This window comes from Mus caroli, unplaced genomic scaffold (genome assembly GCF_978045245.1).
Source record: "Mus caroli unplaced genomic scaffold, Mus_caroli_1 scaffold_18, whole genome shotgun sequence".
NCBI classification, from domain to species: Eukaryota; Metazoa; Chordata; class Mammalia; order Rodentia; family Muridae; genus Mus; species Mus caroli.
Window position 1 is genome coordinate 70,089,020 of NW_028227273.1, and position 70,810 is coordinate 70,159,829.

Sequence of the window (70,810 nt, forward strand, 5' to 3'; positions counted from 1 at the left end):
TGACCAGACTCCCCAAGTCAAGAGAAGGGGTGCGCTGGGGACCCAGTCCCGTCATGCTTTTGCTTTATCGCTCGCTGTTTAGTCTTTGCTTTGCTTTACTTAATAATCTCACTCACGTAAAACTACAAGCATGGCTGCCATAACTTATTCTCCAAGCTGTAAAAAACACTATGGTAGATTTAAAAATAGCCCTTCCTGGGGCTGGAGAGCTGGCTCAGTGGTTCAGAGACTGGCTGCTTTTCTAGAGGGCCAGGTTCAATCCCCAGTACCCAGCTATATCCACAGTGGCTTACAGCCTGTGGCTGTGCTTTCAGAGGGTCTGGCTCCCTCTTCTGGTCTTCATGGGCACTGCATGTATGTAGTGCATGTACATACATGCTGGCAAAACACCATATTCATAAAATAAAAATAAATAAAAATCTTGGAAAATCAAGAGAAATAAATAAAGGAAGAAAGAAAGGAAGGAAGGAAGGAAGGAAGGAAGGAAGGAAGGAAGGAAGGAAGGAAGGAAGGAAGGAAGGAAGGAAGAAAGGAAGAAAGGAAGAAAGGAAGAAAGGAAGAAAGGAAGAAAGAAAGAAAGAAAGAAAGAAAGAAAGAAAGAAAGAAAGAAAGAAAGAAAGAAAGAAAGAAAGAAAGTCTTTCACCCCAGCCTGGGTAGTTTGCATGCATTTCTCCTGTGCTTTCACAGTAAGAATGGCTGCCTTCCTTCTTCTGTGTGGTTATTAGCAAAACTCTCATTCTTTCTTGAAAGTGTCTCAAAAGTATGATATTCATCCTGACTCAGTCAAACCATGAGCCAGGAACCTTTTGATGTGACAGTCTCAGTGACCTGTGGAACATCTACTACACACTCCAAACCTAGACTGTAGGTGCAGTCTATAACAGCTGTGGGTGCCATCACCTCCTTGGCTGGTGAGTGCCCTCTACCTGGGTTTCAGCAGATGCACAAGAGGGTGCCCGACAAAGACAAAAGAGACCTTTGCACATTGCAGCAAGCTTCAGAAGCTCCCACTGTCTCTGTGGCCACAAGGGCCGCGGAAGGGATGGCTACCCTCCTTGAGAGAACCATCCAAACCTCTCAGAGTCAGCACCCTACTTCCTGAAACTCTGTTCACTCCGGGTGGCTGGCTGGAGTACTCCCCAGGGAGCACTGTGAGGCCAGCCCAGAGAAGACTGTCAAAGCCAAGGGGGAGACTGGAAATGGCTTGGTTGGTAAAGTGTTTGTTTTACAAACATGGGGGCCCGAGCTTGAATCCCAGCACCCATGTAAAAATGTCAGGTGCAGCATCGAGCACCAGCAATCTGAGGAGATGAGGACCTCTGGGGCTTCCTGACCCAAGTCTAGCTCCAAGCCAGAGAGGGACTCTGCATCAAAATATAAGACTGCTAACACCTGGAGCAAAACACTCAAGGTTGGCTTCTGGCCTACACACACACACACACACACACACACACACACACACAAAATCATTTACACACACTCACAGACATACATATGCACACACACACACGTACACACAGACACACACACATGCACCCATGCATGCACACACATCACACCCAAAGCTATTGTTGACTGCCCAGGGCAGAGGTAGAGGACATGTAAGAGATCTGTCAGCCCTAGACCTAGCCTTTTCAGAGGAGAGGCACCCTTGACAGCCTCTTAGTTATGCCTGGGAAGAAATGTCTATCATTCTGTTGCCCCTGAGTCTATTTCCATGCGACCCTCCTCCTTACAGAATTCTCTGTGCTCCCCCTTCCTGCACCCTGCTCTCCCATTTGTCCTTTGGTCTTTCAGAGCCCACCTTGTCTCTCAATTTCTCTCGATGTCAAGGGTCAAGTAGTTTGCTAATACACTGTACCCTCGTGCCTCAGGATATCTGCATCCCAAAAGTCAGCAAAGGACAGCGGAGTGGAACAAACGAAAAAGCCCCAGCTCTGCCGTCCAATTTATTTTTCTAAGCAGGATCTCATGTTGCCCAGCCTGGACCTGGCTTACTATGTAGCTTCCGGTGACTTTGACTCTAGAGCACCAGACTTTTACCTCTGGAGTGCTGGCATTAGACGGACGAGCCACTAAGCCTGCTTTCAATCCTGCATCCCTGCTTAACCCATGACAATCGGCAAACCTACCCTGCAGGAGTCAAGCCCTGGGAGGTGTCCAAACAAGAGCCCTCTTTAGACAGCAGCCCTTATCCCTTCTTCAGGTGACCTCACAGCCCAGTTCTAAGAGTCCCTTCTTTCTACCTAGGCTAAGTGTGTCTCTCTATGCATCTGTGCCCGTGTGTCTCCAAGTATAGACCAACCTTCATTTCTCAGTGGCATATTCCATACCCCCAGAGGGCTACTCTATTCCCATCTTATTCACCCCACCTCACTCCCCCAACAACGGGTTACAGGAAGGAGCAGAAAGCGACCCAGAAAACCCAGTTTCTGCAGCCTGGTTTTGAATATGTGCAAGCACGGGTCCCCTTTGTCTTCTCGTAGTCTGGATTCCCTCCCAGGACGATAGTGCCAAGATGGGCATTTCTACTTATAGCGCCCTCTCACCTGGCTTCCAGCTTAGGTAGCAGGCAAGGAGGGGTTGGGGTTGGGATGGGGGTAGCTGGGAATGGAGAGAGCAAAGGTTGTGGCACCCTGGTGACTGCACATCCTTGTCTGCACAGGGGTTTGTCTCAGGGACCTCCTCTGGCTGCACTGTCCATATGATCTGGGTGGCATCCCTCAGACACAGATCTAGTGACAAGTTCATTCTTGGACAGGCTGTAACAGAACTTGGAGTTCCGTGTTGCTCAAGAGGAGGTAGTTCATGGCCAACACAGACAGCGCACAGACGCTCCCTGCAGGATCAAGCCAGAACAGGGATAAGGAAGTAGTTACAATTTACTCAAATGTTCCGGAAGACCCACAAGCTGATTTCTGTCCAAAGGTCAAATTGGGGAATGAGTGGCTGAGAGGAGGAACTAAGCCAAGTGTAGGACAGTGGGGTTTCCCCAGCAGTAGCCCAGGGCTGCGGGTACCATGGCTTCTGATCTGCACTTGAGTAAGTCGGTGAGCAGTGATTCTCAGGGACACGTGGGCTGTGCCTGTGGCACCATAGGTGGCTAGCTCCAGGCTTCCAAAGCAAAGACCCTCCACGATGTGGATGCGTGCGGGATGCTTCAGACAAGGCCCTTCCCTTCGTGATGGTGGGCTGGGCTCAGGAGGTGATGGGGGTGGGGTGGGATTTGGATTTCAGTAACATGCCTCGCCACAAAGATTACTTCTGCTCTCTTGGCCTTGGCTTCCTCTGCAGTAAAAAAAAATCAGAATCAACCTCCCCCACAAAGTATTTAAAATGATTAAATGAGTAACAGTTGTGTAAGTATTACCAGCGCTTCAAATCTGATACATGGTGAATGCTGGTCTGTTCTTCCATCCCCCCCTTCATTCAGACATCTCTCTGCTCACTGGCATGTCCACCCTCCTAGCTATTTGTACATCCATCGACAAATTCATTCATCCATCCATTCATCCAAATATCACCTACCAACCTATAAATCTATGCAACTATCTACTTATCTATTTATTCATCTTCCCATTAATTTGTTTGTCCATCTATCTTCCTATCCATCCATCTACTCACATACACATACACTTATCCACCCACCCATTGACCCCCTCATTCAACAGCAACAACAGCAACCCCCATCCAGACCTCAAAACTATTCCCAGGCCTCTCAGCAGGACCCAGCCTCCCTGTGCAGCACCAGGAAAGCAATTCTGCCACCACAGACTTCCTACCCATTGTTTCGACCTCCTTCCTCCCTCTTACTGTCACTGTCACTGGCTCAGCGGGGGGCAGGAGATGTTCTTTCACTCAAACAAAAAAGACCAAGGACAGCATTGGAAGAAGGCCTTTATTCAGGGCTTGTGCTCAAGCGTAAGACGGTAGGTCATGGGATACAGTCTAGGTCTGCTCTCCCAGCAAGCTGTGAATGCCTGGCAAGTGGCTTGTGCTATTGTTTGTGGCATAGCTTGGAACTTGGCATTAGGACAATGCACAGCAGGGCAGCCTGCTCTTGCTCACAGTCTGTGCTCCTGCTCATGGTCTGTCTGTGCTCCTCCTGTCCACAGTATGTGCTCCTGCTCATAGTCTGTGCTCCTCCTCACAGTCTGCCTGTGTTCCTCCTGTCCACAATCTGTGTTCCTGCTCACAGTCTGTCTGCCTGAGCTCCTGCTCAGTCTGCTTGTGCTGAGGCTGACCTAACATCCTTACTATTGGCATTTGACAGCTGACCAGGAAGGCCAGGTGGCAGTCATCTCCACACAGTCTGATCTTGAGGCTGTAGGAAGGCCCCTTTGCAGGCTTTGGAGGAAGCAGGTAGCATAAATGGTGCCAGCTTATGATACAGAGATTACTTCCTCATTAAGGATGGGCAACATGCTTGGGGAGCCCGGGCTTCTTGTCCCCATCCCAGCCACAGGGACACAGGTTCTGGCTTCTCTGTGTCTTTCAAGTTTTACCAGCATGATAGCTTATACCCATAATCCCAGCAGTCAGGAGAGTGAGGCAGGAGGATTGTCTTGTGTACAAGGCCAGCCTGGGCTAATAAGGAAGAGTCTGACTGAAAACAAAATGGCTACTAGGGTGACAGCTTGGGGAAGAAGTGCTTGCCTTGCATGCACAAGGACCTGAGGTCTGGTCCCAGAACACAGGTTTCAAAAAACAACAAAACTAACAAGTGAAACACAGATGTGGTGGCTTAGACTTGAACTCCCAGCTCTGAAAAGGCAGAGGCAGCAGGATCCTAGCTGAACTGGCAAGCTCCGAGATAATAAGTTTCAAAGAGCAAGATAGATAGCTCCTAACAATGTCCTCTGGCTTTTACATGCCTGCCTGCACACCCACATGAACACACACACACACACACCAGTGACTATGTGGCTAATGGAACTGATTGATTGATTGATTGATTGATTGATTTTTGAGACAGTGTCACACTTTTTAGCCTTGTCTGGCCTTAAAGTTGTGGCAATCCTCCTGTTGCAGCCTGCAGGATATTGACATTGCACGTATGAACCATCACTTCCTGTTGAATTTGTATTTATTTGTGCATGTATGTATTTATTTATCTATCAATTTATTTATTTTGATAAGATAGAGTCTCATCTATCTCAGGCTGGCCTTGAACTTGTTATGTAGCAAAGGTTGATTCTCCTGCCTCGTTCCTTCCAAATGCTGGGTCTGCAGGTGTTTATAACCATGAGTTTAGTGACACAATTAGTTAGCACATGGTAGTTATATAAGCTTGGCTTAGGTGGTGCCACTATTAGGAGGTGTGGCCTTGTTAGAGTAGGTGTGTCACTGTGGGGGTGGGCTTTGAGACCCTTCTTCTAGCTGCCGTGGGGGTGGGGTGGGGGGGGACAGTCTTCTGTTGCCTTCAGATGAAGATGTAGAACTCTCAGCTCCTCCTGCACCATGCCTGCCTGGATGCTGCCATGCTTCCTGCCATGATGGTCATGGACTGAACCTCAGAACCTGTAAGCCAGCCCCAATTAAATGTTGTCCTTTTTAAGAGTTGCCTTGGTCATGGTAACTCTTCACAGCAATAAAACCCAAGCTGAGACTGTATTTTTTTGTGTGTACACATGTGTGTAGAGGTGTGGGGAGGTGTACTTCTCAGTCACTGTTCACTTTCTTTTTTTTTGAGAGAGAGAATCTCTAACTGATTCCAGAGCTTGCTGATTTGGCTAGATTGGCTAACTGGTTGGCAAGTTCCGGAGGTCTGCCTGTGCCTGCCATCTACTATGGGATTACAGGTGCACCCTGACATGCCTGGCTTTTAAAAAACAAAACAAAACAAACAAACAAAACAAACAAAACAAACCAAAACAAACAAACAAAAACCATGTCTGCATGCTTTATGGCATTAAGTTCAAGGGATAGTTTTGATTTTGAATTTTTAAAAGTGAGACTCTTAGAGTAAGGCAGGCCTATCACCACACCAGCCTACTACATATGTCTGATCCCCCTGTGAGAGCAATGATCAGAGCAAGCAGAACCTGGAAGGGAGAGATCTTCTTTTTGTTCTTCACTCCCTTTTTTAGTATTTTAAAATTACTTATTTATCTGTCATGTGTGTGCATGCGTGTTTTTTGCTCACGAGTGCGCCAGCGTGCATGTGTGAAAGTCAGAGGAAAAGCTTTGGGAGTGGATTTGTTTCTTCTGCTATGTAGGTCCAGGGGTTCTATCAGGTTATCAGGCTTTTTACCTCCTGGGGCCCCTCATTTGTTCACGTTGCACACGGCCCTTAGACTTCTCGTCATCTTCTCCAAGACAGGGGTTTCATATTAAAACTAACAAAAGCACCAGACAACTGGGCAGAGGCTTGGGAAAGAAGCCATGCTAGTAGACAACGCAGGCACCAGAAAGTGACTCCCATTGTCATTAGTGATCTCCACTGAAGGGTCCGGAGGGCGCCTGCGCAGAACACTTAGCATGGGAGCTTGTTGTAGGACGTTGGCCACTGTCTGCCTTCTCCTTCTCTCTGTGCTGACTGACACTGACCAGAACAACCCAAGGGAGAGAAGGCTTTTTGACTTCTTGCCTCAATTAATGTTTGAAGGGGTGTGTCTCTCAGGTGCTTCTAGATTGTGTCAAGTTGACAATTAAAAACGTCACAGTCACTGCTGTGATGCTCGGCTCAAGCCTGTGGGATTAAGCAACCAAGAACTGTGAGCTCCTAGACTGTGAGCCCTACAAAGCCGTCCCTGAGGACGTTCTCTCATAAGCTTGCTTGGTTGCTTGTTTGTTTGTTTGTTTCTTTGTTTTGTGCATTCAGAGATCCACCTGCATCTGCCTCCCAGGTCTACCACCACCTGGCCTCTCATATGATTTTTTTCCATTAATTAATTAATTTATTCACTTTACATCCCAATTGCTATTCCACCTCTCATGTGATCTTTAAAGATTTACTTAAAAGTACTTTTTTATTTTAAATTATGTGTATGAGCATGTGGTGGTGGGGGGCTTGTAGGTGGGTGCGGAAACAAGAAGAGGCTGTTGGATTAATGTATGTCTATGAACATCTCTGAGAGTGAGTGTGTCTGGGTCATACCCACGACTGTAAGGCAGAGTGAGAGTTGTTAGCGTTCTCTTTCCATGTGGTCCTAGGGATCATTCAGGCTTGGTAGCAAACACCTTTATCTGCTGAGTCGCCCTGCTGGTCCTATTCTCAGATCACAACTATGGGAAAGGGACTAATGGAGACACAATGAGAAACACTAATGACACCAACTTTAGCCAGGATGGCGAGTGGCTGCGAAGAGCTTCCATTCTGTGGGAAGCACCAGAAGCCCTGCTGCTTTGAGAGCTGGTTGGCAGTTTCTTTCCTCCCTTTGTTTTGTGGCTGGGGGGGGGGGTTGTTGAGTCTAGGTCTTATGTGGCCAGGCTGGCTTTGAAATTGTCATGTAGTTGAGGTTGACCTATAGCCTCTAGCTCCAGAGCGCTGGGATTACAGGTGTGTGTCATCATACCCAGCTGGTTTTAAACATTTTCACTTTCACTAGGAAGAATTAATTCCACTTCAAGAAGAGTAAAAACCTCTCTCCCACCAAGACTTAACAGTCCCCAACAAATAGTGCACATGGTCACCACCTAATAAATGAATTTTTAAAAATGAGTTATAAATTAAGAAAAAAAGACAAAAGATTACCTATGACAGTGAATCTCAATCAACAACTTGTTGAGATCTAAAATCACAGGGAGATTGGAGACAAGCTCCAGAGATGATCTTCATCATGCTAATTGATACTGGAAATCTTGCCCACTGTGGGCAGTGCCATTCTCTGTGCAGAGGGTTTCCAGGCTGTATAAAATAGAGGCAGGGCACTGAGAAATGGCTTATACTCATAGCTCTCTTCAACCTTGTTATGGATGGAATGTGACTAGCAGCTTTAAACCTTGACCTCCCCATAGCCTTAGTTTATGAACTAAAATAAGCCATTTCCTCCTCAGGTTGCTTCTGTGGAGTATTTTGTCACAGCAGCTGGAGAGTTAGTTAGGACACAAATGAACTACAAAACAGAAGACTCTCAGACACATAGTATCAGATGAAGGACTCTGAATACAAGAGGTGGCAGAAAACAGATCATTGGCTGCCGGGAACTCTGATGGGGCACACTGAATGTCAGGGGTGGCAGCAGAAGATATGGGAGTGTGGACATTTACTAAAAGTCTTCTGACTGCACTGTCATCATAGCTGCGTTTGTTGTTTATTGTTTTGTTTCTTTTTGACAGGAATTCACTCTGTAGCCCAGGCTAGTCTTGAACTCAGATCCTCCCCCTTTGACCCACTGAATGCTGGGAAAACATCTGTACTCACTACACCCGACTCATACACACTTTTTACTGCTGGTGAGTTATAACCACAATAAAATTACTTAAGCCTGAACAGGAAAATACAACTGAGTAACGAAGTCAAAAGAAGGAAGGGAGATTAAGCCCCAGAAAGCTAGACAAAGCTATAAAGCAAACTGCACAAATGGCTGTGTGCATACAATGAGGCGGAAGATATCCCTGTGTAAAGGTCAGACAGATAAGAGAGCAAACACACATAAAATTTAAAAATACCTCATTAAAAGAACGGAGATGAAATATTGAGGCTGTTTATTGTGTTCCATGTGGGATAACAAAAAGTTCCATAATCTATTGAAAACAATGGCTACACAGGACTGAATGTACACTTTAACATGGTTTAAATGATCCGGGCATGACATTTCACTCCTATGATCCCAGTACTTGGGAACCTGAGGCAGAAGGATTGCCACGAGTTTCATGGTACCCTGGGCTACATAGTGACACTATTTCAAAAGAGAATAAGCAAATAAAATTAATTAAAGGGGGTCTGGAGCTATGGCTCAGTGACCGAGAGCGTTTATTGCTCTTGCAGAAGACGGGGTTGAGTTCTCAGCACCCAACCATCTGTAACTCCAGTTTCAGTGGGATCAGTGCCCTGTTCTGACATCTGAGAGCACAGGGATGAGAGCACAAAATGTATGTAAAACGTTCCTATACATAAGAATAAAACATGAAAAATTATTTTAAAATTAATCATATATAAAATAAAATAGGTTAAATAGTAATTTTTCTTAAATAATGAATTTACTGTTATGTTTGCTATAATAATAAATCCATATTTGCTAAACTCTCACAATATATAGATGGATTTGGATGACCCCAGAGTGATTTGGGGCCAGGGTTATAGAGTCTATAGGGAGTACAGACTCTTGGCTCCTAGGTTTGGAGCCCTAGCAAGCAGACCCTGCTCTGACACCCACTAGATCCTCTGGAAATCCAGTGAGCAAGATGGGAGAGGAGTTGGGCAGGGTGAGGAACCCCAGCTATATTCCTCAGAGCCATATTTTAACTAAACTCAGTCTTGCCATGGCTCTGTCCCTGCCTCTGTTCTAGCTTGGTCCTCCAGGCCAAGAATTCTAGTCCTTAATGAAGTTCAAAAAAGGAAGTCAGGGCCAGCACTGCCTAGTGTGTACCCACATCTCTGCCTTTCTCCACTAGAGGGCAGTAATACTCCACAGCATCATGGCACCAACTAGCTCCCAGAACAAAGACCCATGCTCTGGGTAATATCCAATTCCCTGGACAAGTTCAAGTTCAGATTTCCTCCCTGACAAGAAGCCTCCCAGGGGTCAGGGATCTCTCACAGGCTCCTCCCTTCTTTAGAGGGGGCAGGAAGTGTTCTTAGCTAATCTGCAGTTCTTGGGAACCTTCAGGACCACTGTCAGCAGCCCTTTCTTGGAGAGCAGTCTTTAGAAACACAGCAGAGCCCTTTGATGGGAGAGTGGCCCATCTAGCCAGTGGAGACCAGGTGACTGCTGGGTTCTGACCCCGTTATTTGGAGGGGAAAGGCCATGTTGGAAGAAGGTGTTTGTTCAGCCTGGTTTCCAGGTCTCCATGGAGGACCTGAGCCATATCTTCCCTCTGAGTTTGCTCATGTGTTCAGTGAAGTAAAAGTCTATCCTTTGTTCTCAGCTCCAAGATGGACAAATAATGCTGTCTCCCTGCTTGATCTACATAAATCCCTAGACCAGCTTTCTGTAGCCCCAACCCTTCCTCTTCTTCCCAGAAAGCTGCCTTAGACAAACAGAAGGAAGGGCTTACAGCGGCAGTAAACCTGAAGGTGAGGCTTCCTGACCCAGCCCAAGTCAGCCCTCTGTGCTTTTTCTTGGCTTCCTTTCCTGGGCTCCCAGACTGCATTTCCATGGAGCCCCTATGCATCACAGTATCCCATGGAGAGTCTCAAGGCTGACCAAACTGAGCCACTGTGACTGCTATCAGGGCCTAAAGCACTTGGCGTCTCAGCTGTAAATAGGTACAATGGCAAGGCCAGTCTCAGAGCTTTCTGGAGGACTAAGGCTGTGCTGGGAACCCTGGCCAATCAGTGGGAGATGGAAGGAGTGGTTCTGGGAAGTGGGGGATGGGGGTGCAGCAGACTGCAGCCCAGCAGAGGACATAGGGGGCTGTGTCCTTTGGGGATAGTCTCCAAAGGCAGCCATCTACTGGGATTCTCAACAACTTTAATTACTTTAACAGATGGCACAAATAAGAGGCTCATTTATTCAGGGACTGTGGGTGGGACAGAAGTGCAATGTCCTCAATGTCAAGAACACCCTACATTCTTCCCAAGGTCGAACCACAGTCCCACAAGATGTATGGCTGGGTGTCACCAGGTTGTAAAGAGACAAGCCATGGGGCTCAGCCCAGGTAAGGAAAGAGCAGAGACCTGGCCTGGTGTAGGAGGAGAGGCCAGAGGAGGAAAGGGAGAATGGGTTGAGCCAGCTAGAGACTGAGCTGTGCAGGATGGATGGAGGGCTTTGAAATGTGGGGTTTCTCCAGGTGTACTGTGACAATATGGCTGTCTTTCTCAGAGCTTAGTCAGAGTGTTAGCACAGTGACATTGTGGGGTCACAGTGTGGGCATGGGATGAAGCCATCCCTGGGCTCTTGTGAAGCCTTTGAGCCTACGGGAAACAGGGTTCCCCAGGGTTCTCTTGTCTCAGTCTGAGGCCTGGAGACCTCTGACACCCCATGTCTTCCTCAGAGCTTCATGAAGTCTTGGCACCTCCCTCTGGGTCCTGAACCCTCAGGAGCCATGCTGCTGTTGCTGACCTTGGCTCTCCTTGCTTGTCTCATCTGCAGAGCCCAGAGTGAATTCCCACACTTGGTGTATAATCTCCCAAGTCCTGATCCAGGCAAGAGGATCACTGGAGATGAGGGAGTGACTGCGAGCACTCACCTACTGCGAGCACTCGCCTACTGTTCTCCCTTCTGACTCCCTTTGTTTAGGGATGCAGGGTAATCAGATCTGAAGAGCAGGGAAGTCCAGGATACCCCTGTCTTTCTGGGTTATGAGAACACTGTTGGAGTGAGCAGGGCTATGGTTTTTGGGCTTCCCTGTAGCATGCCCTGGTTGTGCCAATCTCTTGTGGCTTATCTACTGGGGTCTTTAGAACATTCACGGGTTTCACGCTTACAACTTTACTCAGTGTTCTCTTTGCCTTTGCTTCTCCAGCCTGGCCTGAGCTGGTCTACTCAGGCTGGCATGCCCAGGAAAGGGTGAAGCTCCTCTCCAGGGAGGCAGTGGGAGGAGAATATCACAGAGGATTAGGGCCCTCTTCCAGATAGCCCTGGTGGCTTTAGGGCCTCTTGGTAGTGACAGAAACTACGGCATGAGTGGAGAGATGCATACACCCAGGGCACACAGACCCCATTTTCAGTTTCCTCTGCCATTCTGGACCTTGACTCTGCTCAGGAAAGGTCAGCCAGTCTCTCAGGACAGGCCAGGTCTCAACTGTCCTCACCAGTGCTTGCTCCTAGGCTCTGTCATTCTCCTACAGCACCCTAATGTTGGGTTACTGTTGTCAAGTTTCGCAAACACAAACACAGTCCTCCCCCCCCCCCCAGCTTAACAATGAAGACTCTTTAAAGGTGTCAACCTGTACAACATTTAATGTGTCCGTATCCTTTAGAAACTTCATCCTTTAGAAACTTCATATTAGGGCACCAAAGAGACAGTTCTCCGAGTAAAAATGCTTGCTGTGTAAGTGTGAGCCCTAGGTTTAGGTTCCAACCACCTATATAAGAGATGGGTGCTGAGGTCCACTCTGAACCCAGGACCACGGAGGCAGAGACAGGGAGGTCCGATGGATTTGCTCTCCAGGTGACAGCCCAAATAGAAAACTCTAGGTTCAGTGATCCTACGCCCCAAAGGTCAGGTAGGATAGCGGGCCCCATGGGTAAGAACAATTGCTCCAAAGACCCCAAAGGTCAGGTAGGATAGCAGGCCCCATGGGTAAGAACAATTGCTCCAAAGACCCCAAAGGTCAGGTAGGATAGCGGGCCCCATGGGTAAGAACAACAATCGCTCCAAAGCTTGAACACCTGAGTTGGGATACCCAGAATCCAGGTTTACAAAAACAAAACCAAACCCTGAAAGGCTGTGAGTGTAGCCACAATATGTGGCAAGGCAGAAAAAAGGCAGGCAGAGCCATGGACGCTCTGGGCAGCCAGCCCCAGCATTGAGCTGGAATCCTGGTGAGAGACACATCTCCAGGCAATAAGGTGGATAGAGATAAAGAAGACACTCAGTGTCCTGCTCTGACATCTGCATACTCACAAGCATGGGTTTGTAAAACACACACACACACACTCACACACACACATGCACGTGCACACACATGTGCACATGCACACACAGACATGCATGCATGCACAGGTACACTTCAGTAATGACAACAGAAAGTCTATTTTATTTTTGGGCTGTGTCTAGCCATCATCAGTTCCTTGAGACAGGGCCTCAATGTGTAACTCAAGCTGGCCTTAAGCCTGGAACTGATCCATCTCATCTGCATAGGTGCTGGAGATTCAGGCAGGCAGTGCTACACTCAGCTACTTTAAAATATAAAATGTTTGAAGCCTGGCTTGTAACCCCAGTCCTGTCCTGTAATCTCAGAAGCATGGGCTCAAGAGGACCACAAATTCAAGACCATTCTGGCTACAGAGTCACTTCAAGGTCAACCCGGACAAAATGGTGAAACTCTGTCTCAATACAAAGTAAAAAGAGGGTTGGAGAGTAACCTGGGGGTTCGTGAGCACACTATCAGCTTTCAGGAGGCCGAGTCAGGGGGATTTCCAGCATCAAAAAGTTCAAGGACAACCTGGGTTACAGAGTGAGACCCTGTTTAATAGAGAGACAGACAGACAGACAGACAGACAGACAGACAGACAGACAGACAGATAGATAGATAGATAGATAGATAAATAGATAGATAGATAGATAGACAGATATATGATAGACTGGTTGAGACTCTACTCAATAAGCAGATGAAGGCCTGCAACAACTTAGCAGGTAAGGGGCTTGTTGCTAAGCTTGGTACTCTGAGGTTGATACCTGATCCTATATGATGGGTAGAGAGAACTGGCTTCAGCAAGTTTGTCCACTGACCTCTGTAAGCACACCACGGCACAAAGGTGCCTCTCTATACAATAAACAAATGCCAACAAAACAAACAAACAAACAAACAAACAAACAAACAAATAAACTTCTGACCTATAATTTACACAGAAAAAGTATGCATTATTTAATCTAAAATGCAAACTGAGTTGGATATCCTTCCTAGGTTTCACGTGGAGGACGAGTTAGCATCTTTGTGAGCAGCAACTGCAAAGCCCGGGCTTGGGAACAGTCTAGAAGATTTGGAGAGGGGATGTCCTCTCATTGCTTGGAAGAGCAGTTACCAGAGCGTCCAACCCCCACTTGACAACACCAGGCTGAGTGGATGCTTTCTCGTTGGCCCCAGAGAATCACCCATTTTATTTAGGCTGCAATCCATCTCTGGTCTGCTGGCCTGAGCAAAAGATTCTTAGTGTGGCTATGGATTTGTTTGTCATAGACAAGGGATGCCCCAGAGCTTAGAAACTGAGCTGGGTAGACCCTGCATAGATTCAAGCTGAGAATGGGGTGTCATGGCATAGTTGTCCACCCTGGAGCAACTGCCCAACCTGGGGTCACACTTTGTGGGGACCCTAGGGAGCATGTGTGTGTCATAGAGAGGTGGGAACAGGAAGAATCTGTGGGTCCCAAGCCAGGCTGACATGTCATGGCTAAACCTCCTGGTTCTCACTGTCTGACTGTGAAATGGACAGCAGAGAGATGTTGGCCTCAGAGCTGCCTGGAGGACCAAGGCTGTGCTGAGAACTCAGGCTGCTCATTGGTATAAGCTGCTATGAGCAGTGTTTGGAAGGGGCATTCACGAAGCAGGTATTAGGTGAAGACTCTGGAAAGATCCCAGATAACAATCCATAAGAGAGAGGGAGGTGGGACTTGTACCATTCTTTCCAATGAAGTCATGGGCAGACTCATCTGCTCTACACACACACATGCTCATGACTGCACATTTTCTTTGCTGAAGACAAGCTTGTTTCTTGGCTCTGGACACCTGCTTTACCTGAATTTATGGAAATCACCAAGTGTGACCACAAGTCTCCCTGTTTCCGCACTAAAACCATCCTGTGCCCCACTGGGATTCAACAGGATAGTCCCTGCATTTGCAGAGGATGGCATGGACTGTGGGGTTTTTTTGTTCAAAGGCAGTGGAGAGGAAAACAAATAGTGTCCCAGCGTGTCCTGGATATATCCCCACATCACAGGAAAGCCTTTCAGGGGCAGGCATACAGAGCTCCCAACGTTGGCTATGACTGGGTGGCATCAGGGTATAAAGGGAGAAGCAAAGGGACTCAGATCACACAGCCCAGGTAAGGATGGAGGAGAGACCTAGCCTGGTGCAGAAAGAGAGGCCAGAGAAGAAAAGGGAGAATGGGTGGAGACTGAAGCATGGAGGATGGATGGAGAGCTTTGGAATACGGGGTTTCTCCAAGTGCATACAGAATTAGGCATGGGGAGCCCGGTGTACTGTGACAATATGGTTGTCTTTCTCAGAGCTTAGTCAAGGAAGTAAGTTAGCACAGTGACACTGTGGGGTCACAGTGTGGGCATGGGATGAAGCCATCCCTGGGCTCTCGGTAAGCCTTTGAGCCTATGGGAAACAGGGTCCCCAGTGTTCTCTTGTCTCAGTCTGAGGCCTGGAGACCTCTGACACCCCATGTCTTCCTCAGAGCTTCATGAACTCTTGGCACCTCCCTCTGGGTCCTGAACCCTCAGAAGCCATGCTGCTGTTGCTGACCTTGGCTCTCCTGGCCAGTCCCACCTGCAGAGCCCAGAGTGAGTACCTGAGCCTCCTTTGTGGCCTTCACCTCCCATGTCCTGTCCTAAGCATCATGGCCTCTGAGAGAAGGAATGGTCCTGAACACTCTCCTAATGCTTCACTTTTTAGATGTCCTGGACAATCATGTTGGCAAGTATTTCTACATTCAAGGTGAAGATCAGGGGCAACTCAAGGGCATTCGAATCTTTCTAAGTCTTTTAAAGTTCATCAAGGGGTGAGTAGGGCTTCCTTGCAGGAATGGCAGGTGGTACTCATCTCACACTGGAGCCTTAGAGGCCTTCCTGGATTCACAACCTCAACCAGTACTACCCAGTATCCTCTTGACCTCTGCTTCTCTAGCTCGATCTCAGTCAGTGTATTCAGGGCTGGAATGCCCAGGCTGGATTAAGACTGGACAGTCCTCAAGGAGATAGGTGGAGGTGTAGAGGGACCTCCAACTTTCTTGTTCAGAAAGAATCACAGAGGCTTGAACAACAAACGGGGTATAGTGTACTGAAAATTACTCATGGTTATCTGAAATTCTAATCTGACATCCTTCCTGCATCCTCTGTCTGATTTGATAAGCAACTTAATATGCAAGAAAGAAAAGAAGCTGGCATTAGGAATGGTCCAGAAGATTTGGGGTGGTCATATCACTTCTTTGCTCAGTAGAACAGATTCCAGGGCTCCCGTGGTCTCCCCTGTTCCTCCCTGACTACACAGAGAGAAGAGCCGGTCTCTCTGGTCTCTGCTCATAAGGTCTGCCTCAGGTATACTGATCTTAGCAGTGTGGCTCCTGCTTCATTTGGGGCTGATAAGGTAGAGGGCTCCAGAGGGAGGCTATGAGTTGGGCAGAACCTGAAAACATTCCAGCTCAGGGTGGGTGCAGTAGCAGACATAGCTGCCCTGGTACAGATGCCAGACTCTCTGAGGTCCTATGAGGAGGGATGTTTCTAGAAGAAGAAGGATCCCAGGCTGCCCTGTGAGAGCTGGACACTTCTGGAGACTGAACTGTGAACTAGGACCAGAATAGGATGCAGATGTGAGAAAGAGCTGGCATCCCTGAGGTTGTGCTGACTTGATTTCTCTCCAGCTTCCAGCTGCAGTTTGGCAATAACTGGACTGATGTCTATGGATCCCGGTCAGAGAACTTTATAGACTTCCTTCTGGAGGATGGAGAGCACGTGATAAAGGTAGAGGGCAGTGCAGAGATCTGCCTGACTTCCCTGACCTTCACTACAAACAAGGGGCGTGTGGCCACCTTTGGTGATAGAAGGGGTCGCTACTTCAATGACACTGGAGGTTCAGACAAGCATCTAGTGACTGTCAATGGAATGCATGTACCAGGCCTCTGCATCACAGGGATTGGCTTCAAATGGGAAGATAATGCAAAGGACTTGATGTCCACAGAGCCTGTGAAAGAGCCAAAAGACAGCTCTGACATTTCCAACAAGAAGGAAGATGAAGGCAGAGACAAGGATAATGATAATGATGATGATGATGACAAGGATGAAGATGAGGATGACGATGACAAAGATGAGAATAATTATGGCAATGATGATGATGATGATGACGATGATAATGATGACCAGAAAGATGAAAGCTGAGTAGCATGCTCAAAGCTCAGCCCTGCATCTCCACATGGCAGCACCTCCTCTCAGCCAATCTCACCCACTGGAGGAAGTAATATACCAGGAGACTCCAGGCTGGAAGAAGCAAAGCCCAAATGCCTTTATCTCTCTTTCTAATAAACTATGTGCATCTATGTGAGCCTGAGTGGTCTTCATACCAAGTAGGATTCCCCAAGAACTTCCTTTACCGCCACCCCCTTTGGATCTACACCCACATACTGAGTTACAGTTAGCACAGAGACCCTTGGCCAAACCAGTAGGACCAAGATCCCCAGAATGAGGGCAGTACCAGCCATTGCCTGTCTCAAAGCAGCCCAGGGCTGCAAGGAGAGCTCAGTGTGTGCTGACCAAGCTGTCAGCAACTGGCTCTGCAGTGGTTCTGTCTAACTGTGTTTGAGCAGGTGTCATAGACTCCTCCTGCTCCTCTGCAGAGCCATCTGTTCTCCAGCCTCTTCCTCCTCTCCCTAACTTCCTGCTCACCCTCTTCCTTTACACCTCTAGGCTGCCTGGAAGGTGTTCCTCACCCAACTAGGGATTACAATCCCAAAGAAGTAGGCGCTAATGCCAGTGGAGGGAGGGACTTGCAGAGGCTTCCTTTCCCCATGTCCTTACATAGGCTCCTACCAGAAGGTGTGCAACAGAACAAAGTGAGTCTTCCTGCCTTGAGATCTGGATCAAAAGTGTGTGTGTGTGTGTGTCTTTCTACCTCAAAAATCTGGACCAGAAGTGGACTCATCCACCTCAAACTGAGCAAAGGAGTCCTTCCCAGGAGTGTCCCCCGTTTCTGGATTGTAATTCATTCTAAAAGGATTAAATTATCCATCACAGTTACCCTCAACTAGCAAGTTTGAAGGTCACTCTAGGTTACATGAGACCGTGTCTCAAAACAAACAAAACAAAGGCAGGTGACATAGTTCAGTGTGTGTGTGTGTGTGTGTGGGTGGGTGTAGAGGTAGTGTCTAGACTGCACAACATACTGGGTTCACTTCTCAGTCTGAGAAAGAATTTTTATAATAATTATTGAATTTGAAGTTATGTATAATTGTTCATTCAAGCCAGTGCAGGGGTCCTTGGAGGCAGGAATATATTAAATCACCTGGACCTGGTTATAAGCAAATGTGAGTTCTTTGAGATCCTTTGAGGTGGATGGTATTAACATCTAAGACATCTCCTCAGCCCCCCCAAAAAAATATAAAAATAGAAGTAAAGAAAATAATAGAATGATATTTATGTGAAGTTTTGGTGCCTGAAAAAAACGAAACAACATACGTGGTCACAAGAGTCTAGCAAAGCAAGGTCTCTATTTGAATTATGCAGCAGAAACTGCCAGCCAGGAATAATAGCACAGGCTTGGGACCTGACAGGGTCTTTGAATGTTCATCTTAATAACTATTTACATAAAGGACAAACATGTATCCTAGTCAGTCCATTACTCATTGTTCAGGGCTACGTAAAAGACCCAGGTGCTGAACTGGGACCCCAAGCTAGGATGCTACAGAAATTTTAAGCCTGAAATCCATAACAGCTGTGCCAAGTTGTCCTTCCATTAAGGAGTCAGGGAGAGGGGATTCCTCAAAACATGGCTTTGTGGTACTTTTATCCTGTTCCCATTGGTTTAGTTTTTCAAAGGTGATGGGGCAGGCATCTTGTCTAAATTCATGTCTCAACATTCTAAGCATGATGTCAGTTTGCCTGCATACATGTCTCTTTCTCTTTAGCAGAATGCCAGTTACCCAGAGAAGTCTTGTGAACTTGAACTTAATTTGACACTTATTCAAAATGGAAGTTTTAGGGCTGGAGAGATGGCTCAGCGGGCAAGAGCACTGACTGCTCTTCCAAAGGTCATGAGTTCAAATCCCAGCAACCACATGGTGGTTCACAACCATCTTTAATAAGATCTGATGCCCTCTTTTGGTGCAGTGTACTTAGATATAATAAATAAATCTTTTTTTTTTAAAAAGGAAGTTTTATTTAAAATGTTTTTAGTTTGCTTCCTTCTCACAGAATCTCCTGCTTTCAGGCTGGTGGGTAACTGTGAGAAAGTGTGATGTGGAGGCCCGTCTCTGCTGCAGACCCTCTGGGTCCCTGTGTCTGCGTGGAACGGGTCTCTTGGGCAGGTGGACAAAGCGTAGGATTGATTGACAAACAGACGCACACAGGAGAGGTCGTGTTGAATCTGAATGTAATGTCAGGTCGAGCCTCGGACTTTTTATAGTACAGAGAATACCATAAATTGCAAGTCATATCAGGCAACGTACACTGAAGTTTCCCAGAACAAGGGAATGACTGCGAAAGGAATTTGCAGGAATCAAATAAATGTTTACAATAGAGATTAGCAGCCTAGTGACAGGCAAGAATTTCACACTTTAGTGTTAATAGCACCAGGGGGTTTTTACTCTTGGCAGGCCTCAAGAATAATGTAGTGTCACGGACCCCTAAATTCCTAGGTCTTGCTAAATCTTATCTTGTCTGGAGAATCTCCATTTATCAGGAGAGTATATCAACTTGCTTTTGGCATGGAATGTAGCCTGTAGTAAAGATTTTTATCTCAGTGAGATTCTCAGGCTCTTTCTGCAGACCAATTGAGCTAATGGCCTCGTGTATTGTAAAGCTTAATTAGTTACTGAATAGGTTAAACTCCTTGCTGTTATCTGGGATCTTGGAACACTGGGGGGAGGCTTTAGCTATGTCAGAATTCAATCTTAAAAGGCACTTATAATAGGATAATTACTAATAGAGAGCACGTGGATCCATACACTAGACTAACACGGGAATGGAAAATTAATTTATGGGTTAGAGGGGACGCCAGACTCCAGGAGGGAGTTTCCGTGAAACTCTTTTTCTCATGAGATAGCTTCCAAGCCTCCGCCTGTCAAGCTGACTCAACCAGAGTGTGTGGCACGTCTCCATGTCTGTCTGTCTCTGCCCTTGCTGTGTCTATCATTGCTTGGGACACCCTCCTCCCTGACACAGCTGATCCTCTCTCATCCTTGAAGACAAGATCAGATGTCCAGTCTTCCAGGAAGCCTTACTGATAGTCCCTTCCCTTCCCCTCAGCTCTAAGCAGGTGTCTGCACACACACTTTCTATGTTCTCCACCATTGGTTGGCTCTTTAATTGGCCATGGGGACAGATAGCCAAGTCAGCTGTTGGGCCTGCCAGAGTATAGGCTTTGACCCTAAAACCTCTGATAACAAAAGGAAAGAGCTGGGAGACAGGTCAGATTATCATGCTCCACAGCTGTTTCTCTATTACTGCTTGGCTCCATTTAGTATTGGAAGTAAAATTAAGGGGTTTTGTTGTTGTTTTATGTAATAGTATATTATTCTTTTCTTTCTTTCTTTTTTATTTATTTATTTTTTTGAGACAGGGTTTCTCTGTGTAGCCCTGGATGTCCTGGAAATCACTCTGTAGACCAGGCTGGTCTTGAACTCAGAAATCCATCTGTCTCTGCCTCTCAAGTGCTGAGATTAAAGACATTCGCCACCACTGCCCAGCTGGAATAGTATTTTATTGTGTAGCCTTGGTTTGGCCTAGAACTTACTTTGTAGACTGGGTTGTCTCTGTTTTCCAAGTGCTTGAATTAAAGGCATGAACCATCATACCCAGCCATACACACACACCCATATATATGGTTTATATATAAACATATATATGTATATATACATATATAAAGACACACACACATGTGTGTGTATAGTTCCTCCATGGAAACTCCAATTTTATTACTGCAGCTTGGCCTCAATGCAGATCAACAGCCAAGAACTTGACACACTTGATTTCCAAATTCTCAAAGATTCTGGCAACTTCTGTCTGCACATAAATGAATGATCCCAAAGATGATTACCTCTAAGGTTCTGCTTCTCACTCTTAAAAATATTTTATCTTTATGTTTTCTCTGTGTGCTTCTCTCAAAAATAATCCCTTAAACTATGCTATAAATTCTGTCTCAGGATTCCCACGTTCAGTTGTGTACGGTTCGAAATCTATAAAATTTTTAACAAAATTGGCTTTAAACTTATAACAAAAGATTTATAAATAAATACATAAATCTATGATTCAACTCTTCTTTAGCAAGTATGTGTGTGTGTGTGGGGGGGGGGTGTAACTTGGATTCAACTCTCATTCGTTAAAAAAAATTACAGCTCTCCTAGGAAAACAGATGTTTTGAATAGCAAACCCATAGCTCTCCTCCATCCTGTCTGATGACCTCACAAGGATGTAAGCAGGGCCATGGCTGGCAGCCGTCTTTCCTGATGTTAGAGAGTACTCACCATGTGAGGTTTGGCATGAGCCTGGCACTGCCTAGTGTGTAGCCACATCTCTGACTCTTTTGTTCAGTTTGAAGTGGATGAGTCCACTTCTGGTCCAGATTTTTGAGGTAGAAAGACACACACACACACACACACACACACACACACACACACACTTTTGCTCCAAATCTCAAGGCAGGAAGACTCACTTTGCTCTGTTGCACACCTTCTGGTAGGAGCCTATGTAAGGACATGGGGAAAGGAAGCCTCTGCTCTTCGCCTGCTTTCCCTCCCTCCACTGGCATTAGCGCCTACTTCTTTGGGATTCCAAGAGCTACAGAAGAGCCACTGAGACATCCAAGCTCGGGGACTGAGCAGCTTCTGGATTCTTGGATTTTCTCTTGCATGGCCATTGTTGGACTAGTTGCACCGTAGCCTCTAACTCGTTCTAAGAAACCCCCATTTTATATGTATACATAGAAAGAGAGATGCATTCTCTAAGTTCTGCTACTCTAGAGTGCCCTGAGCATTACAATAGACTTGAACTCCTGACCTTCCTACCTCTACCAAATCCCAGCATTGCAGGCATGGGCCAGCATGCCCAGCTGTCTCAGCCTCTTTCCTTCCTTTTTATAAAATGTGGATGAGCATGTGTCTATGTATATATAGCACATACACACTGAGTGCCAGACGAAGGTGCCAGGTGCCCTGGGGCTGGAGCTACAGAGGCTGTGAGCTGCCCCTTGTGAGTGCTGCAACACCACCAGGTCTTCTGCAAGAACAGTTAGAGCTCTCCTAGCGAGTGCACCATCTATCCAGCTCTTCTCTTTCTATCTGTCTTTCTGTCTGTCTGTCACTCTCTCTCTTTGTCACTTAAGACAAAAAAAAATTAGCTGGGCAGTGGTGGCACACTCCTTTAATCCCAGCACTTGGGAGGCAGAGGCAGGCAGATTTCTGAGTTTGAGTCCAGCCTGATCTACAGAGTGAGTTCCAGGATAACCAGGGCTACACAGAGAAACCCTGCCTTGAAAAAAACAAACCAAACCAAACCAAAACAAAAAAACAAAACAAAAAACAAAAAAACCTTAAAAATTGAAGCTGGCATATTTACATAAACCCAGGCAACAATCATATGTGTACAAAATATAAAAGTTAAGAGTTTTAAACTGCCAAAAATTATAATGTTTTTTAAAAAAACATGTTTGAGGCAAGGATCACTAAGATGCTTAGCAAGCTCTGAATCCTCCTGCCACAGTCTCCCAAGTAGCCTGGACTTATATAGGCCTGTGCTGCCTTGCCCAGGTCATTGAATTTTAAATGCCGATTGAAGGTTGCAGTGGCCTGGAGTCTGTGGACAACAGTCAGGGAATACACTTAACTGAGATGGAGAAGGAAGTTCCTCTCATTTGACTCACCCTCTTCTGCAAACGTCCCTTGCCATGAATGTCACCTCACACCTCTCACAAAGGTGCCACATCTGTCACAGCTGCACTTGAGCTTTACACTCACTGACCTGAAATCTATGGCTCCAGCAACTTGCTGTCAGAGATACTATAATCAAAACTGGAGTATCTGTGAGACTCATTTCTAACGTTCTTCAACCTGTGGACCTGCTGCCGTGCAGGGAGAAAGGAAGCCATGGCGATTGGCTGGAGACCTCTTCTGACCTTGGCAGGGCACCTAGCACTGGCTTTGATGATTGCCTGAGCCTGGCTTGTTGAAACTTGCTTTCTTGCTAAGCAGGCTTGCCATTCTTCCTTGTAGACCAGCTAGGGCTATGTGAGAGCCTGTCTCATTCATAGATAGATAGACAGACAGACAGACAGATAGAGATAGAGATAGAGATAGAGATAGAGATAGAGATAGAGATAGAGATAGAGATAGAGATAGAGATAGAGATAGAGATAGATAGATAGATAGATAGATAGATAGATAGATAGATAGATAGATAGATGTAAACTAAGAATGTGACTCAGTGGTAGAGCACTTGTCTAGCATGCAGGAGGCCCTGGGTGTAATCCCTAGTTGGGTGAGGAACACCTTCCAGGCAGCCTAGAGGTGTAAAGGAAGAGGGTGAGCAGGACGTTAGGGAGAGGAGGAAGAGGCTGGAGAACAGATGGCTCTGCAGAGGAGCAGGAGTCTATGACACCTGCTCAAACACAGTTAGACAGAACCACTGCAGAGCCAGTTGCTGACAGCTTGGTCAGCACACACTGAGCTCTCCTTGCAGCCCTGGGCTGCTTTGAGACAGGCAGTGGCTGGTACTGCCCTCATTCTGGGGATCTTGGTCCTACTGGTTTGGCCAAGGGTCTCTGTGCTAACTGTAACTCAGTATGTGGGTGTAGATCCAAAGGGGGTGGGGGTAAAGGAAGTTCTTGGGGAATCCTATTTGGTATGAAGACCACTCAGGCTCACATAGATGCACATAGTTTATTAGAAAGAGAGATAAAGGCATTTGGGCTTTGCTTCTTCCAGCCTGGAGTCTCCTGGTATATTACTTCCTCCAGTGGGTGAGATTGGCTGAGAGGAGGTGCTGCCATGTGGAGATGCAGGGCTGAGCTTTGAGCATGCTACTCAGCTTTCATCTTTCTGGTCATCATTATCATCGTCATCATCATCATCATCGTTGCCATAATTATTCTCATCTTTGTCATTGTCATCCTCATCTTCATCCTTGTTATCATCATCATCATTATCATTATCCTTGTCTCTGCCTTCATCTTCCTTCTTGTTGGAAATGTCAGAGCTGTCTTTTGGCTCTTTCACAGGCTCTGTGGACATCAAGTCCTTTGCATTATCTTCCCATTTGAAGCCAATCCCTGTGGTGCAGAGGCCTGGTGCATGCATTCCATTGACAGTCACTAGATGCTTGTCTGAACCTCCAGTGTCACTGAAGTAGCGACCCCTTCTATCACCAAAGGTGGCCACACGCCCCTTGTTTGTAGTGAAGGTCAGGGAAGTCAGGCAGGTCACTGCACTGCCCTCTACCTTTATCACGTGCTCTCCATCCTCCAGAAGGAAGTCTATAAAGTTCTCTGACCGGGATCCATAGACATCAGTCCAGTTATTGCCAAACTGCAGCTGGAAGCTGGAGAGAAATCAAGTCAGCACAACCTCAGGGATGCCAGCTCTTTCTCACATCTGCATCCTATTCTGGTCCTAGTTCACAGTTCAGTCTCCAGAAGTGTCCAGCTCTCACAGGGCAGCCTGGGATCCTTCTTCTTCTAGAAACATCCCTCCTCATAGGACCTCAGAGAGTCTGGCATCTGTACCAGGGCAGCTATGTCTGCTACTGCACCCACCCTGAGCTGGAATGTTTTCAGGTTCTGTCCAACTCATAGCCTCCCTCTGGAGCCCTCTACCTTATCAGCCCCAAATGAAGCAGGAGCCACACTGCTAAGATCAGTATACCTGAGGCAGACCTTATGAGCAGAGACCAGAGAGACCGGCTCTTCTCTCTGTGTAGTCAGGGAGGAACAGGGGAGACCACGGGAGCCCTGGAATCTGTTCTACTGAGCAAAGAAGTGATATGACCACCCCAAATCTTCTGGACCATTCCTAATGCCAGCTTCTTTCCTTTCTTGCATATCAAGTTGCTTATCAAATCAGACAGAGGATGCAGGAAGGATGTCAGATTAGAATTTCAGATAGCCATGAGTAATTTTCAGTACACTAAACCGTGTGTTACCTGTTTTTTTTTTCATTCATTTTTGACATTGATTTATTATTCATTTTGTGCAATGTATGTATATGTAGTTGTATATGTTTACCCATGTAGGACCACATGTGCCAAGGTCTCAGTAGAGGTGGAAAGTTGGTCAGTTCAACCCCCAGTAAATTAAAATAATAAGCAGTGTGTCTATGTTGTCAATATGAACTGTGTATGTAAATGATGCATGCATGTGTGTGTGTGTGTGTGTGTGTGTGTGTGCTTGCCCTTGTATGTATGTATCTTCCTTGTTCACTGTCCACCTGGTTATATGCACGTGCGGTATGTGCTTGTGTGTGTATATCTGCATGTGCCTGTCTGCCTGTCTGTGATGCATGTGTGAACATGTAGAGGCTAGAGCTGGGCACTGAGTATCTTCCTCTGTGGCTACCTGCCTTATTGCCTGGAGACAAGCTTTCTCACTGAATGAAGGCTCAGTGTTACAGCTAGACTGGCTGTCCAGGACTCCTGGGACCTCCCCGTCACTGACACCTGTGCTTACCTGACAACCACCTCCATCCTTCCAGGTTCTTTCTCCTTTTATATGGCTTCTGGGAATCTGAACCCAGGACTCATGTTTGCAGAGCAGGTGTTCCTTCTTACTGTCCCTGCCATTTCCCCAGGCACGACGCCCCTCATGTTTTTAGACAGAGTCTCCATTGGAGCCTGGAGTTGCCTTTTGGGTACGACTCTGGCCAGCGGGCCGTGCAGGATGCCCCTGTCTCTGCTTCCACAGTTTGAGGGTACAGTCCTGTGCTGCTGCTCTCTGCTTTCACATGGGCTCTGGGAATCTAAACTTAGGGCCTCATTTTCACACAGAAAAGACTTTATCCATCGACCCTTCTCCCCACTCACCCAACATCAAATTTTTTAAGAATTAAGAAAACCTCAAGCCAGGCGCGGTGGCGCACGCCTTTAATCCCAGCACTTGGGAGTCAGAGGTAGGTGGATTTCTGAGTTTGAGGCCAGCCTGGTCTACAAAGTGAGTTCCAGGACAGCCAGGGCTACACAGAGAAACCCTGTCTCAAAAAACCAAAAAAAAAAAAAAAAAAAAAAAAAAAAAGATAACCTCAGTTGCACAGGAGGTGCACTAAAAATTTTTCATTGTTCTGTGGAATTCTATTAGTCTTGGGGGGACTGTATTTGTGTTTACCAAGCTGGGCAACAGTAACACAAGGCATTAGCGACACTCTAGGAGAACAACAGATCTCAAGAGGGAGACACTGGGGAGGGCAGTCAAGACCTGGCCTGTCCCAAGGAAATGCCTGCCTTTCTGGAGCAGAGCAGAGGTACAGAGTGGCAGAGAGAACTCACATTTTATGCCCTGAGAAGACAGGGTGATCTCTCAGACATGTGAGCAGTTTCTGTCACTACCAAGAGGCACTAAGGCCACCAGAACCATCTGGAAGAGGGACTCTTCAAGCCTCTGTGAGCCTTTCTGAACAAGAAAGTTGGAGGTCCCTCTCCACCTGTCTCCTTGAGGACTGTCCAGTCTTAATCCAACCTGGGCATTCCAGCCCTGAGTACACTGACTGAGATCGAGCTAGAGAAGCAGAGGCCAAGAGGATACTGAGTAATACTGGTTGGGGTTGTGAATCCAGGAAGGCCTCTAAGGCTCCAGTGTGAGATGAGTACCACCTGCCATTCCTGCAAGGAAGCCCTACTCACCCCTTGATGAACTTTAAAACACTTAAGAAGATCCGCATGCCCTTGAGTTGCCCCTGATCTTCACCTTGAACGTAGAAATACTTGCCAACACGATTCCCCAGGATATCTGAAAAGTGAGGCATTAGGAGAGTGTTCAGGACCACTCCCTCTCTCAGAGGTCATTATGCTTAGGACAGGACATGGGAGGTGAAGGCCACAAAGGAGGCTCAGGTACTCACTCTGGGCTCTGCAGGTGGGACTGGCCAGGAGAGCCAAGGTCAGCAACAGCAGCATGGCTCCTGAGGGTTTGTGGTACAATCTGGCACTTAGATGCCACAATGGTAAGACTTCAGTGACACTCTGAGAAAAAGACATTAGACGTAAGAGATCCCCAACCCCAGATTGAGACAAGAGAACATTCAGAAACCCTCTTTACCCATAGGCTCCTGAGACTTCAGAAGAGCCTACAGAAGGCTTCACCCACATGCCCACACTGTGACCTTCCTGACACAATGTCACTGTGCTAACATTCTGATTAATATCTGAGCAGTAGGCTCCATGTTGTTATATAACACTGGGCTCCCAAAGTCTTAAGGTGCACCTGGAGAAACCGCATATTCCAAAGCCCTCCATCCGTCCTTCATGCTTCAGTCTCTAGCTGGCTCAACCCATTCTCCCTTTTCCACCCTGGCCTCCCTGACTGCACCAGACTGGTTCTGGGCTTCTTCCTTACCTGTGCTCTCTGGACTGAGCCCCTTGGCTTGTCCCTTTATACCCTGATGCCACTGAGCTACGGCTGCTGTGGGAATGGTTTCTGGCAACACCTCATCAGCTGGTCCTTAGAACCTTAATTTTGCCCAACCTTGCCCCCAAGGCTTTGAGAGCATTTAAAACAATGTACTCAGCCGCTTTCCTGCTGTGTACTCACCTCGTTTAAATTTATCCTGCCTTTAAGAAAACAATATAACCAACCTTACTATGCCTTGGACTCCCAAGTAGTCAGGTTTTACAAGCTAAACTGAACAAGTAGTTTTAATCTTGAACTTTGTTTTCTGCTTATCCCTCAGGGCCCTTTCATCCCCTTGCCCAGAGTTATGTGTGTGTGTTTGCCTGTCCTGATATCTTCACTGGCCAAGAGTAGCAGCTTCAAGGCAACCTTGAAAATAACAAGTATCTATCATAAATGCTGGAACTACCTGTGAATCCAGGTAGATGATCTCAGGGTTTGTTTGGTTGTTGTTGTTGTTGTTGTTGTTGTTGTTGTTGTTGTTGTTGTTAATGCTATACTGGGTCAGTAGGGGCCAGTAAAGAAATGTCTTCCCTTGTAAAACTAAAAGTCTGGTAAGAGATACTGAAGACAAAATTTCCATATGTCTTTCCCCTCCCTTGTTCCTGTATCTGTGCAATTCCTGGTTGGTTGGTTGGTTGGTTGGTTGGCTGGTTGATTGGTTGGTTGGTTGGTTGGTTAGTTGGTTGGTTAGTTGGTTGGTTGGTTGGCTGGTTAGTTGGTTGGTTAGTTGGTTGGTTGGTTGGCTGGTTAGTTTTTAAAGAATTACTGCAAAAGAAATGAAGGAAGGCGGGAACAGGTGAGTGTTCAAGTCTTGGGAATGTACCAACATTTGTATAAACAAAACTCTCAGTAGGTCTTGCAAAAGTGCTAAAGAGATTGCAGAGGCTTACAGCACCTGCCACTCAAAGAGGACCAGGGTTCAGTTCCCAGGCCCTACATGATGGCTCACAACCTTCTGTAACTCCAGTTCTCTGATAGACAATGCCCTCTTCTGATCTTTGTGGAGTACAGTCACACATGTAGGACACATACACACACCCAGGCAAAACCCACATATGCATTACATAAAGCTCAAGTTATTTTTTAAGTTTTCCAAACATGTTACCAAATGGTAGAAATTAAAATTTTTCATAACTATCTTACAAGGTGAGGACCATTAAAAGGTTTATGTAAATATTTTACAATGTGAGGAGATTGAATTATATATGTATACAGTCATTGTAGTAGATACAACTTTTATAGTGTTTGATAAAAAAGACTAATATTTGATGTTTCTTATAAATCCATCCTCTAAGCTCTAGACATCCTTTTCTTCAGACTTGTTAACAAGGCATTGGCTCTCTTTTTATGTCCTACTATGGAATAAAAAACATGTACCTGTGTGTGTGCGTACATATATATTTTCTTTTAAAGCAAAATTAATAATCTTTGGCTTGTTAGGGTCATATGTCTTTAGCACAGACAGAAATCCCGCTTTCAGACCTCTTATCAATTGAAGACAGCTTGGAGCACTTGATTCCTGGCATACATGTGTAGCTCATATGATAACTCAATTCTAATTTAGTCATGGAAAATAGACACAGAACAAGTTTTAACTACTACGATTTTCCAAATGCATGACTGTATCTGACTGGTGTTAGTTAGATATAATAGAGATAAAGACAAAGCAAAAACAAAACAAAAACTCGAGACAGGGTCTCTCTGTGTAGCCCTGGCTGTCCTGGAACTCACTCTGTAGATCAGGCTGACCTTGAACTCAGAAATCCGCCTGCCTCTGCCTTCCAAGTGCTGGGATTAAAGGTGTGTGCCACCACTGCCCAGCCCCTGTTTTTTTCCTTGCATTTTTCATGCTGACCATCCAGGAATATTGTATGAGAGAGACCATTTCTCCTATGCTTTAATTGTATTAGATTTCAATTCCATTAAATTGAAAGTGTTATATAGCATTTATCTAGACTTTAGACATATAGGTACATACATTTTAAATTTATTTCTTCAACCCGTGAGGCCGCACATGGGCCACTGTACATGTATGCAGGTCAGAGAACAACTGACAGGAGTCAGTAGTCTAGCAACCTCTTCCTCCATGCGAGTACCAGGAACTGAACTCAGAGCTCAGCCAGCAGCACCTTGACTTGCTGAGCCATCTTGTTAGCCCTACACACATTTTAAAGCTATTTTTCATTTATTATTATTTTTATTCCATGGGTGCATACATTTTTAATCATAGCTATACTGGGTGTTAAATGTACATGAATCTCTTTGAAATTATAGTTGTTTATAAAGTGGTCATTTAAAAGACTTCAATATAAACAGATACGTACTTGAGCCTTTTCTGATTATCCAAAAGCCTTACAAAAACTTCAGAAAACATAAGTAACTATCTTTTTTAAAGACTTATTTTATTTTTAATTATGTGTAAATATGTGGAGGCGTGCAGGGTCCCACAAAGAGGGGCGTTTCTCCTGCAGCTGCAGTGATAGGCGGTGAGAGCTTCTTTCTGCACATGGGGGCCAAGACCTAAACCCCAGTCCCTGGAAGAGCAGGAAGCTCTCTTAACTACCAAGTGATTTCTCCAGCCCCATAAGCAATTATTCTAATAAAACATAAAACCTTGATAATCTTGCAATGTACATGCATGCCAAAGTAGATATTAAAATACCCAGTCACATAGCAATGTTTACCACTAGGGTAACTTAGATGAGCGTATCTTTGTGCACTTGGTCCCTGTTGGTGACGCTTCTTGGGAGGTTGAGAAGTTATGCCTTGATGGAAGAAGCATGCTCCTTGGGCTGGGGTTTGAGAGTTTAAAGATTCAAAACACTTCTAGTTTATTCTTCTCATTGTGTGCTTGCAATTGAAGATGTAAGCTCTGAGCTCACTACTCCAGAGGCCTGATGTCACACTGTCCACCACATTATGTCCAAATAAACTCTTCCTTCTCAGAGTTGCCTTGGTCATGGTGTTTCATCATAGCAACAGGAAAGTCATTCATAAAACCACAAAAAAGTGTTCTCATTGCGTAGACATCTCAACACTGCAGTTAAGCCCCTCGTCACCTACTGTGGGACAGAGAGGGCACATGCTTCTCTTGTTAAGAATTTTCACATTGATAAATCTGTGCTGGCACTAATGGTAAAGCCATCTAATTGTCTGCCTCTATCAGGCAATTGTCATACATTAAAACACAAAGCAACACAGGAACAATAACATTGGACACACACTTAGATCATTAAAAGACTATGTGGTGCTTGGTGATTTGTTCGTCTGGTAGAGTAGAGCATGTCGGGCACACATAAGGCACTTGGTTTGGTCCCCAAACATCACATAAACTGGACACAGTGTCTCAAGCCTGCAGTCCTGGCTCTTGAGAGATGGATACAGTTCAGTTTTGGCGATATAGCAAGTTCGAGTCCATCCTGGACTACCTGAGTTCATGTGTCAATTAAAAAATAAGGAGCTGGAGAGATGACTCAGTGGTTAAGAGCCCTGTCTGCTCTTCTAGAGGTCCTGAGTTCAAATCCCAGCAACCACATGGTGGCTCATGGCCATCTGTAATGAGATCTGACACCCTCTACTGGTGCGTCTGAAGACAGCTACAGTGTACTCATATAAAAATAAATAAATAAATAAATAAATAAATAAATAAATAAATAAAAGGTTATTTAGTAAGAATTTCCTTTAGGAGCCATCAAGAGAACAGAGACTCATAGTTTCACACACTTGTACAAATTACAGTTGACAACTCTAAAAATGTTACTTAAATTGACAGGCAAGCAGATCTGGTATTATTGTCATCATCATCATCATCATCATCATTTTCATGTGTTATGTGTACTTATGTAGATGTGTGAGCATGTGCATATATGTGTGAGGAGGCAGCAATCTCTCAAGGAACCATGAACTTGTTGATTCAGCTAGACTAGCTGTGTAATAAGTGAAGGGGCTCTAGCCAGCCTGAGCATGGCTAACACAGCTCTGTCAAGCCCTCCCTTCTCCCCAGTTTCCTTGTAAGGAGAAAGGCACCAGACCCCAGTCTCCTCAAAAGCAACTCTCCCATTTTTCTAACAGAATCAAGCTAGATTCACATTTCCAGGCTTGGAACCTGATCCGACCTTGAACCTCCAAATATTTTCTGTTAAGGTGGTAAGAGAATATAAAGCTTACTGTTATCTTCGCCAAGGTACCTGAGTTGTAAAAATATGTCTGCCAGTGCCTGACAAGCCCTCATTAACTATACACAGCTCAGCAGCTCCTTTTCTCCCCGACTACCTTGAGCTGCAGACCAAGTGTCTAGGAGGATGAGTTAGGGGCCTTGGATTCTGGACCGAGTGTCTAAGGGATTGAAGCCAGGTGTCCTGGTAAAGGCCCGGTCTCCACCAGATATGCCTTTGCTTAACCTTTTATGTCAAAATATGATCAGGTGACCCCCACAGCTCACCTAAGCCCCTCTCATTTTGCAGTTTCTCCCTTTAACTATGCAGTACAGGTTCAGCTCTCAAGCCGACCAACCGTCTCTCTGAAGCTTCTGTCTCTGACGTGAGTTTTCCTAGCTTCTATCTGAAACCAACACCCTCTGCCTTGCTAAAAATCTATTAGATTATGTTCCTAAAGCTGGCCACCAAGGTCTGTTCCCTCATTTGGCCACTTTCTCCTCCTGAGGCTGACCACCGAGGTCCAGCTATCAAAGTACTAAGTCCAGCAATCAAAGCCCCCTTTGGCTCACTTAATAACATGCCCGATTAAAATGAAACGCTTCATACGAACATGAATCCGCTTTACCCCCTTCACCCCCGCGTGCCGTGCCCAAGCCGGCTAGAGTCCCTTCACTTATTAGCCAGCTAACCTAGCAATCAGGATCGATGCTTTCAAATCCAGAAGGAAAAGGGACAAATTATCCCAACAAACACCAGTCAGCCCATCTCCTTAAACTGGGAACAAAACCACACTCATTTCCTTAGCCTGGGCCTCCCTGCCATGTTCAGCAGCTAAATTAGATCTCTCCTGTGTTACATCAAGCAGTATCATCCATCAGCATGATCAGGCAGGGCATACACTGGACAGCTCCCGGGGGAAGCAAATGGCTGCCTAACAATCCTTGGCCTTGCTTGCCTCAGAACAGACAGACAGACAGACCCAAACCAGAATTGCTTTGGGTGCCAGGAACAACAAGTGAAAGCCTGGCTGTTGTCCCAGCTACCACACCACTTGACGTTGTGTTTTCCACAGAGACAGTCACCAGCTTTCATTTTTATTCTACCTATAGGACTGGAGGATGTCATTTGGTATGCTGAGACTCTCCATGAATATGCTCAGAAAGCTTGGAGTATGACTTCTACCAATGTTTTTAAGACAAAGGCTTAGACTCTTTCTGTCCTGACAAACTAGGCTATCTATTCTTAGGATGCTAACTTAAAAGAGAAGTAATATTGAAAAGCAGAGAAGAGATGCATAGTCAGCGTGGTCACATTGGGATAAGGGACAAATGAAAGGCCCCAGAGGCACCTCAACCCCAAGTCTATCTTCAGGATCCTGACATGAGTTTTAGGTCTAAAGAGAGAGCAATTTGTGTGCATAATTAAACAGTCCTGATCAAAGTAGCCCATGGTCTCAGTTCTGATTTGTTTTGCAAGGTTGTTTAATGGGTCATTAGAACTGTAAAATAACTTGCTGGTAGGTAAGTTCTTCGTCTGGCCAGCACCAGGGTTTCAGCCTGTCTGTTCTCCCACCTGAGGATTCCTGGGGTGCCAGTAGGAGCCACCCAACATAGTCTGAATCTTCATGGCCCCCTGGAATGGACTGCATGAGAATGGGTCTGCTGTTCCCATCATAGGGGGCTGCTAACTTTGGGACTCAATTGTTTCAATAGTCTGACAGCTGGAGATATACCATTACCCCTTCGAATGCAACCACACCAAACAGGCCCGTCAGCCATCTACCCAGAAAACAGCCCTTGGGAAAGGCTGCTTGCTTTAGAGGTTACAGAAATAGCACAGAGCCTGACCAGGACAGCAATCCTTCTGGGCACTGTCCACTCTTCTAGCTTTCTCTTTATTCTGTAATAAACTCTAGCTATCTTCTCCATTGTGGTCTGTGTGTCTTCTCTGGATTCTTTTGAGGATAACAAAGACTGAAGATTCCAGTTACATCCCAGTTACATCTCTACACATCTGTATGTGCTTGTGAGTCTCTCTTTATTGAGATGGGAAGGGGGGGATTGAGACAGATTTTCTCTGAGTAACCAAGGCTGTCCCAGAACTTGCTCTATAGACCAGGCTGGCCTTGAGTTCAGAGATCCACCTGCCTCCACCTCCTGAGTGCTGGGATTAATGGTGTGAGCCACCACCACCTGGCTTGTGATGTCTCTTTTATGTGAGTTCCTTGGGCCCATCACTATCTCCCCAGCAGAAGGCATAACACTGGATTTCACCATCCAACACACAATTCTTCACTTACCTTCCTCCTCTGCCACCAATGATTACAGGGAAAGGCTGACACAGCCAAAACCACTCCAGAGTGGTTACAACCTAATGCTGACTATGCATGACTGTGACCCCCTATGTCTCTTCTTTCTCTGTGTCCCTCCTCAGATGGTATTTGTAGATGGCTCAGAAGATGGGAATTGCTGCTCATAAAGTCCACAACCCCCAAGGTTAATGTGGCAGACAAGGAAGGCAACCTGTGCCAGGGCCAGAGGCGAGGGTTTAGGAGCCATGGTGGCTCTGGGTCTGGGATATGTGGTATATCTCTGCATCCAATGGCTGTGGTAGCCAGATGTCTGCACCCTCGTTCTATTGAAACAGGCACTTAGACGTTGCTTTACTAAAAAACATTGCCTCTTCACTTCTGTGTACAAAATAACTAACAGCAAGATGAGAGCCTGGCTTCTCTGCTTCTCTGCTGCCTTTGCTTCTCATTGCCTGTTGACTTCTTTACATCAGCCCAGGACACTCAGTGAGCTTGTCTCTAAATGCAAATGGTACATGGCTTCCCCCAAGGGTACAGGCGCAAGGGTAAGTGGACCTCTTCTTAGTTTTCATGGTGTTCCATTCCCCCGCAAAGCACCTGGAGTGCTCTGGTCCTAAATTTGGATTCCAGTGTTACCAGAAATGTCACAGGACAGACTGTTCCCAATAAGGGTTCATGTTGATGAGGTCACACCCTGTAGCAAAATTTCCCCTGGGAACTAGTTTTTTCCTTAAAGCAATAAGAAAACTTTCCCAGCACTTTGCAGGATACAGCTGACCAATACTAGGCAAGGAGGACTTAATTATGCATGCCTCGTGTGGTTATTTGAATATGCTTGGCCCATAGAAAGTGCCTCTACTAGGAGGTGTGGCCGTCTTGGAGGAAGGGCATCATTGTGGGGTGGTCTTTGAGGGCTTCTAAGGCTTAAGCTCTGCCCCCTCCAAGACATAGTCTTTGTAGATGCCTTCCAAGAAGGAATGTAGAACTCTTGGCTCCCCCATCACCAAGTCTGCCTGCATGATGCCATGTTTCCACTATGATGGTAATGAACTGAACCTCTGAACCTGTAAGCAGCCATGTTAAATGTTGTCCTTTAGAAGAGTTGCCTTGGTCATGGTGTCTCTTCACAGCAGTGGAAACCTTAAGCACCAAGACACCTCAGTTCCTGTGTGTGTTAGTGTGTGTGTGGCCCTGTGTGGGTTAGTATGTGTGGGTAGGTGGGGGCATTTGTGTATGTGCTCTGTGCATGTGTGTGTGTGTGTGTGTGTGTGTGTGTGTGTGTGCCTACAGAGGCCAGGCAAAAGCATCACATGTCGTCTACTACAGTCTTCCTTATTCCTTTGAGGCAGAGCCTGTTCTCAAACCTGGAGCTCAGTTTATCCAGCTAAGTTGGCATCCAACAAGCCCCAGTGATTTTCCTATGTCTGCCCTCCCCCGACCCCCCCCCCACACACACACACAACACAAAGGTTACAGGTAACCGTGACCATGCCAGCATGTTATGTAGGTGCTGGGATATGAACTCATGTCCTCATGGTTGCACAGGAAGCACATTCAACCAGTTCTCCATTCTTTCTCTATTTAGATCTAAAACTCACGGCAGTGCCCTGAAGGTGGAAATGGGGCCACTGATGTCATAAGTATGCTAGGTCATAAACGTAAATATGTTTGTGTTTCCATATTGTCAGAATTTATTGAATAACAAAAACTTCACAAGGTACAGTGGCTTCATTGGCAGCAATTTCCCAGGTAGTTCCAACCCTGATAGATCTGTGTAAGTCAATACAGGCTTTTTCATTCCAATTTTAATTATAAAAATTACCTCTTAGACTATAAATTATTATATACCACACAGTAAATTTCTATTCTCTTTCTATAGTGATAGATAGATAGATAAAGATAGAGATATATAGATTATATAGATATATTTATTATATAATATATTATATGTAGATATAGAATAGACACATAATATATCTGTTATATATAATAGATAATCCATATATATTCATATGGAGAAATATATACATATATATATATATATACACACACACACACACATTATTAAATTGCTTCAAAAGATTACAACAGAGTTCTAGATATTTCAGAGGTCTGAAAGGCAAGCAAACTTTTAGGGAAGTAAAGAGAGTCTCTGCAGAAGTAAGAGGGTGTAGTTAGAGAGGGGCTGCTGCCTGATCACTTGAGCAGAGCTGCAGAGATGAGGTGAAAGACCATGGAGGATACAGGAGTAAGCAGCAGGACATGATTCCTGTGAACAAATGACAGCAGGTTCATAGAGATGAACGAGCAGATGGGAGCTGGGAGGGCCACACAGAGAGCAAGCCCTGGGCCAGTCAGTTCTCTGCTTCTGTCTCGGGTGTGCACATCAGGTGATTAGAAGACAGGTTGGTAGGAATATTCCCATTGCAGTGTTAGACACCCATCTCTTCATTCGAGGGAGTTGTATCCTTTCCTTGGTCTGGTGTGTCTGATAAATTTTTGAGCCTGGCTTTCCTGATATAATTAGGGTTTAGGGTTTAAGGTTAGGGTTAGCATTAGGGTTAGGGTTAGCATTAGGGTTGGGGTTAGGGTTAGGGTCAACCTACTTAGAACTCACGTACTTCTACCATCCCAATTTACCTCAATAAATGGATGAGTGGCACTTTCTCCTTCCATAGATAAGTCACTTGTATGTCTATGTTACTTGAGTTGTGCCAGACAGATGATGCTACAATGTGTCCTTCTGGGTGTAGAGCCAATTTTATCCTCAAAATGGTGTCAAAAGCTATTTGTTACAACTACAAATTAGCCTGGTAACCATCTGCTGGCTACCTGTCATAGTTCTAGATGGTGCTATGTATGCTTCAATGAAAACAAAGACATCAGCAGTCCTAACCAGCACTGGATGCTGCAGTACTGAGGTGGCTTGAATAAGAAAGGCCCCATACGCTTGTACATTTGAATGCTTAATTATCAGGAGTTGCACTACTTGAGAAGGGTTAGGAGGTGTGGCCTTGTTGAAGGAAGTATTTCATTGGGAGTGGGCTTTCGTGTTTCAAAAGCCCAAGCTAGGCCCAGTAGCTCTGTCTTTGCTGCCTGTGGCTTCAGACGTAGAACTCTCAATTACTTCTTCATCGCCTCTGTTTGTGCACCACCATGCTCCCCACCATTGGTGGTAATGGTGGAGAGCACCATTATCCGAATCTGAAACTTTAAGCAAGCCCGAACTAAATGTTTTCTTTTGAAAGTTGCCAATGGTTGCATTGTCTCTTCAGAGTGATAGAACACTAAAACTAATACCAACTTGAGAGGCAAGTTGGGCTCACTAGTGCAATTATGATTATTGGGGTAGCCAGTCATTTTCTGATTAGATTTGAAGTCTGTTCTACTGAAGGAATTTCATATCTGGTATAAACCTGGTTAAAGTCCCATGACTAAAGAGACCATAGTCCATTGGGGGAAACTTAATGGTATTTTGTTAAATGACACTACTTATTTTATTTTATATTTTGACAAGGTCTCACTATGAAATCCTGACTGTATTAGAACTCATTATGTAGACCAGGCCAATCTTAAGTGCTGAGATGAAAAGTGTGCACCACCACCGTCCGACTAACTACCAACTTAATATTTATATTTATACCCACAGATTTAGGTGACTCTCAACCTTGCTCTGAGGAGTTTCTCTTTACAATGAGCAAAACACTGGTCAAAATGGCTCAGAATCAGGGACTGTGAGAGCTCAGTCATAGATAGGACACATATTGCAACCTTGTTCCCACAGCTCAGGGACCATCACAGAAGAGGGGTCTGGAAGAACATATGAGCTGGAGGATGGACAGGAAAACTGTAAATCGCTGTATTGTAAACAGGATAGGACTGGCGCACAGTTAATCCGCAGCAGCTGTGGTTTCCTGCACAAGATCAAGCCAGACCACAGTCCAGCAAGGATGGGGGAGGGGCTCCCAGACCCCAGCCCTAGCTGAAGAGCTATTGCTAGTTGGTGATGGTTGAGGGAGCGAGGGAGTGTCCATTTTCTTTTGGAGTGTGGCCTTTGGAGGTTGCTCATGCCTCATTGTGTGACCTCACACCTATGTGTGCTAGTTGGAGGCAGGGGTCTACTAATCATAACAGTGATTTCCTTTTTTTTTCTCTGTTTTTCTTCTACTTTTGGTTTTTCCAGATAGGGTTTCACTGTGTAGCCTTGGCTGTCCTGGAACTTACTCTGTAGCCCAGGCTGGCCTTGAACTCACAAAGATCTGACTGCTTCTGCCTCCCAAGTGCTGGGATTAAAAGTCTGTGCCACCACCACCCAGCCTGATTTTCTTTTTAAAGAAAACCTTTTTTAAATCTGGGCAGGGGTGGTGTCTGCATTTAATCCCAGCACTCAGGAGACAGAGGCAGGAGGATCTCTGCATTGGAGGCCAGCCTGGTCTACAGAGCTAGTTTCAGGAAAGCCAGGGTTACACAGAGAAACCTTGTCTTGAAAAAAAAAATTGGCGAACATTTTCTCAAGTGCTTCCAGGCCATTTGAAATTCCTCTGTTGAGAATTGTCTGTTGAACTCTGTACCCTGCTTTTAAAATAAATTATTTGGTTTGTTGACGTATAGTTCTTGAGTTCTTGGAAATATGTTCTTTGGAAATATGTTTTGGAAATTAGCCCTCTAGCAGATGTCGAGTTGGTGAAGACTTTTTCCCAATCTGTAGACTGCTGTACTGTCCTGTTGACAGCGTCTTTTGCCTTGCAGAAGCTTTTCAGTTTCATGAGGTTCCATTTACTAATTGCCGACCTTAGTGCCTGCATTATTGGTATTCTTTTCAGGAAGTTGCCTCCTGTGCTGATGCATTCAAGGCTATCCCCCACTTTCTCTCCGATCAGGGTCAGTGTATCTGGCTTATGGTGAGTTGAGTCTTGTGCAGGATGATAGAGACGGAGCTATCTGCATGCAGCCGTCCAGTGTGAGCAGCACCATCTGTCGAAGATGCTTTCCTTTTTCCATTGTATAATTCTGGCTTCTGTATCAAAAACGAGGTGTCCATAGATATGTGGACTTATGTCTGGGTCTTTAACTCAATTCCATTGATCAACCTCTTTGTTTTTAGCCAATGCTCTGTGGTTGTTAGTACTATAACTCTGTAATCATCATGAGATGCTCCATCTAGCAACTGATGGAAACCGATGTAAAGACCCACAGCCAAACTTTAGGTGGAACTCAGGGAATCCGGTAGAAGAGGGGAGGAGGGATTTAGGAGTCAGAAGGGTCAAGAACACCCACAGATTCAACAAACCTCGCCTCATAGGGGCTCACTGAGACTGAATGGACACTCGGGAGCCTGCATAGGTCTAACCTAGGCCCTCGACATATATATTGTAGTTTTATAGCTTGGTGCTTTTGTGGGATCCTTACAGAAGGATTAGGCATAGGGCACGTGGACCTTGCCACCGAAGAAACTGGCACAGAACTGGTGATGTTGAGCAAGTCTCAAACTTGAGACTGACAGGAGCAGAACTAGTCCCTTCCCTGTTTCTGTGCCTGCCTCAGAACAAGTCCTCCAACTAGGTAGTCACAAGCAGTCGGCCACATACCCAGCACCTGGAATGCCTCTCCATGCTAATGAGGCAGCTCAGTAGCCTTAGCCTTTAGCCAATGATCTTTCCCTCCCTGGATAGTCTCACCTCCTTCCCCCAAAACTATAAAACCCTTGGTTCATCATTAATAAAGTGTGTGTGTTCAAACCCACCTCCAATAAAGAAATGCAAACAAGCTAGGGTCATCTCAGAGCTCTGCTTGATTAAAGATCATCGGAGAAGGTCTTCATGTAAAAGGGCCCTGACACTGAGACCCTGGGAGAAGGCCTCTTCTCCCCTCCCCCCTTCCCCACTTGCTCCCCACTGGGATCCTGCTCCTCCTGGACTCTGCTTCACCCCCTCCTGGCTGGGCAGACAGTAGCATCTGATGCCCTGAAGAGAAAAGAGGGACTACAGACCCACCTGTTCTGGAACTATTCCACCCTGTCCTCTCTGAGCTGGTGTACTGGCACCCTGACACCCCAAGAGGAGAAGCAGAACATGAACCCACATTGAAGGCTTTCTCTGATGCCTTTGACTGCTTTTGGGACCCTTGTCCCCCTACTCCGGTGCCTCGCCCAGCCTTAATACGAAGGCCAATGAAAGTAACGCCTAGTTTATTGCAACTGGATATGCCAAGTTTGGGTTGATATCCCTGGGAGGCCTGCCCTTTTCTGTAGGGAAACAGAGATGGAGTGGGGGAGGGGTGCTGGGAGGAAAAGAGGGAGGGAAGCTGAGATTGGGATGTAATTGATGAGAGCATCATTTTTTAAAATAAAGGACATGTCGTCATTGGGAGGGAGACAGGTTGACGGGTCCCGGGACTTGGAGAGAGGTAGTAGGGATGGATAATCCCAAAATACATTGTATACAGGCATGAAATTCTTTAAAAAACCTTAAGCTGCCCTTAAGCAGGGTCTCTCAGGGTAAAGAATGGCCTGAGAACCATTGTTTCACACACTATGGGGTAAAAGCAGGACACGTCCTGGTGTCAGCACTGGACCTCTGTCTGGCCGGTGTAGTGACAGAGACTAAATGTTCCGTCTCTGTTCTTGCTATCACTTCTCTGTTCTGCATACTGGGGAAGGGTGCAAGACCAGGCTTTTATCCTAAAAAACTCCAGGAACACAGAAGCTTCCCTCAGGGACAACCTTGCTGACTAAAGTTGTTAAAAAGCCAAATGTGGGAGCACACATTTGTCACCTCAGCTCTTCATACCCTGAGTATGAATAACCACAAGTCAAGGCCATCACTGGGTGCACTTGCGACACACAGACTTCCATGCATACAAAACACCCAAACACATAAGATAAGATAATAATTAAAAACTAACTTGAGAGTTAAAGTCCAAGGCCAGCCTGGGCTACATAGCAAGTGCTTGACTAGCCTAGCCTTTTATCTCAGGTATATTTGGTTCCCTGGATTGTTATTGCATGCGATTTGGTACCTCCTGTGACAAACATTACATTCAATTTATAAGACACATTTATTCTTGTTGGATGCCAGAACATAGCTACAGAACTCAATCTGGACAGTGTTGTGCTTTATAAAAAGAAAAGGAGAGCCGAGTATGTCTGGTGGATGTGCAGTCAGGTGTGGGGGAAGGGCGTGCCTCTGCGGGCCCATGCTGAGGCATCCCTTCCCCCCTGAGGGACCAGCCACACAGGACAGTATAGTATAGAATAGAATTTACTCAGAGTATGGAGAGGGGAGTTGAGGGAGTACAGACAGAGAAAGGCAAAGAGAGAGAGACAGAGAGAGAGAGAGACAGAGAGAGAGAGAGAGAGAGAGAGAGAGAGAGAAGAGAGAAGAGAGAAGAGAGAAGAGAGAAGAGAGAAGAGAGAAGAGAGAAGAGAGAAGAGAGAAGAGAGAAGAGAGAAGAGAGAAGAGAGAAGAGAGAAGAGAGAAGAGAGAAGAGAGAAGAGAGAAGAGAGAAGAGAGAAGAGAGAAGAGAGAAGAGAAGAGAAGAGAAGAGAAGAGAAGAGAAGAGAAGAGAAGAGAAGAGAAGAGAAGAGAAGAGAAGAGACAAGACGAGGCTGGCCATGAGCATGTGGAGAGAAAAGGGGTAAGGGTCAAGATGATAGAACAAGAACAAGGGAGAGAGGAGGGGGTGAGCATCCCCTTTTATAGTGAGTCAGGCACACCTGGCTGTTGCCAAGTAACTGTCAGGTAGAGCCCAGATTAAATGCCAACAGCCAGTGCACCTTGAATCTGGATATGGCCTTCTGCCTTGCTTTCGTGCTTTCCCAGATATAATCTATAGTACGTGGCACCCAATTGTGTTTAGATTGCTCTGTTCTGGGGAAGTTCTGCTCAGTAAATGTTTAGTATGTACTTACTCAGATTTATTTACATGTTTTTAATGGTCACATTTTTCTAAACTCAAACAGCTGTTCTTGAATCATTACTTTCTTTGCTACACTTGTATATAAGAGTGCAGCACATATACCAAAATTGGAAGGATAAAAGTTCGCTGAAACTGAGGACTGTCTACAGCATCAGACTGCAGTCTGCCCTGTTCTTTCAGGTCCTCAGATTCCAGCAGACAGGATCTGCACAGGTTGTCAAAAGTCAACACTTTCCCTGCTGAGACTCCAGAGACTTGAATAAATATCACAACTGCCCATAGAGACAATGCATGTTTTCCTAAAATCTTCTCAAACAGAATGTCTAAAACAACAAATAAGCTATGTTTACTCAGGGACAGGATGTTTGTAGCCCTGAGTTTTATCCTATTAGCATTCCTCTTTGAACCCTAAGTCTAAACAGTCCATCTCATAAAACCACTCTTAATTGGGGTTTCTATTGCTGTGACCAAAAGCAGATTGGGAAGGAAAGGGTTTATCCCATCCCATAATGCTCAGTTCATGGTCCAGTATCAAAGGAGTCAGGGGAGTGACCTCGAGGCAGGAATTAAAGCAGAGGCCATGGGGGAGGAGAAAGGAGCAGAGTCAGCATGAGACACCCCAAGACCAAGTTCTCAGAACAAAGGAGATTTGCCCCAGAGGGACAGAGGACAGGGAATAAGAGGCAAAGACAGGAGACAGAGGATGAGGGAGAAGGGGAAGGAACAAGAGAGAACCCCCTGTTAGGATGAGGTGTTTAATTTTAACTGGGCATGTTAATTAAGTGAGCCAAAGGGGGCCTTTGATTGCTGGACTTCAATGCTTTGGTAGCTGGACCTGGGTGGTCAGCCTCAGGAGGAGGAAAGTGGGCAAATAAGGGAATAGACTTTGTCAGCTAGCTTTAGAAATGTTATTCAATGGTTCTCAGCAAGGAAGAGAGAAGGGAGAAGAGAAAGCCTGCCAGAGCTCTGTTTGCTATGCTTCTGCCTGCTTGAGTCCTTTCAGAGGGTGCTGCCTACTGGCTTCCTCTTCATGGCTTACTCAGCCTACTTTCTTATCCCACCCAGGACCACCAGCTCAGGGACAGCCCCTCCCACAAAGAGCTGGGCCCTTGCACAATGGTTAAGAAAATGTACCATGGGCTTGCCTACAGGCTAATTATCTAGAGACTTTTTTTCAACTGAAGTTCTGTCTTCAAAAATGACTCTAGCCTGTGTCAAGTTCATGTAAAATTAGCAAGTACAACCACTTTACATTTACCATTAAAAAATTATTTAAGATTAAAAAAACAAACAAATAAACAGACCAGGCCATCTAGTTTTACTTAACTTTTAAACACTACTTAAATTTTAAGCTTTGAATAATCTTTAAACCATGTTGTAAATTAAGACCTTTGAGGAATGTAACCTGATGTGTTTATAAAAAAGATAAAGAGAGGGGGGATATGTTCTATGGAGGTGTGGTGAGGTGTGGGGGAAGGGGGTGTCTCATTGGACCCAAATCCAAGGCATCCTTTCCCCCTGAGGGACCAGCCACACAATGGTATAGTATAGAATAGAGTTTATTCAGGGCATGGGGAAGGGAGTTAAGAGGGTAGTAGACTATCATATGGAGATTGGAGGCTCACTAGCCTAAACTTCAGAGAACTGGTAAAGCCTTTCCCGACCGCTTAGTGTATACATCCCCATGGTCCCAGGGTAGAGTCCTTGAGCTCGGAGCTACCCCTGTGTTACCCTTGAGAATGGAGACATTCAGTCTTCTCACCGACTCTTGTTCTAGGACTTTTTCCCCTGGGTGAGATTTTCCTTTCTCCTTTTGAGACAGTTTCTTCCCAGAGCTTAGCTCCCAGCCCATCAGGTGATAACCTGGTGGTCTGGCCTATGCTAGCAATCTCTGGTTATTGATAATGCCCCCCAGGACACTGGCCCGGGCAGTTAATGACTATTCTCTTACCCTTGGTCTGTCTTGGCCTCATTGTCCCTACTTCCTGGAATGTCTTGGTCTAATTCACAGTAAGCAAAAAGCTCACTGCTAGCTAGCTATGCTTCCCCCTCCTCCGTCCCTCATTTGCTCACTCCTGCCCGCCCCATCGCTGCAGCCACTGGTTTGTCGGGTCTGGTCCCGCCCCTTGTGTCCTCCAGGGACTCTGTGAGACTTGCTTTTCCAAGAGTGTGCCATCTGCCGCTCCTACACTTGTGCTCTCTCTCTCTCTCTCTTGTGCACCGGGCTCCTGCGTTCAGCCCATCACCGCTCCTACTTGGCTGCCTGCCCACAGGCACAAGAAAAACAGCTTTGGCCCTGTCCCCTGTGGACTCTTGTTCACTGAGAAGCCATTTTTCCCACAGGCTCGATTATCTACCTGTGCTTGCTCACGCTCGCAAATGCCCCTGTGTAAGCCTCTCTCTGTCTCTGTCTATCTGTCTCTCTGTGTGTCTCTCTCTCTGCCTCTCTGTCTCTCTCTGTCTGTCTCTTACTCTCTCTGTCTCTCTGTCTCTGTCTGTCTCTCCCCCCCCCCACGCCCCCCTGGCGGGGACTCAGGAAATGAGCAGCTAGCCCCGCTGCTGCCACAAGAATAGCGTGCGCATTGCTGGGATACAGAACACTTCTACTTCCAGTGCTCTACCCCTGCCCACTGCAGGGCGGGGGCAGCGCCGGCCTGCAGCCAGAGACACTTGTCCAGGGCTTCTGGTTACCAGGAGGAAGCTCTGCCCTACTTGCCTGTGTCCCAGCGGTGAGCGCCACAGAACCATCCCCACCGCTTGACACCGTCGCCGCCTCTGAGGTCTCCGCTGCCTCAGCCACTCAGCAGCTCTGTAGCCCCTGGGGGTGCACGCCATTATTGCGGCTCCTAGTGATCTGTTCTCTTCAGGCTGCAAGATGCTGCATTCATTCCACTCCCACCCCACCCAAGCGCTCGCGCATGCGCCTGTCTCTAGCTCCACAGCTCACCCATTCCCACGGCTTGCCTGGCTTGCTTGTCAGTTCCTGTCTCAGGCCTGAACCCGCCTGGACAAACTCACTTTCTGTCACCATGACCTTATGCCACTGCTGCCAGCTCTTTTATTCTGATCCACACCAACTCTAAGTCAAGTGTTTCTCTACTAATACAAAGCCAAATGTTTCTCTGCTAATGCAAAATGTGTTTTTCTCTACTTACACAACCTGTCAAAGTTACTTAAAATTTTCGTTCTTACCCTATCTTGAAAAATAATGATTTTTGCTACTGCCATTAAATTATGGTTTGCTCTATTTAGAGATAACCAATTGAAATGGCTCTTGTCCAAATCTGCTAATTATTAATATATTTAAGTTTATGACAGACAGAATCTCCCAAAGCCTAACAGCTTACCCACAAGGTCTCAGAAGCTATGGACACAGCTACAAGAGACAGCCTGAACTGTGGTATGAAAACCACTGAAAAATACCGTGGTGGCTCTGCAGGGACTTGGTCAACACAGTGGACAGACAGAGAGCCAAATGCCTCAAATTGTCTGAGCCAAAGTGAGACATTTCTCATTTCATGCACTATCTGATTCACAGAGAAAAAAGGGAAGAAAAAAAAAAAGCCCTCCATCTTCTGGGCTTTAAAGCCACACTGACTTTACCCAAGTTGCCATGAAGACTACGGAGACCACAGGGTGCTGTGTAGTGGACTCTGCCATTTTTAATTGATGTATATCTGCTAGATTATAGTTTATTCTTCCCCAGATTTCTGACTACATTAGCAGCTAAGGTAACTGTAGCTTGACAGGTAGGAAACAGACCTAACTCCTTACCTAACCTCAGTTTCTAGGGATTAGTTCAGATGTAAGCTTTCACAGATGGAATCTGTTCCTTTCTTACCTAAACTTGGTTTCCATTGATTAACTGCTTCATATTTCCTCTTCTTGCTATGCCACTGTTCTAACGTTATTCGAGTTCTTATAAATTTGTCTAACTCTAATGAAACATTCCACTATATAATCAAAAATTCTTGTTCCTTCTGATCCACAAAAGGCTCATGTTAAAGACTGTCATGTTATTAACTCATGTTATTTCTTTTGTAAACTTATAAGCTACAGGAAACCCACTAAGATCTACCTCTCATGGACCAGATAGACTCCACCCAGTGTGTGTGTTTCAGCATCTTGCCAAGTCCAGGCGCTTACTACATCCAGGATAGCTTCAGAGAAGCAACCTCCAGGTGCTCCAACCTACGCTCACAGACACAGACACTTCTAATGGACCTATTCTTTCTAACCTGTCACAGATAACCCCAGTTGGGTATGGGGATCCCTGGAATGAGGGTCCTCGAAGCGAGGTGGGTAAGGATTCGGTGGTGACCAACGGAAACAAACACAGAGGCAGTTTGAATCTGAGTGGATTTTGCAGCTTTCAAGCAGGGGATTTTATTAAGAGAACAACTATTACAACCCATAGACGATGTGTGCAGTGCAGCAATCACAAACACAGTCATTATCATTTGGCACAGTAAAGCACAAAACTCAGGCAAATATTACAACTCTGAAAAGATGTACTCAGTGCATCACAAACAGAAGAGGTGACATCATGATTAATAGAGATCATCCAAGAGTTACAACTCTGAAAGGGTGTGTTCAGTGGGGCAGTCATCCAAGGCTAGAGGCATATTTCCAAGAGCAGGTGAATAAATCTTTATGGTCAATTATCATTTAACATCTAATGCCTGATTTTTTTATAAATCTTTTTTTTTCCCCTGGCTTTCATCATGCTGCTTTTATTCTTTGGCCCAATATTTCCTCACTATGACATCATCCCTTCCTTTCAGAATGGGAATGTATATTCTGTGCCATTGTATGCTGGAAGTACGTTCCTGGCTTTCAGAGATTGCACTGAGTCTCTCAAGAGACACTGGAACAGCACTGAGACTATTAACGGCTATGGGAACTTTTGATATTGGACTAACTACATTTTGCATGACCTATGAGCCTATAGCCATTATGGGAAGAATGTTGTAGATTGAATGAAAAATGACCCCTTTAGACTTAGGTATTTGAAAACTTGGTCCCCAGTCAGTGGTACTGTTTGGGGGAGCTTATGGGACTTTTAGGACAGAGAGTCTTGATGGGGAATTGTATCACCAGGGCCAGTTTATAACCTCATTCTCCTTCCAGTTCACTCTGCTCTTGGTGTGTGGTAGGGATGGGATCTCTTAGCTTCCTGCCTGCTACCTTGCCTTCCCACTGCTACGGTCATCTAGTCCTCTGGACTACAAGCCCAGATAAACTCTTTTTGAAGTTACTTTTGGTTGTGGTATTTTGTCACAGCAACTGAACAGTAACTAATACACCTTGAAAGCACAAAGCCCAGAGTTTGGGCTTCCAGGCCCATATAAAGCAGGGCATGGTGGCGTGTATTTGTAATACCAGCCTGGGAAGGTGGGAGGCAGAGAGGTACACAGGTACCTCCCTGGAAGTACGTGGGCTATCTGGCAAAGTTCCAAGCCAATGAGAAACTGTGGGGGGAAAAAAAGCACTTGGAGTTGTTTTCTGATGTATACACAAGTGAACACCCACAAGTGTGCTTCCCAGCACACAAAGCAAGAGCCTGAAAGCCTGAATACAGATGGGAACAGGCTTGTGATGTAAGACAAAGGAAGGAAATTAGGTTAGGTGAAGGTTTAGGCTTCTCTCTTGGCTAGGCGGCTGCGAGGAATGCTTCATACACACTGGCTGTCTTCAGGGCACTGATGGTGTAGAGCGGGTAGGGTGAGAATCCAGTGCTGCCTCCATCGAAAGACTCAGGGTGTGGTAGCTGTGGTGGCTGTGGCATTAGTGCATTTTACCACAACCTCTTCATACTGTTGCTGTGTCAGCAAGCCTTTTGTTACGTTTTTACTTTCTTCAAATTTGGGTAATACAACTGCAATGTAGCCTTCAGTGGACAGCTTTTCTTGAAGAAGAGATGGCTGATAAAGAATGTTTTCATTCACTTCTATCAATCGACCTCTAACACAGCTAGATATGGTATATTCTTCGCCATCAGAGCAGTATATCTTACACAGAGGTGCAAGCTCTGTTAGAAACTGTCCGCACCCCCCTTAAATTTCCCAGATACTTTGTTCTCATGGCTGCTACAATTGTTACTGATCTGATAGGAAATACTTTTAATGGTTTTGCTACTTTGAAGAACTGGATGAGATCCTGCCAGTGTGATGACACATATTCGGTTGGAGTACTGGAGTATACAGTGGTCCTCACAGGGTTTTCCTTTAACATCCGCTTTATACCAGCGAGTAAAGTATTGATCCACAAGGGAGGGTGGTGGGGCTTCGGTAGCTATGACTACCTCTGGTGGCGCCAGCTTGGCTTCGGCAGCTCTTCCATCCCTCTAGTCCAGGAGCTTAGTTCTGGCACATGGGGGCCGGTTGGTGTCACTCGAGTGACTCCCCAGCCAGTGGCCAACCCCCTCCCCGATCCCAGTCACCTGCGATCCTGGGCCAAAGCCCAACCGGTGACAGTGACATTACTCCTGATTTTTTTATAAATCTTCAATGCATACATTTAAACTATTTTAATTCTTTTTATTTAAGGCTTTCTTTTTTTTTTTTTTAGAAAATCGCAAATAAAAAGTTTAATTTCAGAATCCAAGTTCGTCATTTATAAATACACTAAAGCATAGCCCACGCAAATTCAGACTGAGCCTACATACAGTATTTCAACAAAACAGTTTTTTCCTAAAAGGTCAGAGGCAATGAGTGATTTGTTTCACCCATAATATTTAACTGATTTGAAATGAGAAAATGAAAAACTTTATTTTTAGACATAAGCAAAAACTTTGGAATCTGGTAAAGAGTCTGATAGCTGATACTTCATGTTGGTATCCTTGGGACTCTATAATGTCCCAATGATGGTTGAGGCTTCCCTATCATAGGAAAAAAAGAATCTAAATGCCTAAGGCTTTTCTCATGACTGCAATAAACAAGCGCTTTCCCTGTCAACAAGCTACCTCCTCAAAGTAGAATCTGAGCGATATCTGGTCAAACTGTGAGGGGTCAGTGCATACTTCTTATGAGATAGCTTTATTATATAGAGATGCAAAAAGTAAATCAGAGGCATGGAGATTGGATCAACAGGCCATCTGTTGTAAACGTGTCATATCATGCACTGGTGAAGTCCCAAGCATGACTTTAAAACTTGGATCCAATTTCAAGGGGCTCATGATAAGCGGGATATCTCTGAATTAACTGACTGTGTAAAACCTGAATGCAACACCTGACATGGGACCGTTCTCATGACCAATTAGCCATGTGATTGACACTCCATGGTATGCCCAAGTTCAGTTTTGTTTTCAAATGCCTGGTTCTGTAATGTAAACAGCTTCCAGAATATTCTCTCTAGGACATACTTTTGGAGCCTGTGGTTAAGAACTGTTCAGTCAGGATGGCTTAGTCCCCACCTCCTATTTACAGGTTTCATTTAACAGCCACAAAAGCTGTTTTGTTGCAATTAAAATATTTAATTAAAATACAGCACCTGATTTGTGGTTTTTACACAACTGAATAAAAACCCTACATAATAAAATTGTTTACATCTTCCTTTCATTCTAGTAAAACATATTACTATCCCCTAAAAGCAAAACAAAACAAAACAAAACAAAACAAAACAAAACAAAACAAAACCTTTATAGTTTTAAACCTGATCATCCTATTCCATAATTGCCAAGACTTTGTTTCTAGTGGGCTTCTGAAAACGCACCTTGACACCTGGCCTGAAGGAGGAGTAAGGCACATGTGGATATTATGGTGAGAACTGGCAGGTAGCCCCAGATGCCTGGTCTGGTGTCCTACTTGGCACTGCCAGGCAAGTCAGCCCTGGTACAATAGCTAGCACTCTGAAGCATGTTTCCAGTCCGGTGGCTCCATCTCTGAGTTCAATACTGAAAGCATATTAAAGGAAGATTCACTTTTAAAAAGATGAGCTTTTCAAAATGCTCCATCATGAGCCTGGGCTGGCCAAAGCTGCCAGCATCTATGGGTATGCTGAACAACTTTTCTGAGGGGACTGTACTTGGGGGACAGCCCAGAAATCAGACTGCTAAGTTAGACTGCCCAGGCCACAATGACTGCTTTAGGTTCCAGTAGGTGAGTGGGTCACAGCTGTGTTCCAGCACCTCTTCCTCCAAATACGCAAGCACCATGTCTTCAGGTAGCTTCCCTCTCTGATCTCTCTTTATCGGTGCGAGTGACCACAGGCTCTCCTCTGTGCCAGTGTCTTTAAGTGGGGACCCTGAGTCACAGCCATTGGAGGTGGCAGTGTCCTCTGAGGTAGAATTCAGTATTTCTAGCTCCCTGATTAAGTCTTGCCTGTACTGCTCTGCCTCCTCCTCTGTGAACAGGGAAGCTTTGTAGCAAGGGTCCAGCAGTGTGGCAAAGATGTACCTGGGGTCATGGAGGGTGGCAGACAGGCGGCTCGCCATGGCTTCCTTCAGGGACTTAAGCATGGTGTCAATGCCCATGGTCTCCCCAAACAGCATCTCCACTTTTCTGCTGAGGATGTGAATCATGGGGATGACCTGGCTCAGCGTAGACATGTGGGCACTCATCTCTCGGCTTGCAGCATCAAATGGTCTCAGCACATGGCACACGGACTGCAAGACCTCCCACTGGTCACAGCTGATCAATTCTCTGAAGTTACACTCAATGGATACCTCGTTAACTTCCCTCTTCTGTTCAATCAGACATTCAAGCATGTGGAAGGATGTGCTCCACTTAGACGGTACATCCTGGATCAGCTGCTGCTGTGGCAGCTCGTACTCTTTCTGCAGTTCTGCTAACTTTTCTCTTGCTCTGGGTGACCGATGGACCCGCTCACACAGCTTCTGGGCAATACTCAGTAAGTTCTGCACCATCCTCTGGCTCTTGATAGCCTCGCTCATAATCAGATTCACTGTGTGACTGAAGCACTGCACACTTGAGTGTTCACCCTCACTCAGCATCTTCCCTATGCTTGGATTGTCAGTGACAGTGATGCCAATCTGAAGGCCAATGGAAGTCACTCAGGCTTCCCACCAACACTCCAACTGCTTCTGAATGCTATTTCCACTATAGTCACAGTAAGGCTTTCTTTACCATACACCAAAACCCACCTCTGATGACACATGTTTAGCCATATGAAATTTTATTGTTGGAAAGTTTTTATCTATCATAATACTATTATATAATTTTGTAAGTGATTTATAAAGTATTGGTTTCCCCAAAGATAAGCTCACGTTAGTGACCCCATCTCTAGGGATGGTTTCTTACCCATTATTCTCACTTAAGATCTTGGCCTAGGCTACCAGGAACGTGTAAATAAGAAAGGAATAAGAGAAAACAAAACAGATTGATTGCCATAAGAACTATGGCTCAATATTTTGCTCTGGCCAGGAATTCCACAACCGGCTCCAGGAGGCTCCAGGAGGCTCCAGGAGGCCTCCTTCTTCTGAAGTCTACCACCTCAGTCTGTGAAACTTGTCACACAGATTCTACTGGACTTGGTGTGGCACTGACCTGTCCTCAGATGGTTCCACAGACCCTGGACAACAAGGAGACAGCCAATTCTCATAAGACTGGGCAAACACCCCCATACCCATTCCTCTAGGTTTCCTAGAGACACGTCGCCCCCAAAGCCAGCAGGAAGTAGTTAAAGATCATGACAACCCTGTTCCTGTTCCACCACTGCTTCTTCCCAACTTTTTCTTTTTTAATTAAACAAGAAAGGGGGATGTTAAGCTGTCTAATCTCCACGCCACAGTTAACCCGGCAATAGCCAGGTGGGCCTGACTCACTATAAAAGGGGCTGATGCCCCCTCATCTCCCTCTTGCTCTTGCCTTCCTGCCCCTGCTCTGTCCTCTCATCCCTTCCCCCCTCCATGTTCTCTACCCCTCTATTGCTCTACTTCTCTCTCTCTGCTTTTTTTCCCCGTCTACTATCCTCTTAACTCCCCTCCCCTCTTTATCTTTTTATAAACACATCAAGGAGAACTCAAAATACCGCAGGGCAGGTGTTATGGTGAACAGGGGCAAGTGGATCTCTGTGAGCTGAGGCCAGCCTGGGCTTCAGAGAGAGTTCCAGGAAAGTCAGAGATACATAAATGAACCCTGTCAAAAAAAAAAAAAAAAAAAACAGCCTGTCTTAGGTCACACTTGAATTTTTATTTTAGATATCCAAGTAAATCGAGGGATGACACAGAGCTATGGATAATCAGACATCGATCCCTGAGTGCCAGCCTTTAGGCTACATTTTACATAATTTAAGACACTTAAAAACAGCTGGTAACAAAATCTTTTATATATAATTCTGCTTGATTGAAGTGTAAATAAAAGGCTTGACCTAGAAAACAGCATCACTAAAACTACAACATGGGGGTCTTTTGCTTTCTTTTCTTTTCTTTCCTTTCCTTTCCTTTCCTTTCCTTTCCTTTTCCTTTTCCTTTTCCTTTTCCTTTTCCTTTTCCTTTTCCTTTTCCTTTTCCTTTTCCTTTTCCTTTTCCTTTTCCTTTTTCCTTTCCTTTCCTTTCCTTTCCTTTCCTTTCCTTTCCTTTCCTTTCCTTTCTTTTCTTTTCTTTATTTGTTGATACTCAGGATTAAACCAAAGATCTCACTGTGTGCAGCAAGTGCTCTACCACTGACCTCATCCCCAGCTCTGATGTAGAGGTTATGTTTGTTCACTTGTTTCTTTGGCCCCTATGACAGTGATACAAAGTTCCTAGACAAGGCCAGTCCCAGATGAAGTATAAAATTCAAGAGTCCATTCCTGGACTAGGGGTGCAGCTCCATTGGCAGAGTGCTTTCCCAGCATGCACCTGGATTCAGTACCCAGTACTATGTAAATTGGGCACGGTATCACATCTGTAATCAAAAGTTTGGGAGGAAGAGGATTAAGTATTGTATGAGACTTGTCCCTGGGGAACATGAACAAATGTCTTTTCATCCAAGATAGTGAACCAAGACAGAAAGGTTAAGCCACAATAGAGAGCAGACACATGGTGATGATTGGCCACATAGCCAGGAAGGGAGCTTTAGAGAAAGCATAAGGAAGCCCCAGAGTGCCAGGAAATTGTACTTAGCTCTGGTTACCATTCAACAGAAGAGAAAAAGAAGGCACAACTCAGAAAGGGAGGCTGCTTGAACAGAGAGCCTCCTGGACAGCCCGGGAGCATCTACCCAGAGAAGGGAATTCTGGGAAGGAAGAGTTCACCTCATTAAAGGAATAGTTGTTCCTCCTACCTCTTTTATACAGCTTCAGGTGAGCCAGGCTTCCTGAGGAGCCATCTTTAGCTTACACACTGGATTAACCCTTAAAGAAATAGACATCTCTCTATCTATAAGATAATTCCATAGGTTATGGTAACCATAGTGGGGTTTTCCTCATCCTCCTGAAGAGAAGAAATAATAGCACACACCAGTGAGATGCCTAGGATCCAGAGGCTATCATCTGAATAAGAAACCTGGTTCCATCAAGATGTCAAGTCTCCGGGGCCTAGCAAACACAGGAGTGGATGTTCACAGTCAGCTATTGGATGTATCACAGGGCTCCCAATGGAGAAGCTAGAGAAAGTACCCAAGGAGCTAAAGGGATCTGCAACCCTATTGTTGGAACAACATGATGTACTAACCAGAACCCTGGAGCTCTTGTCTCTAGCTGCATATGTATCGAAAGATGGCCTAGTCGGCCATCAATGGAAAGAGAGGCCCATTGGACTTGCAAACTTTATATGCCCCAATATAGGGGAATGCCAGGGCCAAAAGAATGGGAATGGGTGGGTAGGGAAGTGGGGGGCGCTATGGGGGACTTTTGGGATAGTATTGGAAATGTAATTGAGGAAAATATGTAATAAAAATATTTAAAAAAATAAATAAATAAATAAATAAATTAAAAAAAAAAAAAAGATGTCAAGTCTCTGAAGGCACTCTGTTGCATCAAGTAATCTATGCAAACATTTTGTCCTTGGCAGGAGTAGCAAGGAGAGAGGCAAGCACACCTGAGGAGTTCCTTTAATCTTTTGGGGACCTCGACTCTCATAAAACCAGATCTTTGGCTTCAATGAAGAAAGTAAGTTCAGGATAAGCCCATATGAAGCAGAGTCGGTCTTCATTAAGAACAGAGAGCTCCCACTCCTGCGGTGGGTGCCGCGCGGCTGGGAGTTTGCTCGCAGGGCCCACGCGACCCGACCCGACCCGGGCCGGGCCGGGCCCTCCGTCTCCCGAAGTTCAGACGTGGGCGGTTGTCGTTGTGGCGCGCGCGCCCCGTGACGTGTGAGCCTGGTCTTCCCCCGCGCACCCTCGCTCGCGGCTTCTTCCCGCCCCGCCGCTCCCGCTCTCGCCCGTCCACCCCCACCCCCGGTCCCCGCCTCGCGTCGGAGCCTCCCGAACCGCCGCCTCCCCAGTCTTTCCCGGTCCCGTGCCCCGTGGGAACCCATCGCGCCCCCGTGGCGCCTGGGGGTGGGCGCGTCCGGATCTCTTCTGGTCGAGGTGGCGATTGAAGGTGGTGCTGCGCGCACCGAGGTGTGGTGGTCGGAACCCCCGCGGCTGCTGGGTTGTGGTGGTGGGGTGTGGCGGTCGACGAGGGCCGGTCGGTCGCCCTGCGGGGGTCGTCCGTGTGTGTTTGGGTCGTGTTTGGGGGAAGAGGCGGGTTTACCGCTCGCGGGGTGACGCGGTCCTCTGGCGCCGCGCACCCGCCGGCTTGCGTGGAAGGGGAGAGCTAGCGAGCGCGAGCGCGAGAACGGAGAAGGCCGTACTGGTGGCGTGACGGGGGAGGGTTTGGCGTCCCGCGTGCCTCCCTCCCTCCCTCCCTCGCTGGGCGTCTTCGTGCCGCACGCGGCCGCTCGGGGCGGTCGGGGCCCCTCCTCGCCTCCCGCGTCTCCTTCGCCCGGGCGGTACCCGCTCCGGCGCCAGCCCGCCGCGGCGTCCGTGCGCCAACGCGAACTCCCCGATAAAAAGACATAGACTAACAAACTGGCTACACAAACAAGACCCAACATTTTGCTGCTTACAGGAAACTCATCTCAGAGAAAAGGATAGACACTACCTCAGAATGAAAGGCTGGAAAACAATTTTCCAAGCAAATGGCATGAAGAAACAAGCTGGAGTAGCCATTCTAATATCTGATAAGATTGACTTCCAACCCAAAGTCATTAAAAAAGACAGGGAGGGACACTTCATACTCATCAAAGGTAAAATCCTCCAAGAGGAACTATCAATCCTGAATATCTATGCTCCAAATACAAAGGCAGCCACATTCATTAAAGAAACTTTAGTAAAGCTCAAAGCACACATTGCACCTCATACAATAATAGTGGGAGACTTCAACACACCACTTTCACCAATGGACAGATCATGGAAACAGAAACTAAACAGGGACACAGTGAAACTAAGAGAAATTATGAATCAAATGGATCTGGCAGATATCTACAGAACATTCTATCCTAAAACAAAAGGATATACCTTCTTCTCAGCACCTCATGGTACCTTCTCCAAAATTGACCACATAATTGGTCACAAAGCAGGCCTCAACAGATATAAAAATATTGAAATTGTCCCATGCATCCTATCAGATCACCATGGACTAAGGCTGATCTTCAATAACAAAATAAATAATAGAAAGCCAACCTTCACGTGGAAACTGAACAACACTCTTCTCAATGATACCTTGGTCAAGGAAGGAATAAAGAAAGAAATTAAGGACTTTTTAAGAGTTCAATGAAAATGAAGCCACAACATACCCAAACTTATGGGACGCAATGAAAGCATTTCTAAGAGGAAAACTCATAGCTCTGAGTGCCTCCAAAAGGAAACTAGAGAGAGCACACATTAGCAGCTTGACAACACACCTAAAAGCACTAGAACAAAAGGAAGCAAATTCACCCAAGAGGAGTAGACGGCAGGAAATAATCAAACTCAGGGGTGAAATCAACCAAGTGGAAACAAGAAGAACTATTCAAAGAATCAACCAATCAAGGAGCTGGTTCTTTGAGAAAATCAACAAGATAGATAAACCCTTAGCCAGACTCACTAGAGGGCACAGGGAAAGCATCCTAATTAACAAAATCAGAAATGAAAAAGGAGACATAACAACAGATCCTGAAGACATCCAAAACACCATCAGATCCTTCTACCAAAGGCTATACTCAACAAAACTGGAGAACCTGGATGAAATGGAGAAGTTCCTAGACAGATACCAGGTACCAAAGTTGAATCAAGATCAGGTTAATGATCTAAACAGCCCTATATCCCCCAAAGAAATAGAAGCAGTCATTAATAGTCTCCCAACTAAAAAAAGCCCAGGACCAGATGGGTTTAGTGCAGAGTTCTATCAGACCTTCAAAGAAGATCTAATCCCAGTTCTTCACAAACTATTCCACAAAATAGAAACAGAAGGTACTCTACCCAACTCATTCTATGAAGCCACAATTACTCTGATACCTAAACCACAAAAAGACCCAACAAAGATAGAAAACTTCAGACCAATATCCCTTATGAATATTGATGCAAAAATCCTCAATAAAGTTCTTGCTAACCGAATCCAAGAACACATCAAAACAATCATCCATCCTGACCAAGTAGGTTTCATCCCAGGGATGCAGGGATGGTTCAATATACGCAAATCCATCAATGTAATCCAGTATATAAACAAACTCAAAGACAAAAACCACATGGTCATCTCCTTAGATGCGGAAAAAGCATTTGACAAGATCCAACACCCATTCATGATAAAAGTCTTGGAAAGATCAGGAATTCAAGGCCCATACCTAAACATGATAAAAGCAATCTACAGCAAACCAGTAGCCAACATCAAAGTAAATGGTCAGAAGCTTGAAGCAATCCCTCTAAAATCAGGGACTAGACAAGGCTGTCCACTTTCTCCATACCTATTCAACATTGTACTTGAAGTCCTAGCCAGAGCAATTCGACAACAAAAGGAGATCAAAGGGATACAAATTGGAAAAGATGAAGTCAAAATATCACTCTTTGCAGATGATATGATAGTATATATAAGTGACCCTAAAAATTCCACCAGAGAACTCCTAAGCCTGATAAACAGCTTCGGTGAAGTAGCTGGATATAAAATTAACTCAAACAAATCAATGGCCTTTCTCTACACAAAGAATAAACAGGCTGAGAAAGAAATTAGGGAAACAACACCCTTCTCAATAGTCACAAATAATATAAAATATCTTGGCGTGACTCTAACTAAGGAAGTGAAAGATCTGTATAATAAAAACTTCAAGTCTCTGAAGAAAGAAATTATAGAAGATCTCAGAAGATGGAAAGATCTCCCATGCTCATGGATTGGCAGGATCAACATTGTAAAAATGGCTATCTTGCCAAAAGCAATCTACAGATTCAATGCAATCCCCATCAAAATTCCAAATCAATTCTTCAACGAAATAGAAAGTGCAATCTGCAAATTCATCTGGAATAACAAAAAACCTAGGATAGCAAAAACTCTTCTCAAGGATAAAAGAACCTCTGGTGGAATCACCATGCCGGACCTAAAGCTCTACTACAGAGCAATTGTGATAAAAACTGCATGGTACTGGTATAGTGACAGACAAATAGACCAATGGAATAGAATTGAAGACCCAGAAATGAACCCACACACCTATGGTCACTTGATCTTCGACAAGGGAGCTAAAAACATCCAGTGGAAGAAAGACAGCATTTTCAACAAATGGTGCTGGCACAACTGGTTGTTAACATGTAGAAGAATGCGAATCGATCCATTCCTATCTCCTTGTACTAAGGTCAAGTCTAAGTGGATCAAGGAACTTCACATAAAACCAGAGACACTGAAACTTATAGAGGAGAAAGTGGGGAAAAGCCTTGAAGATATGGGCACAGGGGAAAAATTCCTGAATAGAACAGTAATGGCTTGTGCTGTAAGATCGAGAATTGACAAGTGGGACCTCATGAAACTACAAAGCTTCTGCAAGGCTAAAGACACCATCAATAAGACAAAAAAACCACCAACAGATTGGGAAAGGATCTTCACCTATCCTAAATCAGATAAGGGACTAATATCCAATATATATAAAGAACTCAAGAAGGTGGACTCCAGAAAGTCAAATAACCCCATTAAAAAATGGGGCTCAGAACTGAACAAAGAATTCTCACCTGAGGAATACCGAATGGCAGAGAAACACCTGAAAAAATGTTCAACATCCTTAATCATCAGGGAAATGCAAATCAAAACAACCCTGAGATTCCACCTCACACCAGTCAGAATGGCTAAGATCAAAAATTCAGGTGACAGCAGATGCTGGCGAGGATGTGGAGAAAGAGGAACACTCCTCCATTGTTGGTGGGATTGCAAGCTTGTACAACCACTCTGGAAATCAGTCTGGCGGTTCCTCAGAAAATTGGACATAGTACTACCGGAGGATCCAGCAATACCTCTCCTGGGCATATATCCAGAAGATGTCCCAACCGGTAAAAAGGACACATGCTCCACTATGTTCATAGCAGCCCTATTTATAATAGCCAGAAGGTGGAAAGAACCCAGATGTCCCTCAACAGAGGAATGGATACAGAAATTATGGTACATTTACACAATGGAGTACTACTCAGCTATTAAAAAGAATGAATTTATGAAATTCCTAGCCAAATGGATGGACCTGGAGGGCATCATCTTGAGTGAAGTAACACAATCACAAAAGAACTCACACAATATGTATTCATTGATAAGTGGATATTAGCCCAAAACTTAGGATACCCAAGATATAAGATACAATTTGATAAACGCATGAAACTCAAGAAGAATGAAGACCAAAGTGTGGAAACTGTGCACCTTCTTAGAATTGGGAACAAAACACCCAGGGAAGGAGTTACAGAGACAAAGTTCATAGCTGTGATGAAAGGATGGACCATTTAGAGACTGCTGTATCCAGGGATCCGTCCCATAATCAGCTTCTAAACGCTGACACCATTGCATACACTAGCAAGATTTTGCTGAAAGGACCCAAATATAGCTGTCTCTTGTGAGACAATGCCGGGGCCTAGCAAACACTGGAGTGGATGTTCACAGTCAGCTATTGGATGTATCACAGGGCTCCCAATGGAGAAGCTAGAGAAAGTACCCAAGGAGCTAAAGGGATCTGCAACCCTATTGTTGGAACAACATGATGTACTAACCAGAACCCTGGAGCTCTTGTCTCTAGCTGCATATGTATCGAAAGATGGCCTAGTCGGCCATCAATGGAAAGAGAGGCCCATTGGACTTGCAAACTTTATATGCCCCAATATAGGGGAATGCCAGGGCCAAAAGAATGGGAATGGGTGGGTAGGGAAGTGGGGGGCGCTATGGGGGACTTTTGGGATAGTATAGGAAATGTAATTGAGGAAAATATGTAATAAAAATATTAAAAAAAAAAAAGAACAGAGAGCTGCTCAGAGAAAGACTAAAGCACCTTGGGAATGTGGATGTGGACTTCTCACAGCAAAGTCACATTTAACTGCCATTCCGTCCACAGATGGATCCAAAGGACACTGCAGACTCTAAAACTGCACAAGGCAGGCCAGACATCTCGAAGGCCTGTCCTGGCCTGTCCTATAGGAGGTGGTTAGATAAAAGCCACCATTCCTCTGGAACTTGTGAAGCTGTCTCCCTCTACTAAAAGAAGTCATTTCCCATATCATTGGGAGAAGGGGTAAATGGCTACCTCTGTTGCCCATTAGCATACAAAGCACACCTGGCTCCCAGGCTCCCTCCAATCTCAAGTATCTGTTGCACATTTCAGAGTCCAGGCAGGCCCCCCCACCCTTCTCATCCCCTCCTCTGCTAAACTCCTTCCACCTCGTGGGTTTCCCTCCCCCAGCTACTCATTCTCCTTGTAAGCCTGCTCCTTCTGGATATTTCACTCTTACTCTCTGTCTCCCCTGCCCCATCTCTCTCTGTATTCCTCTCCTCCTCTCCTTCTGACCTCCTGGGCTCCCTCTTTCCATGTTCCTCTCTCTTGCCTCTGCACCTGCTTCTCTCTTGGCCATGTTCAGTCTGCTTCTTTCTCTCTCTTCTGGATGTCTCTGACTGTCCCTGCTCTCTCTATGTCTCTCTCTCCCTCCTTCCCCTTATCCACACCTTGAAGTGACATCATCAGTTTATACATCAGGGGTGGTTTCAATATGCTCAGCACAGGGATGACACTATTAGGAGGTGTGGCTTTGTTGGAGTGGGCTTGTCACTGTGTGCTTAGGCTTTAAGATCCTCATCCTAGCTGCCCATGAGTCAGTATTTTGCTAGCAGCCTTCAGATAAAGACATAGAACTCTCAGCTCCTCCTGCCCCATGCCTGCCTGGACTCTGCCATGTTCCTGCCTTGATGATAATGGATTGACCCTCTGAACCTCTAAGCCAGCCCCAATTAAATGTTGTCATTATAAGAGTTGCTTTGGTCACAGTGTCTATTCAGAGCATTAAACCCTAACTAAGGCAGCCACCACATATTCCATTTTGGGGTTCTCAATTTGCATCTCAAAGGGTTGTGAAAACAATTTTCCTTTTCCTTCCTTTTCTCTCCTTTGGTCAATGAGATTCTACGGTGGCTCTAGAGGTGCCTTGGATGGAATTACTCTCTCACCAAATACAACTAAGAGCCATGGAGTATTTAAGGCAGGTCTTCCTACTGTAAGTGAGGTTTCTGGTGAGATCCCCAGAAAGTTTCTGGTTGTTTGGTTGATGAACTCTCCAAGTCCAGGTATTCTTTTGTGAATGGGAACAATGTGTTCATAAGGTTTACTTGAAATGTTTGCTACTGCTAGAGAGATGGCTCAGTGGTTAAGCACACTGACTACTCTTCTGGAGGTCCTGAGTTCAAATCCCAGAAATCATATGGTGGTTCACAACTATCTGTAATAAGATTGGATGCCCTCTTCTGGTGTGTCTGAAAACAGCTAGTGTGCTTACATATTATTAATAAATAAATCTTTGGGTGCTGGAGAGATGGCTCAGAAGTAAAGAGCTTAATCTTAATTAATCTATAAAAAAAAGAAAAAAGAAATCCTTGCTACTTTGAAGTCTGGACCAAGCTACAGACTCAGTGGTTATTAGGGTTCTATGACAAGAAAGCTCAGTTCTTCCAGAGGTCCTGAGTTCAAATCCCAGCAAACACATGATGGCTCACAACCATCTATAATGAGATGAGATGCCCTCTTCAGGTGTGTCTGAATATAGCTACAGTATACTTATGTAAATAATTAATTAATCTTTAAAAAAAGAAAAAGAAAAAAGAAATGCTTCCTAGTTTGAAGTGTGGACCAAGCTACAGGCCAGTGGTTACTTGGGTTCTGTGACAGGAAAGCTGTGGTCTTATTTGCCAGTTTGTCTGCTGCTCTCTTTAACCTGGTTTGGCATTTGTCTTTAGATTCTGTTCAACAGTTGTCTCTGATTTGAGGTATGAAAGTCAAGTAAGATGACTTTGGACTAGTTTACATACACATTGATACAAATTATGTGCTGTCTGAGGTTTGAACATCTGTAGTGTGCTACCTTTGTTCTGAATAAAGATGAAACATTTTAAACTGGATATGACATCAAAGCCCTGTAATCACAGCACTGGGAAGAGAAGGGGGAAGTGTTGCTGTTCAAGGCCATCTTCTTTTGCTACATCCAAGTTAAAGGCCAGTGTGTGGTCCATGAGATTATGCTTCGTGACAGCCTAAATAGGCCAGGCATCCTAGAACATGATTTTGATCCCAGCACTGCAGGAGGCAGGAGCAGGTGGATTGCTGTAAGTCTGAAGCCAGACGGACGGACATAATTCATATCCTGACTCAAAGGAAAAACAACAACAACAAAAGAAAAAGAGGAGGAAGAAGAATCAGAAGCAGAGAGAGGGGAAATGTTGTTATTGCTGCTGCTCTTGTTGTTTTGCTTATTTTCAGAGACAGTTCACATGACTGTAACAGGGCCTGACCTTAGCACAACTGAGTGTATAACGGAAGTGTCATTCAACACTTGGACAGCACCACCTGCTGAAAAAAATTAAAGAAACATGAACAAAGGTCAAATCCATCAAGGTCCAGATAGTTTTGGGAAAGTCTCAAAACATACTAACTTTGCTTTTGGGCTTCTGTAGGTCTGCTTCTGGCTAACTAAATTGTTAACTGAAGTGTGTCAACCCAAAACATGGATTCTATGCTTAAAAGCTCATCCTGAGAAAGGCTCAGGGCTGCACTGGGATCTCAAACACCCGATATAGTGTAGTCACAGGTCGGCTAATGAAGGCTTTCTATTGTCTTGAACCCATGTCCAAGCAGTGTTATCTGGTAAATACTGAACAGCAGTGATGTTGGAGTGTTACACAGGTGCATGGTCTGAACCACAATGCATTTTACATGTTACATGCATGTGAGGAGAGCAGCCCTAGAGCCTTCTTAAGCCATATAAGCAAGCCTTTGGGAAAAGAAGGTTCCACAGTGTCCACTTTACCCACCACTGGTGATCTTCAATTTTTAAATTGGATGTTTAACCGAGATGCCAAGAAGTCTTGCCACGTGTGTATGGCTCCTGAATCCTCTAGAACAGTGGTTCTCTGTTGCAGAATATTTGATCACACTGTGAACCCTGACATTGTTACTCACTGACAAAGACTAGTTGTGGTGTGGCTCAGCCCTTTGCACACACCTTTAAGCCTAAACAATAAAGGTAAATTTAGTTTGTAACAGGAAGCACCCATGGTTGAAATTGATGTCTACTTGAGTGGCAGACAAAGTGAAAGATTTGACAGAACAGGATATGCTCAACTCTCATGAGAAGAGAGAGGAAAGGGAAGCTACTTGGGAAAGCAGTGCAGATAGAAAGGGAGAAGGTAGGTTTCCTGGGAGAGTTTTACAGACAGCTTGAAGAGAAACCAAGCTAGAAGCAGCTAAAGACAGAAAGAGCCAGATATAGAGAAGGAGCCTGAAGATTAGAGCAGATTGTTAGAGTTACTCTGCGGTCAGTCAAAGCAAATCAGGAGAGAGAGAGAGACAGAGAGAGAGAGAGAGAGAGAGAGAGAGAGAGAGAGAGAGACAGAGACAGAGACACAGAGACAGAGACACAGAGACAGAGAGAGTGAGAGAGAGAGAGACAGAGAGAGAGAGAGAGAGAGAGAGAGAGACAGAGACAGAGACAGAGACAGAGACACAGAGACAGAGACACAGAGACAGAGAGAGTGAGAGAGAGAGAGAGAGAGAGAGAGAGAGAAGACTGAATCAGTCAAGTTGGAGAGGAATTTGAGATAGAAGAAATGGGTTCCACCAGCGTGCCCGGAATCAGAAGGAACTAGTAAGGGTGAGCTTTAGAGAATCAAGTTTCAGAGGGTGAAAACATTCAAGGTCTAGATTAGAGTGTATGGAGGCTAGAAGCTTCCAAGGCCTAGGTTAGCAGACAGAGAAAATAAGTGTCAGAGGTAACAGTTCCTTCCCCCGAATAAAGGTACTTTTACAGTCCTCAACCTGTGGGTCATGACCATCAGATGCATATTTCCAGATGGTCTTAGGACCTGAGACACCTCACAGTAGCAAAATTATAGTTATCAAGTAGCAAGGAAATATATTCATGGCTGAGGGTTCCTAAGACCATTGAAAATACATGTTTTTCTGTGGTCGCCACCCACAGGTTGAGAACTAATCTTGTACAACCTAGTCTACCTTGATTCTCCTCACCAGTCACTCCTATAGAGCCAAAAGCCAGCCTTAGCATTACAGGAGTTCAAGACCAGAGGTCCAGGGATAGCCTGAGAACTCTCCTGTTGGCCATTGCTTCACTTTCCTCAGAGAGTGGTAGGAATGAGGACACCTGCTTCTTCTCCATAATGGTTATGAGCAGGGGGAGAGCCAGGGAATTCGAGTCTTCATGGATACTACAAGCACAATTGATTGGTGAGAGAACTTTGGCTCCCAGGCTGCTCCACAGCACATCCAGTATGCCCACTTCCTGTGGCCCTGAGAGAATGCTCTGGTCTCACACGCCTAACTGTACCTAGCAGTCCCTTGGCCTCTGCTTTCCCCAGCCTGACCTGGGAAAGCCCACTAAGCTGGAATGCCCAGGCTTGGGTAAGGGTGGGGCTCATCTTCAAGAGACAGACTCCTGGTTCAGGTAGGATCACAGAGCCTTGAAGAGTCCCTCTTCCAAGTACTTCTGGTGACCTTACAGCCCATTGGCAATGACAGAAACAGCTCATGTATGCTCAGAGATGTCCCTGCCTACTGTCACAGGCTGTGAAATGGACTTCCCTGTGCTTGCTCTTCTGACAGGCAGATCTTGACCATCCTCACCAGTGTCTGCCAAGAATCCTGTTGCCAAGTGAGTAAGTAAAAGGACAGTATTTTGGGGAAGGGGTGCTGAAGAGAAGGCTCAGCAGTCAAGAGCACTTGCTGCCTGTAGAGGACCAGAATTTATATAAATAAAAAATAAAATCAGAGCCAGGTGGTAGTGGCACATATCTTTAATCTCAGCACAAAGTCAGAGGAAAGTGGATCTTATTGAGCTTAAGGCCAGCCTTAGTCTACAGAGAGAACTGAGAACAGCCAAGACTACACAGAGAAATCGCATTTTTGAAAAACCAAAATTGATTAATTTTGTTTCATTCAATTAATCTCTTAAAACAAGACCTCTAAAAAAAAGAGAGAGAAAGAGAGAGAATTGGTGATATAGTTCAATGGAGTGCTTTCCTCGTTCCAATCTTGAGTACCACAGACTATCACCATTATTATCATCATGAATTCCTTCCTTGTCATCCTCCTTTTTCCTTCTCGTCGACGTCATCATCATCATCATCATCATCATGAACTGGTACAGACAATTCAGCATGTGATGACATAAAGGCCCCTGCTGCCCAACATAAAGGATTTGATCCCTGGGAACTGCATTATGGAACGGGAGAGTAAAAACTCCTTAAAGCTATTTTTGTGACATCCACATTCAAGACATTGTACACTTACACACACACACACACAAAATAGGTGAGATGGTCAAGAATATCTGTAATATTAGCACTTAAGAAGCCGAGCGGGGGGCTGGTGAGATGGCTCAGTGAGTAAGAGCACCCAACTGCTCTTCTGAAGGTCCAGAGTAAAAATCCCAGCAAACACATGGTGGCTCACAACCATCTGTAACGAGATCTGGCGCCCTCTTCTGGAGTGTCTGAAGACAACTACAGTGTACTTACATATAATAAATAAATAAATCTTTAAAAAAAAAAAAAAAAAAAAAAGAAGCCGAGCGGGGAGAATCTGGGTTCATGATCAATCATCTTGGTTACATAGCTTGTTCAGGACGAGCTTCAGAGACAGAAAATTGCCTTTATTAAAAAAAATGTCTTCAAGAAGTGACTGAGGGGTGTGTCCTAATGGGAAGAAGAGGGAAGGAGACACAGTCTCATGTCCGGCTGGTAAAGGCTACCTCTAGGAACCAGGGCAAGGCTTGGATTCACTTAGTGCAAGTTGGAGCTCCTGGTACTGCAGTGCTCCCTAATGAGCACCTGTGCTCCTCCTGCTGCAGAATGGCTCACATCACACCCTGCAGAGCAGCAGGCACTTGCTGGCCACACCTGCCCTGGGTGCCCCACTCTGGCTGCAAGGTCACCTCCGGGGAGCTCTGGTTAGCACGCCCTGCAGTCTTGTGCGGGTTCCGGCCAGCAGGTGATGATGGTCAACGACTATGTGTACGGACTGGGGATCTACTTCTTAGAAGGTGAAGACTAATTAGGCGGCAGACTAGGCAACAGAGCAAAGCCTGCCCTGTGGCCAGCAGTGCTCACTTGGCAGGGTTAGGGGGACAAGATGACCCTGAGCTAATACGGGCAAGGCTGACGAGGCTCTGAATCCCATTGTTGAATAAAGTTTTTGCATTTATGTGAGTCTGCGTGGTTCTTGTCACCAGGGACTCCCTAGACCTTCTTTTAACTGCCCTCACATTGGGCCCTAGCAGCTCACTAGGCAGAAGGACCAAAGTCCTGAGAACAAGGGCAGCATCAACAGCCTCAAAGCAGTGCTTGGCCTGAGAGGTGTGCTTAGTGTAGACACAACCAAGGATGGCAGGAACAGCCTTACAAAGATGGAGATAGCTAGACTTGAAAAGGTGTTGAGGTGTTACTGCCTCCCCTGCGTTTCCTGGTCCTTCTCCAGCCACCTCCTGCTCCCCATCTTCCTGGCTTGACCTCCATCTTCCCTCACAAAGCAGAGGCTGCCTGAGAAGATGGTCTATTTATTTCATTTTAATTAATGTATTTATTCTCTTGAGCCAGACTGGAGCTTAAGTTCAGAGCTTGTGCATGCTAATGGCTTTACCAAAGTGGTAGCTCCCCACAACTTGCTACCTCTGGAGTGGCTAAGATTACAGACCAGACCTGCCTATAACACTTGACCAGGCTAAAGATAGTCATACGGGGAGGTGTAGGTGTATGTGCAGGGGTGTTGGGGTGGGGGTTGCTGAAGAGATGGATCAGAAGTTAAGAGTACTTAAGGTCCTAAGTTCAATTCCTAGCAACGAAATGACTCACAATCATTTGTAATGGGATCTAAATGTCTCTTCTGGTATACATGAAGACAGAGCCTTCATACATAGAATATATTAATCAATAAATCATTTTTGAAAAGTGAGGGTAAAATCAATTTATAGAAGAAGAGAAGAAAGGAGAAGGAAGAAGTGATAATGTTGATGATGATGGTGGTGCTGGTGATGAAGGTTCCGGGAGGCATTGCCAGCCTCAAGAAAGGTAAAGGGTACAGATAAAGTTTCTTCTCTAGCAAGCCAGGAGATAGAACTCCAGTAAGGTGGACCACTAAGATCCTGTGGGAGCCACAGCCAACCCCACAGGTTTCTGTTTTCTTCTGTACAGCTCCTGACATACACTTTCCAAAAAGTTTAATCCTTGCTGACTTGAATCTCACTGGTGGTGTCAAGCTCACGGAGACTTGCCTTCCCCTGCCTGGAGTGCTGAGATTGAAGGTGTGCATACCATATATAGCAATAAATTATTTTTTAATCATAAAGTTTTTTCCTAAGGATGGAGATATAGCTCAGTGGCAGCTAAAGCATTGCCCAGGACCCAATGCTCAATGTTAGAAAAATAAATGGAATTAGTGCTACTCTGTAATGTCATGGACAAATCAGAAGGGCTTATTAGTATTTTTTTCTTTCTTTTCTTTGTGTGTGTGTGTGTGGTTGGGTGGTTGTGTGTGTGAGCCAGATATCATGTAGCCCAGACTATACTTAAACTCAGTATGTAGCAGAGGATGGCCTGAAACTTCCTGTTCTGCTCTTCTTGACTCCACCTCCTAAGTGGGATTATGGACACAAACCATCACCGCTGGACTTATGTGCTATTAGGAATAGAACCCAGGCTTCATAGATGCTAGTGAGCTCTCCAACCTACTTGTGAAATCTTTGCCTTAGTTTGGGTTCAGTGTTCAGACTTCGGAGCTGGACCTCAATGCTACTACTTCTGTGTGACCTTTGTCCTCTGTGCCTCAGTTTCCTCATTGGGAGGGAGGCTATTTCTCTATGTAGTAATCCTGGTTGTCCTGGAATTTGTGTTAAAGACCAGGTTAGCCAAGAACTCACAGAAATTCTCCTACCTCTGCGTCCTAACCTTGAAATTCAAGGCATGTGTCACCACAGCCAGCCAAGCCTTCATTTTGGAAGTGGGACTGTGAGAACCTGAGAGGCAGAGATAGAGAGAGGCATGTCCTCTGCTTTGTTATATTTGATCCTGGAACTGAAGCTTCCTTCTCCTTGAATCTACTTGGCTGGTTCTTCCTCCTCTCTGAAAGCCAACCTCAGACCCCATTGCCTCCAGGAAGAATGTCTGAAGCTCTAACAATCTGCCTCACCCCTTGGAGATGCTTTCACTCATCTGCCTGTACATATGCCCAGGGATGCAGGCAATTCAGCAGTCGCGATGAGCTTCTGCATTGACCCCTCATGGCAAACAGTCCATCCGCTGAAATGCTGGCCCCTTTTTGTGTCTGTGTCTGTTTTGTGTATGTGTGTTGTATATGTTTGTATGTGTGCATACGTGTGCATGTTAAGGAAGTCATACACACACACACACACATATATATATATACATACATACATGTCTAGGCCAGGTGTTGACCTTGGGTGGCTTTGGGTGCGGGTCTCTATTACTTATTTTGTAAAGTAAGATCTCTTTCCTGAAGCTAGAGCTTGCAGATTTGGCTTGAGTAGCTGGCCAGAGAGCCCTGAGGGTAAGTCTCTCTCAACCCTTCTTTCCTTCTCCCTGTGCTGCAGTTATGGACTTGCACCAGTTTCTGGGCAGGTTCTTGGGACCCAAACTTAACATCTTATTCTTGAACAGATACAAACATTTTACCCACTGAACCATCTCTGTACTACTCTGGGCCCCACTTTTTTGATTTCCTAGTGCAAAGAAAATCCTGATAAGAACAAGCTATTGGCAGATGACTAATGGCCTCCCTTGTGTCACCAGAGAAGTCTGGAGCATTGCAGGGCCAGCAGATGTGCTGGGTGTGGTCCTGGTGCAGGGCACAGTGCACAGTGGTGGTCTCTGTGCTAACACCTCAGAGATTGTAGCTGAGGGTCTTTGTAGGCAGGCCCCAACCTTTGCCAGATCCATTTCTACCCACCCTTCATTTCAGATCACAGAAGCCTCTCAGAACCAAGGATTGCACTTGGACACACAGGTCATGCAGATGTTGTATTTATTCATGGGTTCAGTATGGAAGTACCTGACACAGACCACTTCAGCCTGAGTGGCCATATTTCACACATGAACTGTCTACACTTCCCCACAAAAACATGATGCTCTTTATCCCACCTACCCTCCAAGAGACACAAGCACCCTTGAGCACAAGGCTGGGATCATCAGGGAAGCTAGTGAACTCATAATCACTCACGTGATTCCCCAACATCAGCTGGCGAGGCTGGGTGGTCGTAAAGACTATCTGAGTTAAAGCAGATGGAGAGTATGTGCCGTGGGCTGCAAGGATGAACTCTTCCTTATTGAGTCTGACTACCATTTGATTCCCGGAAGTAGACCCATACACTTGACCGTCCTCGTAGTCATTATAGCTAATCTGAAATCTAGGAGAGAAGAGAAGTCTTGAATACTCATCCCGACAGTGCATGACCCGACTTCCTGGGTCCTTGGTACCCCTCCCTGCTCTTTTGGCTTCTGAAGACATACTGAAAAAGATAATGCCACTCTCAGACACTGTGACCTATAGCTCACTACTCAGTATGAGAGGAACCAGGTCCCTCAGGAGCACAGAAGACATCACAGAGAAGACCTTGGGAAGCTGCTCACTGAGACCTTCAAAAGGAGCAGCGACTGCCATGGGGAGCTGACCCTGGCCAAGCTGAGACATCCTCAGCCTAGGTCACTTATAAGCAACAGGTCACAGATTAGGTGACTTCCATGCCACTAGGGAACTTCACCAGCCACCCTGCTAAGTTCATCAGCACCCCCATTTTTGATACTGTTCCAGATCTTTCTCTTCCCTGTTCATACATTCTACCCATTTTTTTTTTATGTGTGTGTCTGGTGTTCTCTAATTACAAAGCAGAAATCCAGTCCAGGCCTCAAGCAGGGCTGCCCCCACCCCACTATCAAAGAACTGACTTTGGGTTTTCTGCTTCCAACATATCTTACCACTAATGTCCTGGAACTCACATTGTAGACCAGGCTGGCCTCGAACTAAGAAATCTGCCTGCCTCTGCCTCCCGAGTGCTGGTATTAAAGGCGTGCAGAACCACGCCCTACTTACCACTAATGTCTTATTAGAGACTCACTCTGACCCTTGCCTCTTTAGACTCTAACTTGACAGACCAGATTTTGCTATCAAGTTTGGGGTCTGAGGGGCCTTTTGTGGTTGACTTCAGTAAGGAGAATCATCTCCATCCTACTTTGATCAACCCAAGAGGCAACAGTAGGAAGTTACAAATGGATTCTGCCAGGATAGGCCTGTGTGCAGGAGAGGTGGCTAGAGACAGGGACAAGCCATAGGTTTGACTGGTAGCTCAGTGACTCTGTTAATCCAATGCCTTTAACGAGCCATTGGAAGGCAGGTGAAGATTCCATGGGTAGAATATAATCAGAGCATCTACAAGGGCCCTGAAGACATAGGAAGAACTGGGATCTAGTGGTAGGGGCCATGAACCCGATCCTACTTACCCAGCAATCGATCTACCCTTAAGAAATACCCGGATACTTGTTATATTTTTTCCTTCTGGTGCGCTAGTGCAGAAATGTTTTCCAACTTCTGGACCGTGATAATCTGTGTGGATAAAGACCCCAAAGGGTGAAAACCCACTCAGCCACATGGAGGATGTCTTCCCACCCTTGAAGTATAGACCCGTGACAATATTTAGTCTGTGGCGAAGGGGTGGGAGTAGCCCCCATGTCTCCTGGGTTGTGAGAGATGAGGTGGCTACTAGAGAGAGAGACAGAGAGAGACAGAAAGAGAGAGAGAGAGAGAGTTAGAGAGAGAGAGAGAGAGACAGACAGACAGACAGACAGAGTGAGTGAGAGAGAGAGATAAAGAGAGAGAGAGGCAGACTTCAGACTTGACTAACCTTGTGTCAACACTTTGGGCGTCCCCAAGAAGGCAAGAATCACTAAGGGCAGCATGGCCTCCATCTGGAACATCTCAAAATCTGAGGGGAAAGAACAAAGACCACCCAAGTGTTGGACAGGGAACCAGATGCATTTTGCCATGTCCATCCCTGGGAGGCACACAGCTTACCTGGCTGAGAGGATTCGCCTTGGGTGCCTTGTTCCTGGACCTCTTTCCCTTCCCCTTATATGCCTCTGGGGCCTCTTGGGCCCCTGTCCAGAAGGAAGAAGCCACAGGCCACCTGAGAGACAGGAAGGAGCTGGTGGGGGGTCTCTTCCTGGGGGAGTTCTCAAAGCCATCTGGGGAGACTCCCGGACACACTGAGTTTGCCAACTTGGCACTCCAGCCTACGTCAACAGGGCTGGTGACAGTGACAGGCATTATCTCCATTGTCACCTCCTGGCTCTCATGGGCACATGGTCAGAACTTGACTTTAGAAGTTGGGGAAGTTGCTGAGAGCCCTTCCCCAGCTCAGCCTGGCAGATTTCAACCCTCTGAGTGGCACGGGTACTAGTCTCAGAAACACTCCAGAGCACCAGGGCCTCTTATTGAGGGGCCT

The 70,810-nt window shown here is 45.6% G+C and overlaps 3 protein-coding genes across 4 annotated transcripts; 1 reads left to right on the forward strand and 2 right to left on the reverse strand.

Moving 5' to 3' along the window:
* Positions 1 to 15,210: 15,210 nt before the first annotated feature.
* Positions 15,211 to 17,017, forward strand: LOC110283762 (prostatic spermine-binding protein). Its single transcript, XM_021149241.3, has 3 exons — positions 15,211 to 15,280; positions 15,393 to 15,498; positions 16,357 to 17,017. Exons 1-3 carry the CDS (start codon positions 15,226 to 15,228, stop codon positions 16,868 to 16,870), a joined length of 675 nt encoding a protein of 224 aa, XP_021004900.3. The 5' UTR covers positions 15,211 to 15,225; the 3' UTR covers positions 16,871 to 17,017.
* Positions 17,018 to 23,574: 6,557 nt separating this feature from the next.
* Positions 23,575 to 27,721, reverse strand: LOC115029736 (prostatic spermine-binding protein-like). Of its 2 annotated transcripts, none has more exons than XM_085832889.1 (4): positions 27,700 to 27,721; positions 26,743 to 26,863; positions 26,525 to 26,630; positions 23,575 to 24,235 (listed from the first exon to the last, which is right to left on the reverse strand). In XM_085832889.1, exons 2-4 carry the CDS (start codon positions 26,795 to 26,797, stop codon positions 23,722 to 23,724), a joined length of 675 nt encoding a protein of 224 aa, XP_085689015.1. In that variant the 5' UTR covers positions 26,798 to 26,863; positions 27,700 to 27,721; the 3' UTR covers positions 23,575 to 23,721. The 2 variants fall into 2 exon arrangements, with proteins under 2 accessions (XP_085689015.1, XP_085689017.1); XM_085832891.1 differs by lacking the exon at positions 27,700 to 27,721 and adding an exon at positions 27,237 to 27,321.
* A 40,641-nt stretch (positions 27,722 to 68,362) lies between these two features.
* LOC147000474 (uncharacterized) lies at positions 68,363 to 70,443 on the reverse strand. Its single transcript, XM_085833071.1, has 4 exons — positions 70,381 to 70,443; positions 70,211 to 70,291; positions 69,810 to 69,912; positions 68,363 to 68,719 (listed from the first exon to the last, which is right to left on the reverse strand). Exons 2-4 carry the CDS (start codon positions 70,281 to 70,283, stop codon positions 68,380 to 68,382), a joined length of 516 nt encoding a protein of 171 aa, XP_085689197.1. The 5' UTR covers positions 70,284 to 70,291; positions 70,381 to 70,443; the 3' UTR covers positions 68,363 to 68,379.
* Positions 70,444 to 70,810: the final 367 nt, after the last annotated feature.

Excerpts from the sequence above, each read along its gene's own strand:
- LOC110283762 (XM_021149241.3), top strand. The coding sequence starts at position 15,226 with ATGCTGCTGTTGCTGACCTTGGCTCTCCTGGCCAGTCCCACCTGCAGA. Across the intron at positions 15,281-15,392 it reads TCCCACCTGCAGAGCCCAGA|ATGTCCTGGACAATCATGTT; the intron begins GTGAGTACCTGA and ends TTCACTTTTTAG. Across the intron at positions 15,499-16,356 it reads CTTTTAAAGTTCATCAAGGG|CTTCCAGCTGCAGTTTGGCA; the intron begins GTGAGTAGGGCT and ends ATTTCTCTCCAG.
- LOC115029736 (XM_085832889.1), bottom strand. The coding sequence starts at position 26,797 with ATGCTGCTGTTGCTGACCTTGGCTCTCCTGGCCAGTCCCACCTGCAGA. Across the intron at positions 26,631-26,742 it reads TCCCACCTGCAGAGCCCAGA|ATATCCTGGGGAATCGTGTT; the intron begins GTGAGTACCTGA and ends CTCACTTTTCAG. Across the intron at positions 24,236-26,524 it reads GTTTTAAAGTTCATCAAGGG|CTTCCAGCTGCAGTTTGGCA; the intron begins GTGAGTAGGGCT and ends ATTTCTCTCCAG.
- LOC147000474 (XM_085833071.1), bottom strand. The coding sequence starts at position 70,283 with ATGTTCCAGATGGAGGCCATGCTGCCCTTAGTGATTCTTGCCTTCTTG. Across the intron at positions 69,913-70,210 it reads GCCCAAAGTGTTGACACAAG|ATTATCACGGTCCAGAAGTT; the intron begins GTTAGTCAAGTC and ends TTATCCACACAG. Across the intron at positions 68,720-69,809 it reads AAGGGTAGATCGATTGCTGG|ATTTCAGATTAGCTATAATG; the intron begins GTAAGTAGGATC and ends CTTCTCTCCTAG.